This window comes from Bos mutus, chromosome 3, assembly GCF_027580195.1.
Source record: "Bos mutus isolate GX-2022 chromosome 3, NWIPB_WYAK_1.1, whole genome shotgun sequence".
In the NCBI taxonomy this organism is placed as follows: domain Eukaryota; kingdom Metazoa; phylum Chordata; class Mammalia; order Artiodactyla; family Bovidae; genus Bos; species Bos mutus.
Window position 1 is genome coordinate 39,380,585 of NC_091619.1, and position 72,089 is coordinate 39,452,673.

Here is a 72,089-nt window from a genome sequence, read left to right on the forward strand (position 1 = left end):
TTTTATAAAAAATAGACTTAAAAATTAACAGTATACTATGTGTAGTTACATTATTCATATGTGTGGAAGACAGATCCTGAAATTATCCACAGCGATTTCTGATTCTGTGTAATAGCCCCCTTTTATATGTAGGTTGGACCTTTGATTTGCTCTCAAATGTAGAATATGACAAAGATGATAGAATGACATCCCTATGATTATATTACTATATATGTAATCCATCTTCCTGGGCTTTCCTGGTGGCTCAGCAGTAAAGAATCCACCTGCAATGTAGGAGACACAGGTTTGGTTCTTGGGTTGGGAAACCCTGGAGAAGGAAATGGCAACCCACTCCAGTATTCTTGCCTGGAAAATCCCATGGACAGAGGAGCCTGGCAGGCTACAGTAGCAAAGAGTCAGATAGGACGTAGCGACTGAATAACAACAACAATCTATCTTCCTGGCCAACTCACATTTTTTTAAATCCTCTGCTGGCTTTAAAGGAGCATGATGTCATGAAGTAGCTTTCATGCTTAGATACCTATGTGGCAAGAAATTGCAAGCAGGCACCAGGTTCTGAGGGTGACCTCCAGAACAAATCTAACACACTGAGACCTGCAACCATAAGGAAATAAATTATGTCAACAACCAAGGGATCTTGGAAATATACCATTCTTCACTTGAGCCTCTACCATGACTAGAGTCGCAGAAGACAACTGAATTGCTACAATTCTCTGTCATTTATCTGCTTCTCTATTTCCTGAACATGTCAGTCACAATTATTTAAAAGTTATGGGATAAGCCTTATATATAGATTGGTTATAGTCTTTTTTTATTGACTATTGTCTTGTGTTTTAGGTTTTACAATCTGAATCTTGGAATATTCACTAACCTTTTAAAGTGCAAAATATTGTTTATGAAACAAAATATTGTAGAGAATCCAGACGATTTATCCTCTCCTAGAGATAGCTGAAGGTTTTTTCTAGTAGGCAGAGAGAGATGGAACCTAATTACTTTAATCCAAACATGGACTGAACAGAGTCGAGCCTCAATTATAGTATTGGTAAATTCACTCTACCTTTCAGATTTTGCTCCTAATGAAAGTGAAATTTTTAGCTGCTCATTTGTGTCTTACTTTTTGAGACTGTCATGGACTGTAGCCCATCAGGTTCCTCTGTCCATGGGATTCTCCAGGTAGGAATACTGAAGTCGGTAGCCATTCCCTTCTCCAGGGATCGAACTCAGGTCTCCTACATTGCGGGCAGATTCTGTAGTGTCTGAGCTACAATGAAACCGTATACAAGGACCAGTGTCCTTGTCTTATAAAGTAAAACACTGACTTAAGAGTTAATGATTGGGAAAGGTGAAGACAGAAAATGCAAAAACAAAGAATAGCTATTGGGCTTGGGAACTGGTAACAATTTAGACTGTGAATCTACCTCATAGTGGAATCACCAAATTCACAGTTCTCAGACAGATACAGATAAAAGCCTGACACACATTCCTAAGTTGTTTTTACAGGAAGCATACCCACATCAGATGAAAAGTGCTGATCATAAGAACATAGACACTACACTGATTTGAACCCGAAGGTTGATGATGCAGATTCCCCATTACCTCATTACCAACCAACCCATCAGAAGAATGTCCACAAGCCGATCACATCCTGCTCCTTGAACTAGTACTATAAGATTCCTTGCTATCCTGTCCAGGACAGGACACACAGCCTTGAGGGCAAGAGACTGCTGTGCCCCTCTTTGCCTGGCAAAGCAATAAAGCTATTCTTTTCTGCTTCACCCAAAACCCCTCAAGATTCAGTGTAGTGCCTGTGTACAGAGTCCAAGATTCAGTAACCCAAGGATAGATCTTTAGAAAGGGACATGGTTTCAGTGTTCACCAGGAATCCTTCTTCTGAGGACTTTCAAATCAGTTGTCATCTTCTCAGCCTTCTGAGAACTGTATATTGCTCTGAAATTTTCTTTTTTTGCCTTTTAGGTGCCTGATCCATTTAGCTTCAAATTAGAAAACATGTTGATGGTAAAAGTAGAGTAGATTTGAAGTCTCTCAAGTATCAAACTTTGTATGTTCAGCACCTCCTAGGGAATATTAAAAGCTCTGCTTGTTTCTCCATCAACCTGGGGATTCTTTTTATTTGAGTAATACCTGGATTTGAGAATTCTATGTCCTCATTGTCCTGTCCAGTACCAGAAATGGAAATATTCCCCAGGGAAAAGTGGCTACTCAAAGGCAGCTTATCTCTTCATTTTCTTTCTTCTCTAGAATCTTAACCCATCCATGCTTTATGCTTTAGAATCTCTCTGACACCTTTAAACAGATAAGTAGTATTTTCCCATCTTTTTCCAGTTATATTCAGTGGATTCATTGATTTTTGAAGTTACTCCGGTCTGCCTACAAGCAAAAGTCCTTCCACATTCATTTTCATTTCCTAGCATATACATATGGAGACAGAGAGAGAGAGATTGATTTTTTTCAGGCAAATGTGAAACAAGATAATTTCCCTTAATGTTTTTGCACTGGTACTTTAAAAATTTTTTACTTGAAATTCTTCAAATAAATTCACGACAAGCTGATAAACCATTTCCCAAACACAGGTATATTTTCAACTTTGTTTAGCTTCATTCATATGCCTGAAAAAAAAGTTACATGCTTCATCCTTATAGATGTTTCATGCTTCTTAAGATATATTTCATTGTTTGTTCTCATTTTTCTCCTTATTTTTTATTGTAATTTGCATAAATATATGTGTGTGTATATATATATATATGTACATATTTGAAGACAAATATTTCTTCCAGTGTCTAGAATTAAATAATAATATAAAAATGTTATGTTACTTTTGACACTAATTCCATATTCCATACACATTATTTGAAAGTCTTGTGATTTTAGATGCAGATTATTATAGTAAATTTGATTTTAATATTATATACCTTACATTAAGTAATTATATCTTAACATATGCATTAATTATCATACTGAAAACATAATTTAAATATTAACTTCAAGTTTTACTGGTTTTAATGTTTACATCATTTATTTGATATGTTGTTGTTGTTCAGTTGCTCAGGTCTGTCATACTCTTTGGAACTCCGTAACTGCAGCAAGCCAGGGTTCCCTGCCCTTCACCATCTCCTGGAGCTTGCTCAAACTCATGTTTATTGAGTCAGTGATGCCATCCAACCATCTCATCCTCTATTGTCACCTTCTCCTATGCCTTCAATCTTTTCCAGCATCAGCATCTTTTCAAATGAGTCAGTTTTTTGCATCAGGTGGCCAAAGTATTGGAGTTTCAGATTCAGCGTCAGTCCTTCCAAAGAATATTTAGGATTGATTTCCTTTAGGATTGACTGGTTTGATCTCCTTGCAGTCCAAGGGACTCTCAAGAGTCTTTTCCAACACCATAGTTCAAAAGCATCAATTCTTCAGTGCTTAGCTTTCTTTATATTCCAACTCTCATATCCACGTGTGACTACTGCAAAAACCATGACTTTGACTAGATAGACCTTTGTCAGCAAAGTAATGTCTCTGCTTTTTAATATGCTGTTTAGGTTGGTCATAGCTTTTCTTCCAAGGAGCAACTGTCTTTTAATTTTGTGGCTTCCATCACCATCTGCAGTGATTTTGGAGCCCAAGAAAATACTCTCTCACTGTTTCCATTGTTTCTCCATCTATTTGCCATGAACTGATGGGACTGGATGCCATGATTTTTGTTTTATGAATGTTGGGTTTTAAGCCAGCTTTTTCACTCTCATCCTTCATCTTCATCAAGAGGCTCTTTAGTTCTTCTTCGCTTTCTGCCATAAGGGTGGTGTCATCTGCATATCTAAGATTATTAATATTTCTCCTGGTGATTTTGATTCCAGCTTGTGCTTCATCCAGCCCAGCATGTTGCATGATGTACTCTGCATAGAAGTTAAACAAGCAGGGTAACCATATACAGCCTTGCCATACTCCTTTCCCGATTTGGAACCCGTTCATTGTTCCATGTCTGGTTCTAACTGTTGTTTCTTTATCTGCATACAGGTTTCACAGGAGACAAGTAAGGTGGTGTGGTATTCCCATCCCTTTAAGAATTTTCCACAGTTTGTTGTGATCCACACAAAGGCTTTAACATAATCTATGAAACAGAAGTAGATGTTTTTCTGGAACTCGCTTGCTTTTTCAGTGATCCAATAGATGTTGGTAATTTGATTTCTGGTTCCTCTGCATTTTGTAAATCCAGCTTGAACATTTGGGAGTTCTTGGTTTACGTAATGTTGAAGCCTGACTTGGAGAATTTTGAGCATTACTTTGCTAGCATGTGAAATGAGTGCAATTGTGAGGTAGTTTGAACATTCTTTGGCATTGCCCTTCTTTTGGACTGGAATGAAAGCTGAACTTTTTCAGACCTGTGGCCACTGCTGCCTTTTCCATATTTCTTGGCATATTGTGTGCAGCACCTTAACAGCATCTTCTTTTAGGATTTGAAATAGCTCAGCTAGTATTCCACCACCTCTACTCACTTAGTTTGTAGTGATGTTTCCTAAGGCCCACTTGACTTTGCATTCCAAGGTGTCTGGCTCTAGGTTAGTGATCACACCATCATGGTTATTTGGTCATTAAGATCTTTTTTTGTATAGGTCTTGTATTCTTGCCACCTCTTCTTTATATCTTCTGCTTTTATATATAACATTCCTTATTGCTTTTTTTATATGTAGCATTCCTTATTATTGAGTTCTCTAAGTGATTTATTTCTCAAAATACTAGTATTTTTCAAATACTATTTGACATATTTATTTATCAGAAGTGTAATGATTCCTAGTCTTTTGTATTAGTCTGCTTCACAAATGTGTATTAGCCTGGCTGCATATATAATATTTTCCACAGTATTTTATAGGGGGAAGAATTGTTGTAGATACACGGCTCTGAAGTGCTACCTATGCACCATTCACCATCCTGGATTTCCTGCATATTTGAAGGATATTTACCCTGCATTAATAGCAGTGGTGCATAATTTCAGTGGCTTTCTAATGCTAAATTTCTACATAGAGGATAATTCATTATCTATCATGGGAGAGTTAAGCTTAGTGTAATTACCCAGGAGTTTTACTTATGTTCCCTTTTGATGTTTGAAGAAGGGAAAAGTAATTGTTTTGGGTAACTTACTATGGATTTGTATTTACAAAGAAGAAAATTGGGGTGTGTCAGAGCAAGGGAGTTACATATGGTTTGTGGGGGACAGTTGGTGCATATTATTTTCTGTTTGATCCTCATAGGAGTTTTTCATTCTGAAAAAATTAGCTATAATATATCTGTGCTTTATAAATGGTTGATAATTTGTAGAACTTTGGGAAATTTTTTCAGATAAGGAAAATTTTATTCTATACTTTAAAACAAAATTGCTTCTTCTATGTTTTCTATTTTCTTATTTACATTTTAAATAGCTGAGTTTTTCTGGCTTTATTCATATATTTTATCCTTTTGCATATCTTTTTAATCTCTATGCTTGTCACTAAGCAACATTTGAATTCATTTTACAAATTAATGCTTTCTTCTCTAAGATAGCGACCTGGTTTATTTCATATTACTTATTGGAATAAATCTCTTAAAGACTATGTGATCTTTCTTTTAAAAGAGCCACTGCCCAAATTTGGACTCTAGTGACACACTCTGGCTACGAATTCTGTAATGCTATGTAAGTGAAGTACAGAGAGCATGGGATGGTGTCAGCAGGTCATTGCAGAGTGAGCAAGCCATGGTGTAAGTGCTGATGGCATTTGCTTTACCTTCCAAAAAAAGTCTGTTTCACCACTGACTGTATGTATTGTTTCTCTGAGCCTGTGGTTTTGGTAGTAGCAGTGGTGGAGGGGTGATTCTCCTGGGGAGGGATTTCATCTTCTCAATTCCCAGGCAATTTTTTTTTAAGCAAGTAATTTGGTTAGTGTTTCACACTAACTTCCATTTGAAATGCATAAGCATGTCTTAAAATTTCTGGCATGTTTTGTCATCTCTCAGTCTTTCACTATATTCAGCTTGAAGTGACTTAAGTTAAATATGTAGGTTCAAATAGAAATCCTAAAATCTAATCATACACCTTGAAAATAACTAGATATTAATAAACTTTCCTACATATGGTTAGGTTTTTTGGGGGAGTTATTTTGTGATCATTTTATTTTTGCTTAGATTTGATGTTAAAATACATACTGGTATCTAAAGAATAATGATTATATCCTTTCCACTTACATGTATGAAAAGATAGAAAGTAAATCCATGGTTTTCAAAGGAGTAAAGAAAAAATACAGTGGTCTTACTGTAATGATTACACATTATAGAAGTTGATTAATTAATCAATTAATTCCACCAACATTTATTGCATACTTTATGTACGGAGCACATTATAAAGTGCTGAAATACAGAGATAATAATATATATGATTAACTTTGGCACTGTTATTCAACATGTACATTGTTCATTGTCATTTAGCTGCTTCTTTTATGTACTGTAAAATTTTAGATTTTAGCTTCAGAATATTATAATTATATTAAGACTATTTTGTTTAATATTTTTTATTATTTTAACTGCTTCATTTTCAGAAATAAGATTTTTTTTTTTAATACTAACCAGTCAACACTATAGTAGCATTCTTTGTGACTTAGTTTGGATGTTACTTGCCACACTAAAGGCAATGAAGACTTTTCAGATGGAAATTAAATATTTTACATTTTTACTTCCAAATGGACTAGGATGAATTTTTTCCAAGAATATTGGTTTTTATTACAATTTCAGGTGTCCAATAATGAGAGCAAACTAATTTTTTATAAAATACCTTCAATGTTTATTAGCTTTTCAGAGATACTCAGGAAGAAAAATTTGTCTCCTTTAACATAGAATCAAGAAAGATTGATATGTTCACCTCAAAAATCAGGATAATCTGATTCTCTACTGTAATGAACACCTGATTAATGTGAAACTTCACATAGTGTCATTAAAGAGAGACAATATAATTGATTAGGTCAGGACAACTATGCATTTCACCAGTCTGTGTCATTTATGGAATAGTGGGTGTATGAATGAATAGTGAATGAAAGCAATTAATGTCACAGGTAAATAAATTTCAGCTAGAAATTTAGATTGATATAACATTTATAGAAACTGATATATGTGATGAAATTTGAATTAAAAGGCAAAAAATGGAGCATTGAAAATTGTTGAGACTTTAAATAGAGGTAAACACATCACTAATAGTTGGCAAACTATTTGAAAAATATTTCAGATTTATGAACACTACTTGAAAGATATTCCTACATTTGAATTATGAAAAATCATATGTAGATACTGAAACATTTTGCTATTATTTACTTCAATTTAAACTATCATGGATGGTAGAGAGCATTCTGAGCTAACTGGCAAAGAGTCAATGACAAATGAATCAATGAAGTATTCATTAGAGAAATTCAGTAGGAATCCTTAACCATCTCCAACCCCATTAAAATTTGCAAAATACTTCTGTGCTCTACTTTCAATCCTTTCAAAAGGTTATGAAAAACATCAATTTTAAATTAGGACATGGCTGCTATGATTGCTTAGAGCAATATTGGTCTTTATGGTGTCTAATAATGTCATGAGAGCAGCAACATTATGATCCCAAAGTAAATCACAAGATTAAACTTTTGCTCAGGACTTTTGGGTTGCTCCATCATGTTGCATGGAGTATCTTGTCTATTTAATCAGCAAATGACCACAAATCTTTAAGGGATAAAATTATTATAAAATAAGCATAAGAAAGCTATCTCATTTCTTTCCTTACTTTCTTCATTTATGGGAAAAAAGTCCATTTATTTATGGAATGTACATTCCATTCTAGGCTTTTTCATTACTGTTATTACTGGTAATTCATTCATAATAATTCAAAATATATAAAAAAAACTCTATTCTCATGGGACTTACAGAAAGAGATAGAAAATAAATAAGAGAACAAGTAACATATGTATTATATTAAATATTGGCAAGTGGTGAGAAGAAAAGGAATACATCAGTGAAGAAGTGTGTATGAGGTTGAAAGGTTAGAATGGGCAAGAAAAGTTTCTCTAAAAAGTGAATTTTTAATAAATCTTGAATATAAGTTCCCTGTCACAAGCCTGGCATGTTCAGTGAAAATGAGAATTTCTGCCTGGGTGTAGACTGTGAGACCGGAGTAGAAGAAATGAGACTAGAGAAATAAGAGAGTGAGGGAGCAACAATAGGAGCTCTAGAGATATTGAAAGGACTTTGGCATTTACTCTGAGCAAAAAAAAAAAAAAAAGAAAAGAAAACTATTATTAGCAGAGTTCAAGCAACGAGTGACACAATGTGACATGTATACTCTCCCTGTGGAGAGTTCTTACTTTGGGTTTATGAAATCATTCATTTATACAGTTAAATTTTTAGATTTACATGCATGTGTGCTAAAAAGTCTCTTCAGTTGTGTCTGAGTCTGCGACCACGTGGACTCTCCATGGGATTCTCTAAGCAAGAATACTGGAGTGGTTCTCCATGCCTTCCTCTAGGGGATCTTCTCAACCCAGGGACTGAACTCACATTTCTTATGTCTTCTGCACTGGTAGACAGGTCCTTTACTACTAGCACCACCATAGATCTTCCAAATTCTTGATGCCAGTCATATATATCTCAAATTTATTAACATATAATCCATCCAGTGTTTCTAGAACTTACATGTCTTACTTGTATGATCAACACTGTTATAGAATTTCTGTGCAGAAAAAAAGATAAAGTTTAAAGAATGTATTCTTAAGAAATGTATTCTTAAGAAACTAAGTTAATTAGTTTAATGCTGCAGGGCAAAGTTAACCAGAAAGCTAGAAAAACCATGAATTATAGAAATTTTGTAAATGCAAAATGAAAATCTTGAGAAATCAAGCCAACATCTATTATTAAATCCCTAATATTGTATACAAGCTGCTGTTAATTTCTATAAACTTTTACTTCAGTTTTACTTTTATACTTAGTGCCTTTTTGTGCACTAAGAAATCTTTGCCACATGATAGTGAAATTTTATCCTATGCCTTTTTCCTACAACCTTTATAGCATTAGTTTGCTTTTAGGTCTTGTAATTATGTATGTGAGAGTGTGTGCGAGTGTATTGTGAGGTAAGGTTCAAATCCATTTTTTTTTCCTTGAATACATCCAGTTGTTTAACCTCCATTTGTTGAAAATCTGTTTTTTCACATTAAATTGCTTTGGTTATTTTGTTGAGAAATGATTACCACATATATTCATTCATTAATGGACACTCTCTTCTCTTCCATTGGCTTATTTATACCACTTCAGTATTCTTGCCTTGAGAACCCCATGAATGGTATGAAAAGGCAAAAAGATAGAACACTGAAAGATGAACTCCCCAGGTCGGTAGGTGCCCAGTATACTACTGGAGATCAGTGCAGAGATAATTCCAGAAAGAATGAAGAGTTGCAGGCAAATTTGGAAAACCTAGCAGGGGCCACAAGACTGGTAAAGGTCAGTTTTCATTCCAATCCCAAAGAAAGGCAATGCCAAAGAATAATCAAACTACCTCACAATTGCACTAATCTCACAAGCTAGCAAAGTAGTGCTCAAAATTCTCCAAGCCATGCTTCAGCAATTCGTGAAACATGAACTTCCAGATGTTCAATGTGGTTTTAGAAAAGGCAGAGGAACTCTAGGTCAAATTGCCAACATCTGCTGGATTATCGAAAAAGCAAAAGAGTTCCAGAAAAACATCTGTTGCTGCTTTATTGACTATGCCAAAGCCTTTGACTGTGTGGATCACAACAAATTGTGGAAAATTCTGAAAGAGATAGGCATACCAGACCAGCTGATCCGCCTCTTGAGAAATCTGTATGCAGGACAGGAAGCAAGAGTTAGAAGTGAACATGGAACAACAGACTGTTTCCTAATAGGAAGAGGAGTACATCAAGACTGTATATTGTCACCCTACTTATTTAACTTATATGCAGATTACATCATGACAAAAATCTGGGCTGGAGGAAGCACAAGCTGTAATCAAGATTGCTGGGAGAAATATCAATAACCTAAGATATGCAGATGACATCACATTAATGGCAGAAAGTGAATAAGAAAAAAAGAGCCTTTTGATGAACGTGAAAGAAGAGAATGAAAATGTTGGCTTAAAACTCAACATTCAGAAAACTAAGATTATGGCATCTGTTCCCATCACTTCATGGCAAATAGATGGGGAAAAAATGGAAACAATGAGAGACTTTATTTTTTTGGTCTCCAAATCACTGCAGATGGTGACTGCAGCCATGAAATTAAAAAGCTGCAGCCAGCTTACTCCTGGAAGAAAAGCTATGACCAAACTAGACAGCATATTAAAAAGCCCAGACTTTACTTTGCAAACAAAGGTCCATCTAGTCAAGGCTATGCTTTTTCCACTGGTCATGTATGGGTGTGAGAGTTGGAGTACAAAGAAAACTGTGTGCCAAAGAATTGATGCTTTTGAACTGTGGTTGTTGGAGAAAACCCTTGAGAGTCCCTTGGACTGAAAAGACATCCAACCAGTCTATCCTAAGGGAGATCAGTCCTGAATGTTCATTGGAAGGACTGATGCTGAACCTGAAACTCCAATACTTTTTGGCCACCTGTTGCAAAGAACTGACTTATTTGAAAAGACACTGGTGCTGAGAAAGATTGAAGGTGGGAGGAGAAGGGGACAACAGAGGATGAGATGGTTGGATCGCATCACCTGCTCAGTGGAACTGAGTTTGAGTAAGGTCCGGGAGTTGTTGATATACAGGGAAGTCTGGCATGCTGGCATGGGATTGCAAACAGTCAGACACAACTGAGCAACTGAACTGAACTGATGACAATACTAAGATATCTTGATTATTGAAGGTATATAGTATTTCTGAAACATTAGTTGAGTCCTCTAAAGTTTTTCTCATCTTTTTGCTTATTATTTGTTTATTTAGGATTTTTGCAATTCTATTTGGAAAATGTAGTAGTTTATGTTTGGATTGGGTAGGATTGAAGGATCTTTATTTGGCCTAAGTAGGGGATATTCTGTGGGGTTATGCAATTGCATTCAAAAGGCTGAGGTGAGCAGGTGACTGAAGAAGAATAAAGGATGTTTTTATATATGTGTTATCATGTAATGGGGCTCCCTGGTGGCTCAGACAGTAAAGAATCTGCCTGCAATGTGGGAGACCCTGGTTCTATCCCCTGGAGAAGGGAATGGCAACCCACTCCCATATTCTTGCCTGAAAAATTCCATGGACAGAGGAGCCTGGTGGGCTACATTCCTTAGGATCACAAAGAGTCAGACACAACTAAAGCAACTGAGCAGAGGGCAAAGTAGTGATTGTGTGATTTAAGACCAGCATATGACATGCTTCAGCAGTTGAGTGACAAACACACTATTATGTAATACAGTCACATGTTTTAGATATATTTACATTTTTTTGTCAGTTGTTTTTCTTAGGTTCAGTTCTAGGTATGTGATGTTGTTTGATATAATGTACACATATCTTTACATAAAAGGCATATTCTAAATCTTTTTGTTGTAAACATAAACAGATACAAATTTATATAAACAAGTTGATTTTAATTGACCTTCTGGCTAGCCAGTGAAGTTATCTGGATCAAAAGGTTTCTTTGAGGATATTTGAATTACAATTTCTGTTTCCTGAATATCTTTAGAAAAAACTTATGTTTTCCATTTCTTGTTACAATTTTGATAAATTGTGTTTATTGGGAACTTGTATTTGAAAAACATATTTACTTAAATGTGTATATATGTTGATATAAACTATCCCTAATATATGCTCATGACTTTTTAAAAGTCTAAATAATCTGTAGCATTACCATTTTCTAAACCTGTTACTGGCAACATGCATTCCTCTTTTCTTATGATTAGTCTTGAGAGATATTTTTAATTTTGTATTGTTTATTCAGAGCACTATGTGTATATATGTATATATTTATCATTAAAATCAATTTTCTTTAAAACTAACTTTCTGGGCATCACTATATATATATTATACAGAGATCAAGCCATCTCCAAGATAAAGAAATGCAAAAAAGCAAAATGACTCTCTGAGGAGGCCTTACAAATAGCTGTGAAAAGAAAAGAAGTGAAAAGTAAAGGAGAAAGGGAAAGATATACCCATTTGAATGCAGAGTTCCAAAGAATAGCAAGGAGAGATAAGAAAGCCTTCCTCAATGATCAGTACAAAGGAAAAGAGGAAAACAATAGAATGGGGAAGAAACACTAGAGCTCTCTTCAAGAAAATTAGAGATTCCAAGGGAACTTTTCATGCAAAGATGGGCTCAATAAAGGACAGAAATGGTATGAACCTAACAGAAGTGGAAGATATTAAGAAGAGGTGGTGAGAATACACAGAAGAACTGTACAAAAAAGATCTTCACAACCCAGATAATCAGGATGATGTGATCACTCACTAGAGCCAGACATCCTGGAATGTGAAGTCAAGTGGGCCTTTGGAAGCATCCCTACGAACAAAGCAAGTGGAGGTGATGGAATTCCACTTGGGCTATTTCAGTTCCTAAAAGACAATGTGATGAAGGTGCTACACTCAATACGCCAGCAAATTTGGAAAACTCAGCATTGGCCACAGGACTGGAAAAGGTGAGTTTTCATTTCCAATCCCAAAGAAAGGCAATGCCAAAGAATGCTCAAACTGCCACACAATTGCACTCATCTCACACGCTAGTAATGTGATGCTCAAAATTCTCCAAATCTGGCTTCAACAATATGTGAACCATGAACCACGAGATGTTCAAGCTGGATTTAGAAAAGGTAGAGGAACCAGAGATGAAATTGCCAACATCTGCTGGATCATCAAAAAAGCAAAAGAGTTCCAGAAAAACATCTGTTTCTGCTTTATTGACTATGTCAAAACCTTTGACTGTGTGGATCACAACAAATTGTGGAAAATACTGAAAGTGATCGGAATACCAGACCACCTGACCTGCCTCTTGAGAAATCTGTATACAGGTCAGGAAGCAACAGTTAGAACTGGACATGGAACAAAAGACTGGTTCCAAATAGGAAAAGGAGTATGTTAAGACTATATATTGTCACCCTACTTATTTAACTTATATGCAGAGTACATCATGAGAAACTCTGGGCTGAATGAAGCACAAGCTGGAATCAAGATTGCCAGGAGAAATTATCAGTAACCTCAGATATGCAGATGACATCATCCTTATGGCAGAAAGTGAGGAAGAATTAAAGAGCATCTTGATGAAAGTGAAAGAGGAGAGTGAAAATGTTGGCTTAAAACTCAACATTCAGAAAACTGAGATCATGACATCTGGTTCCATCACTTCATGGCAAATAGATGAGGAAACACTGAAAACAGTGGTGGACTTTATTTTTTTGAGCTCCAAAATCACTGCAGATGGTGACTGCAGCCATGAATATAAAGATGCTTACTCCTTGGAAGGAAAGTTGTGACCAACCTAGACAGCATATTAAAAAGCAGAGACATTACTTTGCCAACAAAGGTCCATCTAGTCAAGGCTATGGTTTTTCCAGTAGTCATGTATGGATGTGAGAGTTAGACTAGAAAGAAAGCTCAGAGCTGAAGAATTGATGCTTTTGAACTGTAGTGTTGGAGAAGACTCTTGAGAGTCCCTTGGACTGCAAGGAGATCCAACCAGTCTATCCTGAAGGAAATCAGTCCTGAATATTCATTGGAAGGACTGATATTGAAGCTGAAACTCCAATACTTTGGCTACCTGTTACAAAGAACTGACTTATTTGAAAAGACCCTGATGCTGAGAAAGATTGAAGGCAGGAGGATAAGGGGATGACAGATGATCGGATGGTTGGATGGCATCACCAACTCAATGGACATGAGTTGGGTAAACACCAGGAGTTGGTTATGGACAGGGAGGCCTGAAGTGCTGCAGTCCATAGGGTCACAAAGAGACAGAACTGAGTTACCGAACTCAACTGATATACATTATAAAATGTCATACATGTTTTGTTTAAAAATTTTAAGCTCCATTATAAGCAAAATATTTTAAAAATAGAAATATTACTTGATAAGTCTCATAATTGCTTTTGTTAATGAGTTACATATATTTGTAAACATCCCTAAGCTTCATTATGCATTTACCTGAAACATAGGAATAAACATTTCTAAAGATGGTTACCCGAGACAGGATTTATGATTGTAGACAAGTGAGCAAAAACAGCTTTATTGATAATTATTAAAGGATGTCATACACATTTCAAAAAGAAATGTTCTTATTTGGAAGCTTATAAATGCAATTTTTCTAGTTAATTATAGCTATTCAGTATATTTGTATACTATATATAAATATGTACAATATATATATAATTTTATGTATATATACAATTATATGTATAATTATATATATATTTCATATATAAATGTATATATTTAAATTATATATATATATATATAATTTAAGCATGCTAAAATAGCACATCATTTTCATTAACCAAATATAAAATGCAAACAAGATGCCAAGAAACTATGAAATTTGATTGGGGTAGACTGGAAATATACATTAATTTTTATCATGTATTTTAATTCAAATATCTGAATACATTGTTTTGCAGTTTACACTCATTAGCTAAGTTTAAGTATAATTAAAAATAATAAACGTTTGAAGGCTTCAGTAAAGTATTCTTTTAAAAACATAACTTCAGGGATGTGGCCAAGATAGTGGAATAAGAAGACCCTGAGCTCACCTCCTCCCATGACAAAACCAAAATTATAACCACTTACAGAGAAACTACCAATGAGATGACTTGAAGATCATCAGAAATTATTTTCCACAACTAAGGACATGGAGGAACCACAAGATGGGTAGGAAGAGCAGAGAAACAATATAGTCAGGACCCACACCCATAAATAGGCAACCCACAAATGGAATGATTATCACACTTAGAGAGGTCTTCCCCAGGAGGCATCTGAGCTCCATATCAAGCTACCCAGAGAGGGGGTCCTTCACTGGGAAAACATGCCTCAGAATGTCTAGTATTTAAAATCAGTGGGACTTATGCTTGGGAGAGCCAGAGAGCAGTAGGAAACAAGAGACTTCATTTTTAAAGGGCACATACAAAACCTCGCATGATTCAAGTCCCAGTGTGGAGGTAGCAGTTTGAAAGGAACTAGGGTCAGATTCACTTGCTGATCTTGCAGAGCCTTCAGAGGGGCAGGGGACATCTGGGAGCCCCCTTGGGGATGGGCAAGCTCATGGCAGCCATTTTAAGGGCTCATTCTACTGTAACACCAGCACAAGAAAAGTAGCTAATTGTGTAAAAAGAACTCACATGAGACTATCAGTTGACTTTTCAGCAGCAACTTTGTAGGCCAGAAGGAAGAGACAATATATTCAAAGTGATGATAGGAAAACACTTATAAAACTAAGATTACTGCTGAGATTTGAAGAGAAAAAGAGTTTCATGAACAAGCAAAAGCTGAAAGAGTTCAGCACCACTAAACCAACTTTACAAGAAATATTAATTGGAATTCTCCAAGCAGAAAGAAAAGACCCAAACAGAAATATAAAAATAGTGAAAGTAAAATTCTCACTGGTAAAGACAAACATACAGGAAAGGTAGCAGAAAACTGCCTATAAAGCTAGTAGACAGGTTAAAAGACAAAAGTAGTAAAAGTATCTTTATCTACAATAAGTACCTAAAGGTATACACGAATAAGATATAAGGTTTATGGGAAAAGATGTAAAATATTGTCAAAAACATTGAGTGTGGCTGGGGGAGTAAATATTTAAAGTTGTTGAAATGTATTCTACCTTGACATCACCAACTTAAATCACATATATACATATATAGAAGTTATTATATATGGACCTCATGATAATGACAAATCAAAAACCTATAATAGATACACAATTAATTCAGTTCAGTCACTCAGTCATGTCCAACTCTTTGCAACCCCGTGGACCACAGCACACCAGGCCTCCTTGTCCATCAACAACTCCTGGAGTCCACTCAGACGCATTCCCATTGAGTCGGTGATGCCATCCAACCATCGCATCCTCTGTTGTGTCCTTCATCTCCGGCCTTCAATCTTTCCCAGCATCAGGGTCTTTTCCAATAGGTCAGTTGTTCACGTCAGGTGGCCAAAGTACTGGAGTTTAAGCTTCAACATCGCTCCTTCCAATGAATATTCAGGACTGATCTCCTTTAGGATTGATTGGCTGGATCTCCTTGCAGTCCAAGGGACTCTCAAGAGTCTTCTCCAACACCACAATTCAAAAGCATCAATTCTCCATGCTCAGCTTTCTATAGTACAATTCTCACATCCATACATGACTACTGGAAAAACCATAGCCTTGAGTAAATGGGCCTTTGTTGGCAAAGTAATGTCTCTGCTTTTTAATATGCCTTCTAGTTTGGTCATAACTTTCCTTCCAAGGAGCAAGTGTCTTTTAATTTCATGGCTGCAGTCACCATTTGAAGTGATTTTGGAGCTCAAAAAAATAAAGTCTATCACTGTTTCCCCATCTACATGCCATGAAATGATGGGACCAGATGCCATGATCTTAGTTTTCTGAATGTTGAGCTTTTTTAAAAAAAATTTTTATTATTATTACTATTATTTTTTTTTACTTTACAATATTGTATTGGTTTTGCCATACATCAACATACATCCGCCACGGGTGTACACGTGTTCTCCATCCTGAACCCCCCTCCCACCTCCCTCTCCATACCATCCCTCTGGGTCATCCCAGTGCACCAGCCCCAAGCTTCCTGTATCCTGCATCAAACCTGGACTGACGATTCATTTCTTATATGATATTATACATGTTTTAATGCCATTCTCCCATATCATCGCCCCCCTCCCTCTCCCACAGAGTCCAAAAGACTGTTCTATACATCTGTGTCTCTTCTGCTATCTCGCATACAGGGTTGTCATTACCATCTTTCTAAATTCCATATATATGCGTTAGTATACTGTATTGGTGTTTTTCTTTCTGGCTTACTTCACTGAATGTTGAGCTTTAAGCCAACTTTTTTACTCTCTTCTTTCACTTTCATCAAGAGGCTCTTTAGGTCTTCTTCACTTTCTTCCATAAGGGTGGTGTCATTTGCATATCTGAGGTTATTCATATTTCTCCTAACAATCTTGATTCCAGCTTGTACTTCATCCAGCCCAGCATTTTACATGATGAGCTCTGGTGAAAATATACAGCCTTGATGTACTCCTTTTCCTACTTGGAACCAATCTGTTGTTCCACGTCCAGTTCTAACTGTTGTTTCCTGTCTTGCATACAGATTTCTCAAGAGGCAGGTCAGGTGATCTGGTATTCCGATCACTTTCAGTATTTTCCACAATTTGTTGTGATCCACATAGTCAAAGGCATAGTCAATAAAACAGAAATAGATGTTTTTCTGGAACTTTCTTGATTTTTCAAGGATCCAGCAGATGTTGGCAATTATATCTCTAAATAAATAAATAATAAAATAACATAAAATATGGTGAAGAAATAACTTATTCATTTGGAAGATCAAATTTTTATTTCCTACTAGCCAAATAAAGTGTCAGACTTTATTTTTTGGGGCTCCCAAATCACTGCAGATGGTGATTGAAGCCATGAAATTAAAAGATGCTTACTCCTTGGAAGGAAAGTTATGATCACATAGATAGCATATTGAAAAGCAGAGATATTACTTTGTCAACAAAGGTCCATTTAGTCAAAAACCACTGGTTTTTCCAGTAGTCATCTATGGATGTGAGAGTTGGACTGTGAAGAAAGCTGAGTGCCAAAAATTGATGCTTTTGAACTGTGGTGTTGGAGAAGACTCTTGAGAGTCCCTTGGACTGCAAGGACATCCAACCAGTCCATTCTAAAGAAGATCAGTCCTGGGTGTTCATTGGAAGGACTGATGCTGAAGCTGAAACTCCAATACTTTGGCCACCTCATGCGAAAAGTTGACTCATTGGAAAAGACCCTGATGCTGGGAGGGATTGAGGGTAGGAGGAGAAGGGGACGACAGAGGATGAGATGGCTGGATGGTATCACCGACTCAATGTACATGAGTTTGAGTGAACTCCAGGAGTTGGTGATGGACAGGGAGGCCTGGTGTGCTGCAATTCATGGGGTTGAAAAGAGTCGGACACGACTGAGTGACTGAATTGAACTGAGCCAATATTTTTGCATTTCCCTCAATAATAGTTAGAAAATATTAATTTTGTCATGATTTGTTGAAACACTTAAAGAAAATGTTTATTAGCTGATTTTGAAAGAAATAACTCATTTTGATGCAGATTACCACTAATTTATCAGAACAAATTGTGGGACTAAATATGCTTCTGTGTTGCTTCATCAGAGCTATAAGCACATATAGTGAAAGCACTTAAAATGAATTAGTTTGATTCTTTTGTCATTTCCCTATGGCATTTAAACATTTGATATTTTTTAAAAAATACATTATCAAATACATATAAATATGTCATACTAAAGATTTTCTGTTTCTTTCGTACTAGCAAAACAGTATTTATATCGGTAGTGTTATGCCAATTATACTTCATACATGACTTTGCATTGTTATAGTTATGATGGCTTGTTTGCATGCATGCATGCATACTAAGTCGCTTCAGTCATGTCCAACTCTGTGCGACCCCATAGACAGGAGCCCACCAGGCTCCCCTGCCCCTGGGATTCTCCAGGCAAGAGTACTGGAGTGGGTTGCCATTTCTTTCTCCAGTATAGGAAAGTTAAAAGTGAAAGTGAAGTCACTCAGTCGTGTCCAACTCTTAGCGACGCCACGGACTGCAGCCTACCAGGCTCCTTCTGATGGCTTGTTTAAATACTACCTAATACACTATTCTTGCCTCTGAAATTCCATGGACAAGAGGAGCCTGGCAGGCTACAGTCCATGGGGTCACAAAAGAGTCAGACACAACTTAGTGACCAACCAACAACAAATAAAAATAGGCATATAGATCAATCATTGGAATATTTATTTTCCAAATATGTATTATAGATATTCTTTCGAACCATAGGTCCTACCTTTTGAAGACCTTCTGGATTCAATGTTCAAATGATTTTACATTACTTTTAATAGATGTAGATCAAAGATCATTTGCAAAGCTCCTTTGTTTGATGCACTGTCAAAGTGCTGGAAGTTCAGTTGTGAAAATAAAGTGTCTCCAAAATATTGGGGGTAGATAGTTAATAAGCAAGTAAATGCATGAAGTAAATTTTAGGTGGAAATAAAAGCCACAGAACAACAGGATGATATGGTAAAAAGCATCATGTTTGGGGTGAGGTTATCTGAGATAGATACTCAAGAAATGTCCTTTGAAAAGACAATATTGAACAGAGGATAGAATAATAGAATAACTGTCCAGTAAAGAATTAGGAATAAGTCAGCAAATTTGGGGTTCATAGTGAAGGACACTGTAAGCATAGGGAGAGGTAGATATGAGGTAAGAGTGGAAAGCTGGACAAGAGATGCACATTTTTTTACACCATGATAAGCTAAAGCAATTTAATACCATAGTAAATATACACAGTGCAGTTGTCAGTAGGTGACTGGTTAACAAGACTGGAGTCACTAGCATAAGTCAGCGTGAAACCACAGGGCTAACTAAGTTTCTCAGGGGATACTACACAGACAGAGTGAAAAGGGTCCAGATTTCATTCTTTAAATTAAGATATTACATTAAAAGCTATATAGGCACAATGAATCTAAGTAGTATCTGAAATCGGAGAAGGAAATGCCACCCCACTCCAGTACTCTTGCCTGGAAAATCCCATGGATGGAGGAGCCTGGTGGGCTGTAGTCCATGGGGTCGCTGAGTCAGATATGACTGAGCGACTTCACTTTCACTTTTCATTTTCATGCATTGGAGAAGGAAATGGCAACCCACTCCAGTGTTCTTGTCTGGAGAATCCTAGGGATGGGGGAGCCTGAAGAGCTGACGTCTATGGGGTCGCACAGAGTTGGACACGACTGAAGTGACCTAGCAGCAGCAGCAGTATCTGAAATTTATCAAATTGCCATTGACCTAATATATGTAATACTTCCTCTTCAGCAATAATAATTGCTAAAATACACTAATTATATGCACAACACTGTTTTAAGTGTTTTATTTATTTAAACTAAACACAATTATGTGGTATGTTCTAAAGTCAACTGCATTTAAAGGATGGAGGAAGCCAGGCTAAGGAGGATAAATCATTCTAGATATGCTCAGCTTGTAAGTTTTAGAAACAGGACTAGAATCCAGGCAGTTTGACACCACAGCTCACTACCTATTTCTACTTCAAAAGTCATTATATACATATATTTGGCTTATCTTTCCAAAGGTCTAGCATTAAATTTCCTGGAGACATGAAGATTTTTAATGAACTGGTTAAAAACCCAGAGCAAATTTTCTACCTATATCCATGTTGAAATGTGACTGTTGAAATATGACTTTGTAACTTAATTCCTCACATCAAGAGTCTCTCTCTCTTGAAACTGTGAGATTCATGTGATTGACTGTGAATCAACAAAATATAAACAGGATAACACTCTTCACAAATATTAGGGCAATGACAATCTGATTAATTTCAGGTCTTACTGAGAAGACATTCTGCCTTTAAGTTCTTAAGGTTGTTGTTTACTTGCTAAGTCATGTTTGACTTTTTTGAGACCCCCCATGTACTGTAGATCACCAGGCTCCTCTGTCCATGGGATTTCCCAGGCAAGGATACTGCAATGGGTTGCCATTTCCTTTTCTAGGGCATATTCCCAACCCAGGGATAGAACCCGCATCTCCTGCATTGGCAGGCAGATTTTTTTTTTTTTTTTACGACTGAGCCACTTCCGAAGCCCATAAGCTCTTAATATAGAAAAGCAAATTAAAGCAAGGTATTCTTTCTCTGTGTGCTTTTATCGATGGCTGGTGCTGGCAGAAGTGACTGGGTAACAGATTAGGCCTCAGGAGTCCTGGCATGCTTCTACTCTCTCAGGACTTTGCTACCACCAAACAGCAAGACTGTACTCATCAGCTGGAGGATAAGAAAACAGATGGAGGCAAACCCAACAGTTCACACTGAGGTCACTCTAAATCACTCAAAGGCAGTAGAAAATGTAAGTTTAACATTTAAAATGTAAATTATTTAACTATATTATCAACATTGGGGGAGAAAATCACAGGATCATCTCAGAGGCAAAAATCTTGATGAAACCTTTTAGCAAGTCTATGGAAAGAGAACTTACTTTTATAAATTGTACCTATAAAAATAAACAAAATTTTAAAAATGAACAACATATTTTATCACTAACTTTTTAAGGGTTGGCAAGAATAAATCAATAAGGTACATATAAAAATAAGATACAAATGACTTATTTTTACCAATTCTGCCACATTTAGGTAAAAGCCTTAGTTAATACAATAAGGCACACAAAATGCAAAGTCATATGAAATGAATGATAATAAATAAAAGTCTTATTTTATATAGATTGTATGTGTTGAAGATGTGAAAGTATCCAAAAGACAAATTATAAGGCTAAGTAGGTGAGTACAGCAAAAGTATTGGTTGTGATCTTGGCAAGAAAGACTTGGCAGATTCACAAGTAGTAACTGAAAAGTTTAATGAAGAAACTATCTCAATGGCTGCAAGCAACCTCAAGAGAAGTTAACAAGATATGGGCTTCCCCTGTGGCTCAGCTGGTAAAAATCTGCTGATACGGTGAAACTTGCAGTGAGGGACAAGAGTAGGAAGCCTGACTTGAAGGACCAAAGAATGGGAAATATGACCAATATTTGAGAACTGCAGCTGTAGTGTGGTGCCACTACACATTATCTGTTTTCTTTAGTAAGGGAATAGGGCTACCTTTAAACCATAGCTTGAAAGAGATAGAGCCTGTAAGATAAATTCCCATGCCTGTGTTTCCTCCTGCTCTCCTGTCTCCTGATAGTGCCTCCTAGTGGGTCCGCCAAAAGGTAAAGGGATTAGGAAACCAGTTGATGCTATCCATGAATATCAGATTTTAGAAGCAAAGAAATGGGAGTTTGGGATGTATATTAGATCTGGAAGGGCAGAATTTGTCAGAGAATATGCAACAACATGGGGCTTCCCTGGTAGCTCGGCTGGTAAAGAACCCTTCTGCAATGCAGGAGACCCCAGTTTGATTCCTAGCATGGGAAGATCCCCTAGAGAAGGGATAGGCTACCCACTCCAGTACTCTTGGGCTTCCCTGGTGGCTCAGATGGTAAAGAATCTGCCTGCAATGAGTAAGACCTGGGCTTGATCCCTGGGTTGGAAGATCCCCTGGAGGAGGTCACGGCAACCCACTCCAGTTTTCTTGCCTGGAGAATTCCCATGGACAGAGGATCTTGGTGGATTCCAGTCCATGGAGTCACAAAGAGTAGGACATGACTGAGTGACCAAGCACAGCACAGCACAGCACGTGCAACATCAACAACAAAAGTACATTCATTTTCTGTAAAAGTCCAATATAAAAAGATAGTTGTATTTTTATATCTATCAGTGACTGGTTAAATCAGTTCAGTTCAGTTCAGTTGCTCAGTCATGTCTGACTCTTTGCGACCCCATGAATTGCAGCACACCAGGCCTCCCTGTCTATCACCAACTCCCAGAGTTCACTCAGACTCACGTCCATCGAGTCAGTGATGCCATCCAGCCAATAGTGTCCCCCAAAATTCATGTCCACCTAGAACCTCAGAGTGGCACTTTATTTGGAAATGTCTTTGAAGGTGAATTAAAGACCTTGAGACAGTATCATACTAGATTTATGCTGGGCCCTACATTCAATAACTAGTATCCTTCTAAGAAGAGGAGAGGAAATAGAGAGACATAGGGAAAGAGGCCCTGTAAAGACAAATGTAGAGACTGAAGCTATGCTTCCACAAGCCAACACACACCAGGAGCCATCAGATATTGGAAAAGGCAGGTAAGGGATTATCTTCCAAGCCTCTCATTAGTCCTGCCAACACTTTGATTTTGTCTTTCTGATCTCCAGAATTCTAAGAGAATAAATTGCTTTTTTAAATTAAACAGCCCAGTTTGGGGTAATTTGGTTTTTTACCTGTGAAAAATTAATAAATGTACCAAGAGTTATAGTTGAAATTGAAATTGAGAATGAAATTAATCAACTGAATGCCCAACTAAACTTCTAAACAGAAAGCTATAAAGGTAAATTTAAGAATAAAATTTTTAAAAAATTAAGTAAATGGAGGGGCACAGAGAAAAATGGATTAGAAGTCTCAACTTTTGTAAAAATACCAATTTCCCTCTAAGTCATCTCCATTTTAAATATATTACCAAGCAAAATTTCAATAGATATTTTTGTTGAACTAGATAAACCCTTTACAAACCTTGCAAGCAAATGATCAAGAATAGCAAAGACATTCTTGGAAAAATTGGAGCAAAAGAGGAACAATTTCTCTACTGAATTTCAATAATTATAAACCTGCTAATTAGGTCATGTGATATTAATACCAATTAAGTACATTCAAGAATAAACAAATAGACCAATGAAAAATAATTGAGGGCCTAAAAAAGACATATACAAATAAATTCTTGATTTACAATAGAGTAGTGAGATAATAATTATTATTTCAATAAACTGTGCTGCCTATATTGACATCCTTCTGCATGATTTTAAAAACAAAACCAAAAAACTGTCTTTGAGCTTCCAGCGTTTGCAAAATCAATTTCAGTTTGATTGGATCCTTAAGTGTGAAAGGCAAAAAAAAAAAAAAAACTCTTTCTGGAGAGGATATTAGAAAATAAAATTATCTTGAACAAGAGAAAGAGTTCTTAAATAAGACATAAAATCACCAAATATGAAGATAAAATGATAAAATAAACTATATTATTTTATCAATATAAAGTGATAAAATAAACTATATTAAAATTAAGAGCTGTTGACAATCAAATTATGCCCCGTTGTGCTGTCCAAAATGATAACCAATAGACACATATGACTGTTAAATTTTAAATTAGATAAATTTAAATAAATTTACAAATTTATTTTCTCAGTTGCACTAGCCACGTTTTAGGTGCTAATGGCTAAGTCGTATAGGAGAGTGGAGAAAAAGCTGTGAAAAACACAGTTGTGTAGCTGCTCTAGAGTGAGTTAAATAAAAAAGACACAGAGTTGAGGAAGCTCTTTAAAATACATAAAATTCTTGTAACCAGAATATATAAAAACTTCTACAAATCAACAAATAAGACAACATAATAATGAACAATAGACTTAAGACTCTAAACCTAGAGAATATCTTGCATACAGAAAGGACTAAGTAGCAAAAAGAGCTATAGAAAATGAAATTAGTGAGATAACCAGTGGGAAACAACAGCAGGACATTACATTCTAAATGTGATGAGAAAACACACCTGGAAGATTGTAAATGAGAAGTGGCATGCATTGTTGTCATTTTTAAGGTTTTTTAAGGTCATTTTAAGGATCTCTCTGGCTGTGTGCATAGACTGAGGGTTATAAAAGTGGAAACCCAGAGATTAGTGAGGATACAATATACCTGTGAGAGATAAGAGGTTTGGACTATATGAAAAAACGTGAAGTTAGCAATGACTAGGATCAAGACGTATTTTGAGAATAGTTCTGATAGTATTTGTTTGATTTAAGTATATGAATGGATTCTGGATTAACTAACATAAAAAAATGGAGAAGAATGAATGATTTGAGATGAATGAATCTATGAATCTAAGTCCTGCTTTGGACTTATTTTGGTATATAGAATCAATTTTTCTGGAAGACGTTTGGATATATGAGCTTGAAAATTAAGAGAGTCATAGATAAAGAAAAAGATGTAGGAGCCATCTTAATTTTGCTTAATATGAAGTTGTGCAGAAGGAATACTCAGAAATATTTTCAAACTACATATCAGATAAGGGAATAATATCCAACATATAGAAGGAACTCGTACAACTCAATAACAAAGCAAAATAAAATAATCCAAATTAAAAAAAATGGGCAAAGGACGTGAATAGATGTATTTTCCAAAGAGCACATACAATGGCCCAACAGGTACATGAAAAGATGCTCAGCCCCACTAATCATCAGGCAAATACAAGTAAAAAACCACAGTTGGCATCACATCACAGCTGTTAAAATGGCTACTATCAAAAATACAAGCAGACACATGTTGGCAAGGATGTGAAAAAAAGGGAACCCTTATGTACTATTAGTGGGAATGTAATTTGGCACAACCACTATGGAAACCTGGAGTATGGAAGTTTCTCAGAAAATAAAAGTAAAAACAACATTTTACATAGCAACTGTTACTTCTGGTGTATGTTTGAAGAAGGTGAAATCACTATGATGGAGAGATATCTGAACCTCCTATGTTTACTGCAACATTATTCATGAAGCCAAGATCTGGAAATACCTTAAGGGTCTACCCACTAAGGACTGTATAATAAAAATGTGGCCTCTCCGTCTCTATCAATATGCCATATTTTATACATACAATGAAATATTTGTTATTGCTGTTTAGTCTCTAAGTCATGTCCAACTCTTTGCAATCCCATGGATGGTAGCCTGCCAGTCTCCTCTATCTATGGGATTTCCCAGGTAGGAATACTGGAGTGGGTTGCCATTTCCTTCTCCAAAGGATCTCTCTGACTCTCATCTCCTGCATTGGTAGGAGGATTCTTTATCATTGAGCCACCAGCGAAGCATAATGAAATATTATTCAGCCATAAAAATGAAATCCTGCCATTTGAGACAATGTGGATTAACTGTGAGGGCATTTTGCTGATTGAAAAAAGTCTAATAGAGAAAGATAAAAATTGTAAGATCTCACATACGTATGGGATCTAAAAAAAGAAAAAAAGCTGAACTCATAGAAACAGAGTAAAATGATAGTTAAGAGGGTGCAGGAATAGAGGAAACGGGGAGATTTTAAAGGGTACAAACTTCCAGTAGTAAGAATAATAAATTCTGGGGATCTAATATTCAGAATTGTGTCTATAATTGTATTATATACTTAAAAATTGCTAAGAGAATAAATCTTAAGTGTGCTTACCTCTCACAAACACACACACAGATAATTATGTGAGGTGATGGAGGTATTGACTAACTCTGTTATGGCAATCATTTCTAAATTGATTCATGTGTATAATCGACACATCATGTGACTGGAACTTAGTGTTATGTCTGTTGTCTCTCAATAAGTCGTAAAACTGAGGGGGAGAAAAACAACAACAACAAAAAGCACCAATATTTAGTGTGAAGTTTTGGCTTACCCAGTGGGTGCTGATGTTCATTAAGTAAGATATAGACAGAGAGCCTGATGGGGTACAGTCCATGGGGATGTATGAGTGAGGTACGACTTAGCAACTAAACCACAAACCACCAACAAGCGCAAAAGAAGGAGCAAGTGTGCTGGGCCTTCCATAGCAAGTGCAGTGAGAGGGAATGAGAATTTCGTGTTAGTGGTATCTCTCGCACTTCTTGTTTCTTGTCTACCCTCTGCTTGGTTCTTTTATTCCAAGAGCAATAAAAATGTCAGTATCAGGAGATGACATGAGATGATACAGTTGCTTGGCATCAAACGAAACAAGCAAAAGCTGGAGAGATTAAGAAAATTGTGTTGCAATTTTAAAAATTTTTTTCTCTTGCTAGCTATCACTTTTTTTTTATACTTTTATTTTTTTAAATTTTATTTTATTTTTAAACTTTACATAATTGTATCACTTTTAAGTTGCATTTCTTTTGTCCTCCATTTTGATTGTTGTCCCCTAGCCTCTTGCCTTTCCCTTCTGCATCTATTGTTAGTATTTCCATCGTATTCTGTTTTCAGCCTTATTTATGATATTTAAAAGTAATTTTCCGTAGTTATGTTAGTTTGCAGTCCTCAAGTTGTTTCCTTAGTTTATAAATTCTCTTCAACTCTCATTCTACTTTTCATAAAGATTACTGCTTTGAGTCATTTTTTATTTTTAATTTTGTAATTGGAGCAATTTATTCTATAGCATTCAATACTTGTTTAAAAGACTAGTGTTTTGATTACTTCTGCTTATTCTTTGAGTTACATTTATCTATAGCCTGAATTTTTCATCTTCTTTGCACACATTAGTGTTTGTCATTTTGTTATTTTTCTGTATAGTTGCATAACTGTCTTGCCATTCTTAATTTTGCTCTTGTTTAAAGTGACCTGCTCTTTCTAAGGTACCTAGTTAGTCCTCTGCAAAACAGATTTGAATTATTTTTAACTGCGTGTTTTCAACACAATGTAAGGGCTGGAAATTGTATAAATCTACCCATTTGGAGTCCAAAGGCATAAACGCCTTCTTGAAGACTTGATTTTGATCTCTTTTGAGGCTTTTTTTTTTTTTCTGTGTAATGTATAATTGTTCCATTTAAATTGGGATATTCTAACACAATAGATGGATACTCCTAACCTTGCAGTAATTTCCCAGTGTTCATGCCTTGTTTAGCCAATGCCTACCTTACAGTTTATTGTCATTTTTCAGCATCACGTGAATTCCCTCACCCATCATAACAATTTCAAAAATGAAAAGCCGAAGGCACCTATTGGTTTTGATCCAGTTATTTTTGTAGGATATGACAGGAGCAAAGAGTCTCACCTGGATTTCTTTGTTTGATACTCCTATTTTCTCTGGGGATTCTAGAATATTTACTTTCTCTTCACAGTATTTCTCAGTTATTATGTATTGTAGGAAAAACTGGCTCCCTGTGGTTATAGTAACTGCATTTTCTCTTTCTGCAATTTTCCCAGACTGGAGAGGGGACATTGTGAGCAGCTGTATTCCTTTTGTCTCTGTTGAGATAGTTTAGTATTGATTCTTAGACATTTTTCAGGGACTTTTCCATGAATATTGGGGAGAATTGCCTGATTTTGTCATCCCACCTTCATTTTAAAGTGTAGATTCTGGGATGGAAGGGCTTACATTTTTTAAATTAAAAATAATTAATAAAATGCAATATCTAACCAACCCCTTCATGTTTTTCTTGAAACGACACAGGATTATTTCATTTCCAAGAAACTTCTGTTAGGCCTATACCTTGTGAAGTTTTAATTAATACAAGCTTAATTTACTATCTTAACATGTAACTTTCACTAGTTTACAGAAATATTTAGACTTACACAGCTTTTGGTTTCAGCTGAACTTTCCTGGAAAAAATTATTTTAAGTGGTTCACCAGGATTTATTTTTGTTTCATATATAATAAATGCAGTCCTCCAATTGCCCATTAATTTTTTTACAGAGATAATCAAAATGGTTAAAGGTTACTTGTTACAGCTGTGTAACATTAAAAAGAAGAGAGAACTACTAATTACAATAATTAGAGGAGGAAATTGAGAGAAAACAGTGAGATATATTGGGCTTATTGCTGTTTTATTTAAAGATACACTTTAGATGATCTATTAAAGATTATATAATTAAGAGGAATAAGATTTTGTGATCACAGACTTGAGTCAATTTGAACAAAGAAATAGCTATGTTGAAACTGCTGTTCAGTTAATGAGACCAAGGCTGATCCAAACACAATATGAAGAGGAAATATTAAAGTTACAAACTCAGTCTCCCAGACTTATTAATTACATGTATAATTACAGAATCTGTACATTTTCCCAAACTCAACCTTACAGTCCCTCGTTACTGAAACACTATTATTCAGAAGTTCTTAAAATTTTCTCTATCTGTGATGCCCTTATGGTGTACTTTTTTTTCTCATGACATCTATAGGCCAAAAGAAATCATCATTCTGTTTGTTTAATAGGTAAAAAAAAACCTTGAAACTGTTCATATTCTTTTTTTTTTCTAATTTTATTTTATTTTTAAACTTTACATAATTGTATTAGTTTTGCCAAATATCAAAATGAATGCGCCACAGGTATACATGTGTTCCCCATCCTGAACCCTCCTCCCCTCCTCCCTCCCCATACCATCCCTCTGGGTCGTCCCAGTGCACTAGCCCCAAGCATCCAGTATCGTGCATCAAACCTGGACTGGCAACTCGTTTCTTACATGATATTTTACATGTTTCAATGCCATTCTCCCAAATCCTCCCACCCTCTCCCTCTCCCACAGAGTCCGTAAGACTGTTCTATACATCAGTGTCTCTTTTGCTGTCTCGTACACCGGGTTATTGTTATCATCTTTCTAAATTCCATATATATGCATTAGTATACTGTATTGATGTTTTTCCTTCTGGCTTACTTCACTCTGTATAATAGGCTCCAGTTTCATCCACCTCATTAGAACTGATTCAAATGTATTCTTTTTAATGGCTGAGTAATACTCCATTGTGTATATGTACCACTGCTTTCTTATCCATTCATCTGCTGATGGACATCTAGGTTGCTTCCATGTCCTGGCTATTATAAACAGTGCTGCGATGAACATTGGGGTACATGTGTCTCTTTCCCTTCTGGTTTCCTCAGTGTGTATGCCCAGCAGTGGGATTGCTGGATCATAAGGCAGTTCTATTTCCAGTTTTTTAAGGAATCTCCACACTGTTCTCCATAGTGGCTGTACTAGTTTGCATTCCCACCAACAGTGTAAGAGGGTTCCCTTTTCTCCACACCCTCTCCAGCATTTATTATTTGTAGACTTTTGGATCGCAGCCATTCTGACTGGTGTGAAATGGTACCTCATAGTGGTTTTGATTTGCATTTCTCTGATAATGAGTGATGTTGAGTATCTTTTCATGTGTTTGTTAGCCATCTGTATGTCTTGTTTGGAGAAATGTCTATTTAGTTCTTTGGCCCATTTTTTAGATCAATGGAATAAAATAGAAAGCCCAGAGATAAATCCACGCACATATGGACACCTTATCTTTGACAAAGGAGGCAAGAATATACAATGGATTAAAGACAATCTCTTTAACAAGTGGTGCTGGGAAATCTGGTCAACCACTTGTAAAAGAATGAAACTAGACCACTTTCTAACACCATACACAAAAATAAACTCAAAATGGATTAAAGATCTAAACGTAAGACCAGAAACTATAAAACTCCTAGAGGAGAACATAGGCAAAACACTCTCCGACATACATCACAGCAGGATCCTCTATGACCCACCTCCCAGAATATTGGAAATAAAAGCAAAAATAAACAAATGGGACCTAATTAACCTTAAAAGCTTCTGCACATCAAAGGAAACTATTAGCAAGGTGAAAAGACAGCCTTCAGAATGGGAGAAAATAATAGCAAATGAAGCAACTGACAAACAACTAATCTCAAAAATATACAAGCAACTCCTACAGCTCAACTCCAGAAAACTGTTCATATTCTAAAACGTACTAGCGATTTGAAAAACAAATGTGCATAAATTGAAAAAGAATTTTATTTCATTCTTAAAATATTCACTAACTTACTAATGGGCTGTGCGTGCCTACTTCAACCCTTGAATCAGATTGGATGCCACCATCCTAATTCCTCTTCCAAATTGATTTTTGAGTGGAAGTTGCTTTTTAAAAATATTTTTTTCTATTATTAATGTATTAAGAGTTTATTTTCAGAGCAGTTTTAGACTTACAGCAAATTTGAGGGAAATACACAGAGATTTTCTATGTATTTTGGAGAAGGCAATGGCACCCCACTCCAGTACTCTTGCCTGGAAAATCCCATGGATGGAGGAGCCTGGTGGGCTGCAGTCCCTGGGGTTGCTAGGAGTCGGACACGACTGAGCGACTTCACTCACTCACTTTCCTGACCCCACACATGCAAAACATTCTGCATTATCAACATTTACCGCCATAGCATTTGTTTTAATGATGAATGTATGCTGACAAGTCATCCAAAGTCCGTATTGACATTAAGGTTCACTTGATGTTGTATATTCTATACTTTTGGACAAATGCATAATGACATAAATCCATCATTATATAATCATACAGAGAATTTTCACTGCTCTAAAATCCTATGTGATCCAACTGTTCCTCTCTCTCCCCTCCCCTAAGCCCCACCAACCAGTAACTTTTTTATTGTCTCTATAATTTGTATAATCCAGAATTTCATATAGTTAAAAACATACAATGTATATATTTAAAAAATTAAATTGCCTTTCACTTAGTAATATGCGTTTATGGTTCCTCCATGTCTTTTCATTACTTGATAGCTTATTTTTTTTTTTTTTAGTGCTGAGTAATATTCCATTGTCTGGATGTACCAACCAAGGATATCTTGGTTGCTTCCAAGTTTTGGCAATTATGAGTAAAATAAAACTCCTTTAGACATCCATTTGCAGGTTTTTCTGTTGACAGACTCTTTTGGGTTTTAAACTCTTTTGGGTAAATACTAATGAGCATGACTGTCATATCACATGGTAAGAGTAAGTTTAATTTTGTAAGAAAACTGCCAAACTGTGGCATTGGCATTTTGTATTCTTACCAGCAACGAATGAGAGGTACTGTTGCTCCATATCTTGACCAGCATTTGAGGCTGTCAGTGCCTAGATATTGGGTGTTCTAATAGGTGTGTAGAAGTATTTCATGTTGTTTTAATTTGCATTTCCCTGATGATCTATGATATGGAGCATCTTTTCATATGCTTATTTGCCATCTGTGTATCTTCTTTGATGAGGAGTCGGTTAAAGTCTTTAACATTTTTAAAATCAGATAGTTTGCTTTCTTATCACTGAATTTTAAGAGTTCTTTGTGTGTTTTGGATAAAAATTCTTCATCAGATGTCTTTTACAAATATTTTCTCCAAACCTGTCTTATCTTCTGATTATTTTAATATTGTCTTTCACAGAGTGTAAGTTTTAAAATTTAATGAAGTCCAGCTTATCAATTCTTTCTTTCATGGATATTGCCTTTGGTATTATATGAAAGAAATCATCACCGTATCTAAGGTCATCCATATTTCTCATATTTTCTTTCTAGAAGTTTTATAGTTTTGAGTTTTACTTTTATACCTGTGATCAACTTTGACTTAATTTTTGTAAAGGATATAAAGTATATGTCTAGATTGATAGTTATATTTTAAACACTAGAAATCTAGCTTGCAAAAATGCATTATTATTCAAAAGAATGTAGCACAATATAATGCTGAAATTGTTAACTTCCTCAAGCTAGTATTTTACACATTGTTCAACAGATGTTCAGCATTGCTGAATTTCCTTTGAAAATTTAACATATCCTACAGCATTCTATGAGTTCAGGTGGTATACTGAAGTGTCACAAGATGCATTTTGGGAATTGCGGGTATCTACCATTGATAGAAAAACCAAGGGTCTCAAATGTATTAAAAAAAAAAACAAATCTACAGACATTATTAAAGCAAAATGCTAAGTAGCAGAAGATATTTGAAGTACAACTTGTCAGCTGGGAGAAAATATTTGCCAGTGATGTTCCTGACGAGGGCTTAATTTCCAAAATATAAAAATAGCTCATATAATTCAATAACAACAACAACAACAAACCAACCTACTCAAAAAATGGGCAGAAGACCTAAATAGACATTTCTTCAAAGAAGGCATACAGATGACCAACAGGCACATAAAAAGATGCTCAACACTGCTGATTATTAGAGACATACAAATCCAAACTTCAATGCAATACCACCTCACATCAGTCAGAATGGCCATCATAAAATGTCTACAAATAATAAATGCTGGAGAAGGTGTAGAGAAAAGGAAACTCTCTTACACTGTTGGTAGCAATATAAGCTGGTGCAGCCACAATGGAAAAGTGGTATGAAACTTCCTCAAAAAGCTAAAAACAGAGTTACTGTATGATCCAGCAATTCCACTCCTGGGCATATATACAGCCAAAAACTATAATTCAAAAGATTTATGAACTCTATGTTTATAGCAGTACTATTCACAATAGCCAAGGCATAGAAACAACTTAAATGTCCATCAATATATGAACAGATAAAGAAGATGTACGTATATACATACATACAATGGAATAGTACTCAGACAAAGTAAAGAATGAAATGTCATTTGCAACAACACAGATGGACCTGTCATACTAAGGGAAGTAAGTCAGAAAGACAAAGACAAATACCATATGATATCTCTTACACATGGAATCTAAAATATGACCCAAATGAACTTATCGAGGAAACGGGACTCACACATATAGAAAACAGACTTGTGGTTGCCAAAGGAAGGGGGTAGGAGAAGATGAATGGGAGTTTGGGATTGGCAGATGCAAACTATTATATGCAGAATGGATAAACAACAAGGTCTTAATGCATAGCACAAGGGACTATATTCAATATCCTATGATAGACCATAGTGGAAAAGAATATGAAAAATGCCTCTCTATTAATTATTAATATGTATAATTGAATCACTTTGATGTACAGAAGAAATTAACACAACATTGTAAATCAACTGAACTTGAATCAAATAAATTTAAAACAATTCTACAAAGCAATGATAAAAGAAAAATAATTCAACAGGAAAAAAATGAGTAAATGCCATAACTTTGTAATTAAATATTTCCAAAGTATTTTATAGGAGAAATATATGAAAATGCAATTGATTTCTACAGCAATAAGTGAATACAAAATAAAACTAATAGATACCATCATATACTCACTGTAGTGACTTAGCAATACATTGAAATCATCAACAATTTCTATTTTTCCAAAAGTACAGAATGATGGAATTTTTACATACTACTTGTAGGAGTGTAAACTAATATATGGACTATGGAAATGAGTTTGGTCATTAGAAATTCATATATTCTCTAAAATGTGACTCCACTCCAAGTATATACTCTAGACACATGCATGCTCAATTATACAGATGTTGCTCACATTGAGAAAAACTGGAAACAAACTGAATCTCTAATAAAATAAGGAATTAAATTGTATATTCATGAAATGACATATTACACAGGAAGGAAATGAACAATATTGAACACAGGAAGGAAATGAACAGGAAGGAAATAAAAAATAAAATGTCGAGTCAAAGCCAGACACATAAAACATAGTATGTGAAGCTACTGATATAAATTTCAAAATGAGACAAAATTAAATGATTTTTCATGGATCGCTGGAGGTAAAGTCAACAAAACGTTACTGATTTCCACAGGTTTCTGAGTAGGGGTATTTTATAGAGAGTAAGATATTGTGGGCTTCCCTCATGGCTCAGAAGGTAAAGAATCTGCCCACAATGCTGGAGTCCTGGGTTTGATCCCTGTGTTGGGAAGATCCCCTGGAGAAGGGAACAGTTACCCACTCCAGTATTCTTGTCTGGAGAATTTCATGGACAGAGGAGCCTGACAGGTTAGTCCATGGGGTCACAAAGAGTCGGACATGACTGAGCCACTTTCACTTTCAAGATGTTGTAAGGAAGAGACAATTGGGAACAATTTAGGAGATTCTAACAATGTTACATATTTTGATCTGGGAGATAGATACACAATGTTCACTTTGTAATAACTTGTTTAACTGCAAGTTTTGTTTTACACTATTTTCTATGAATGTATTACATGTCTCAATTTAAAAAAATAAATGGTTAAAAAACAGGAAATACAAAATGAAAATGTTAAGAACTGATTAAAATGGAATTCAGTATCTTTTTTTTTTTTTAAGAATTAGGTGAAAAGTTTAGATAGCAAAAATTAGCATTTAAAATTTTGGGTGGAGAGAGATGATTAGTAGTTGCATTTTCTACATTTCTGCTGTGTTTTTTCTCGAGATGTATCAACAATAAACAAACAAAAAAATCAAAACAGGCCACGTATACTAACAAAGCACACTTACTCTCTAATACCTTCTGCAGTTGTCCCTACTGTATAGTATAATGATGTTTTTACTGGTAGTTTTTACAGGTTTTGCAGGTTGTAGAGTCACATGAGACAAAAGCAAAAGAGTTTTCTGCAGATTAATGGATTGTATTACTATCTAGAGTAGAATGCATAATAGAAAAGGGAAGAATGGGAGGTCTAATTGGTAAAGGCAGAGCAAACTTGAGAAGATGCCTGTGGAAATAAATTACATTGCTAAGATCAGGCTGTTTCACCATTACAGAAAAGTTAGAAGAAAAGTTTAATTTTATTTAAAATTCATTTGTTAGGCTACAGAGAGGGAAAATTTATACTTTGCAAGTGAATATGATATAAGATATAAATTTTATAAGTGTTTGTAACCCAATGAAACAAGTATAATCAATTGTTATTACCTAGGCTTTAATTGTCTTCATCATATAATTTTGACCGAGGGGCTAAAATGAGTAAAAAATTAAAAAAATATTTTTAAACAATTTCTGGAATGGGAAACTGGTTTTAGTGTACACTGTGTGTGTGTGTGTGTGTGTGTGTGTGTGTGTTCAGCCATATCTGACTCTGTGACCCCATGGACTGTAGCCTGCCAAGATCTTCTGTCCATGGAATTTTCCAGGTCAGAATACTGGAGTGAGTTGCCATTGTCTACTCCAGGGGATCTTCCTGACCCAGGGATCACACCTGTGTCTTTCGCATCTCCTACATTGTCAGGTAGATTCTTTGTTACTGTGCCACTTGTGAAGCCTATTGTATTGCAGACACACCAAAAACACGTATTAAAAAGATTTTTTATCTTGAAAACAGCCATACAACCTCCACCTTCCAATGTAGAAGAGTCAGGAGTTGTGGGATGGATCCCTGGGTCAGGAAGATCCTATGGGGTAGGAAATGGCAACCTACTCCAGTGCTCTTGCCTGGGAAATTCCATGGACAGAGGAGCCTGCTGGGGTCACAAAGAGTCAAACACTACTGAGCGACTGAACATGCACATACAACCTAAAGCAAAATCTTAAAATGTTTTATATATTGACAATTAAAATATTTAAAATAAAATACAAGTCTTTTTTTTACTTGTGTCATAATCTATTCTAAGACATTTTCTGTAGCACTCCTGCAAAAGTGGCCATGCTCAGAGTAATGTCTTTCCATTAAACTCTCTTAATTCTGGTAGTAGGTTGCACGAAGTTGTGCATAGCTCCGGTCAGCCCATAGGTAACTTTTTTGTTTGTTTTTGAAAATATAAAATAAATTCTTCCTTTTTTTTTTTAATCAAAGGGAGTTTGGCTTTATCCCACCCCCCCATCACTCCACTCCACACCCACTTCCCATAAGCTGGATGCCTTGTGCAATGTACAGTATGCAAAATCATACTCATACTCGATTACTCTGAAGTTGAGGGACTCCTGGAGTCTGGTATGATGGTATTTTTTTATGATGGTATTTTTTTAAGTCACTGTTAATTTGACAAATTAGGTTAAATCTTATATATAAATATATATATGAATGAAATTGTTTATTTAAAAATACACAATTAAAAAAAAAACTTCAGGCTAATTAATTTAGTAAAAGTTCAACTAAATATTTTAATGTGAAATAGTGTTTTCAACAATTTCTGTTTATACCAATAGATCAGGCTGCTCTGTTTCCATCTCTCTTAATAAGTTTAGTATCACACTTATGTTGTAGTGCAATTTATTTTGCCAGGATTTCCTTTTAATGTGATGAATTCTGTTGCTTGTGATATGACACATTTGTTAAAAATGAATACTTTTGCGTGAAGTGAAGTAATGTACATAATGCAAGTTGTGTGTCCTACAGGAAAGCAATATGATCATACCTCAAAGTCCTGTCGAGGACTTTTATTTTCTATTTTAAAAGCTAAAATAGTTTATGGCACCATAAACCATATGTAATAAATACTTTTCATGATGTGACTATGTGAATACTGGGCCCAATAAATATATTATTGTCCTAATACTCACAGCTCATTAGAGAAATGCTGCCAGTTTGTAAACAAATATGCAAGCCATCAAACTTTAAGGCCAAACTTGATCAGCAGAAGAATTTTAATTAAAAATGGCTCAAATCCCAGATCACAGGTATGAAAAAAATAGTATAAAATGTGAGCCTTGAAACAGAAGGAAATTTTATTTCCCTGATTTCTTTAAGCTATTCCATCTACAATATAATATATTGTACTTGGCTTCTTGGAAGGAGACTAAAAGCAAGAATGCTTGACTGATTAGGATTGTTCCCATGGAAATAATAGATGTCTGTTATTAATTATAACATCAAATGCAAAACAAGAAGAGATTTTTTATTTCTATTTTTGATGCTAGATTATTAAGGTAGGTGAAAATTAAATTTGCTTTTCAGATGACAGCAGGGTCAGATCACTGGTTACTCTCTACTAATTTTCAAAATATTTTAAAAGGTAATATAAAGTACTTAAATGTTAGTTTTTGCAGAATCTTGTTTCTGAGTAAATATACTCCATTGTTCTTTAGAACAATGATGTCTTTCAATTTTTTGACTGAGAACACACACAAAAATATATTTTCCATCATGATGTAGCATATATGTATGAATTACATATGTGTGCATAAGCAAAAGTTCACACACACACACACACACTGAATGCCCTTTATAAGTGTAAAAAGCTTGCATATAATCTGCACTATGCTTTCCTGGAAGCTCAGATGGTAAGAATCTGCCTGCAACACTGCAGTGCAGGAGAGTCAGGTTTGATCTCTGGGTCAGGAAGATCCCCTGGAGAAGGGAATGGCAAACCACTTCAGTATTCTTGCTTGGAGAATTCCACAGACGGAGGAGCCTGGCAGGCTATAGTCCCTGGAGTCACAAAGAGTCATAGATGACAGAGCGAGTAACACATACATGCTATTTTATCTATTCTATAATTTTCATTAATAATACCATTTTATTATTTTTCATTAAGAAAAAATAAATTAAGATCTCAAATCTCTTCAAATTAATGTTACAGTTTAAAAAACATCCCCTTTCTCTTTCCCAGCTGGAACCATGGAGGGTGCAGAAGAGAAGAAAAAGAAGGTTCCTATTGTGCCAGAAACCCTTAAGATAAAGGGAAAAGATTTCAAAGAGATTAAGATCAAGTGCCTTAGAAAGAAATTTGCCTAAAAGATGCTTTGAAAGGCAAGGAGGAAGCTTATCCATGAAAAAGCTAAGCACTTCACAAGGAATACAGGCATATGTGAACTGCATTTGAACTGAAATTTGAATGGCTATAGTGGCAAAATAAGCCTTCAACTTCTATGTACCCATGAAACCCAAATTGGCATTTGCCATCAGGATCAGAGTTATAAATGAGGTGAGCACAAAGTTTCCGAAGGTGTTGCAGCTTCTTTCCCTTTGTCAGATCTTCAATAGCAGCTTTGTGAAGTCCAACAAGGTTTCGATTAACATGCTGAGAATTCTGGAATCATACACTGCATCAGTTCAGTTCACTTCAGTTGCTCCATCCTGTCCGACTCTGCGACCCCATGAATCGCAGCACGCCAGGCCTCCCTGTCCATCACCAACTCCCTGAGTTCACTGAGACTCACATCCATGGAGTCAGTGATGCCATCCAGCCATCTCATCCTCTGTCGTCCCCTTCTCCTCCTGCCCCCAACCCCTCCCAGCATCAGAGTCTTTTCCAATGAGTCAACTCTTCGCATGAGGTGGCCAAAGTACTGGAGTTTCAGCTTTAGCATCATTCCTTCCAAAGAAATCCCAGGGCTCATCTCCTACGAATGGACTGATTGGATCTCCTTGCAGACCAAGGGACTCACAAGAGTCTTCTCCCACACTACAGTTCAAATGCATCAATTCTTCAGCACTCACCTTTCTTCACAGTCCAACTCTCACATCCATACATGACCACAGGAAAAACCATAGCCTTGACTAGACAGCCCTTTGTTGGCAAAGTAATGTCTCCGCTTTTGAACATGCTATCTAGGCTGGTCATAACTTTCCTTCCAAGGAGTAAGCATCTTTTAATTTCATGGTTGCAGTCACCACCTGCAGTGATTTTGGAGCCCAGAAAAACAAAGTCTGACACTGTTTCCACTGTTTCCCCATCTATTTCCTATGAAGTGATGGGACCAGATGCCATGATCTTAGTTTTCTGAACGTTGAGCTTTAAACCAACTTTTTCACTCTCCTCTTTCACTTTCATCAAGAGGCTTTTGAGTTCTTCTTCACTTTCTGCCATAAGGGTGGTGTCATCTGAATATCTGAGGTTACTGATATTTCTCCCGGCAATCTTGATTCCAGCTTGTACTTCTTCCAGCCCAGTATTTCTCATGATGTACTCTGCATAGAAGTTAAATAAGCAGAGTGACAATATACATCCTTGATGTACTCTTCTTCCTATTTGGAACCAGTCTGTTGTTCCATGTCCAGTTCTAACTGTTGCTTCCTGACCTGCATACAAATTTCTCAAGAGGCAGGTCAGGTGGTCTGGATTCCCATCTCTTTCAGAATTTTCCACAGTTTATTGTGATCCACACAGTCAAAGGCTTTGGCATAGTCAAAAAAGCAGAGATAGATGTTTTTCTGGAACTCTCTTGCTTTTTCCATGACCCAGCGGATGTTGGCAATTTCATCTCTGGTTCCTCTGCCTTTTCTGAAACCAGCTTAAACAACTGGAAGTTCACAGTTCACGTATTGCTGAAGCCTGGCTTGGAGAATCTTGAGCATTACTTGACTAGAGTGTGAGATGAGTGCAATTGTGCGGTAGTTTGAGCATTCTTTGGCATTGCCTTTCTTTGGGATTGGAATAAAAACTGACCTTTTCCAGTCCTGTGGCCACTGCTGAGTTTTCCAAATGTGCTGGCATATTGAGTGCAGCACTTTCACAGCATCACCTTTCAGGATTTGAAATAACTCAACTGGAATTCCATCACCTCCACTAGCTTTGTTCAGAGTGATGCTTTCTAAGGCCCACTTGACTTCACATTCCAGGATGTCTGGCTCTAGGTCAGTGATCACACCATCGTGATTATCTTGTTCACAAAGATCTTTTTTGTACAGTACTTCTGTATATTCTTGCCACCTCTTCTTAATGTCTTCTGCTTCTCTTAGGTCCGTACCATTTCTGTCCTTTATCGAGCCCAATTTGCATGAAATGTTCCCTTGGTATCTCTAATTTTCTTCAAGAGATCTCTAGTCTTTCCCATTCTGTTGTTTTACTCTATTTCTTTGCACTGATCACTGGGGAAAGCTTTCTTATCTCTCCTTCTATTTTTTGGAACTCTGCATTCAGATGCTTATATCTTTCCTTTTCTCCTTTGCTTTTTGCTTCTCTTCTTTTCACAGCTATTTGTAAGGCCTCCCCAGACAGCCATTTTGCTTTTTTGCATTTCTTTTCCATGGGGATGGTCTTGATCCCTGTCTCCTGTACAATGTCATGAACTCAGTCCATAGTTCATCAGGCAATCTATCTATCAGATCTAGGCCCTTAAATCTATTTCTCACTTCCACTGTATAATCATAAGGGATTTGATTTAGGTCATACCTGAATGCTCTAGTGGTTTTCCCTACTTTCTTAAATTTCAGTCTGAATTTGGCAATAAGGAGTTCATGATCTGAGCCACAGTCAGCTCTTCGTCTTGTTTTTGTTGACTTTATAGAGCTTGTATATAAGAATATATAGCCTTATATACAAGGCTGAAAAGAATATAATCAATCTGATTTCGGTGTTGACCATCTGGTGATGTCCATGTGTAGTCTTCTCTTGTGTTGTTGGAAGAGGGTGTTTGCTATGACCAGTGCATTTTCTTGGCAAAACTCTTATTAGTTTTAGCCTTGCTTCATTCCATATTCCAAGGCCAAATTTGCCTGTTACTCCAGGTGTTTCTTGACTTCCTATTTTTGCATTCCAGTCCCCTATAATGAAAAGGACATCTTTTTTGGGTGTTAATTCTAATAGGTCTTAGGGGAACCCAAATCCAAAGTCTGTAAATGAATTGATCTACAGCATGGTTATGGCAAAATCAACAAGAAGCAAATTGCCTTAATGGATAATGTGTTGATTTCTCAACCTTTTGGCAAATATAACCTCATCCATATTGAGTATCTGGTCCATAAGATCTGTCCTGTTGGAAAATGTTTCAAAGAAGCAAACAGCTCCCTGTGGCCCTTTAAATTGTCTTCTCCATGAGGCAGAATGAAGAAAAAGACCACCTGTCTTGTAGAAGGTGGAGATGTTGGCAACCAGAAATACCAGATCAACAGGCTTATTAGAAGGATGAAGGACGCTATCTACCATAATTATTTTTGCAACCTGGTCAGTTAATAAATACTGATTGTTTTCAAATTGAGAAAAAAAGAAAAGAAAAACATTCCTTTTGACAAACCTAAATTTGTGCTGTTTAGTTTAATGCTTCAGAGCATGTGCCTTCCATAGCAAGGAACACTCAATAAACACTAATGAATGAATGAATGGATGATGCTTAACATTTCTCTGTTGTATTCACAATCTAGCCCTACCTTTCTGAGAAAACATTTCCATACTTTACTGGGAATTGGGGTATTTTCCAAACTCCCAAGGATTCATTTATATCCACTCTCTTGAGTTACTTCTACAGGGAGTTGTCGCAGTTAAGTGTTCATTCGATTACTTTCTTCTTCTTCTTCTTCTTCTTATTTTTTTTTTAAGAAAGGGCACACTTTAAGGCTGAAGCAGGGAAAGACAGAACTGTATTTTAATTCTAACTCTACTGTGTATTATTTGTTAATTTCTGAGACTGCTTTCTTATTTACAAATCTATACTAACAATTGATATCCATATTTGTTATACAGATTAAATTTTAGGATGAAGACAAAGCACTAACTTTCAAAAAAGTCAATAAATGTTAAATAATGTTGATGCTAATGGCTGTCTTGCAATATACAGCACTTCTGCAAATAATTTTGTTGGTGTTCTGTTGGCCTTCTTGCTTTATCACATCTTTCTTCCTTTTATTTTAGTCTTATAAACTGAAGCAATTTAACCAACTGCCATGAACCCATTGACATGACTCCTGTTCTTTGATTTAAACAATTTATGATCATAATCCTAACTTCATCATGTCAGGAAAACATTGATAATAATGCTAATTAAAATAGTGATAGATTGCATGGAATTTTCTATAAAGTCACACATGTATAACTCTATTAGACACATACAAAAATAAGTCATCTTTGAGGGGGAATACCAAAGGGAATTATAGGATCAGTATGTTACACTCATTCAACAATTATTTCCCATGCTTCAAAAAACAGAAACTCTGTATCTGGCAACTTTCCATAAACAAAAAATATGTATCTAGCAAAAATAAAGGAACAAGGGTATTCCATTAATATTTTCTCAAATACAAACCTGACATGGAAGTACTGCATCTTACAAATCCTGTACTATGTTCTCATTTTTTATTTCTGCACTTGAGAGATGTCAGCCTTCTGATTCTTACTACGACAGAGTAGCTTATTTCAGACCAAACAGTCCATATGAATAATGATTAAGAATTTAAAAACAAAAATATTTAAAGACAGTAGAGAGTGACCAGAACAGCTAGGCTTTGTGCCAAAATCACAAAGAGGAAAATAATGCATTGAAAGAAGCAGATTTTTTGCTACTTCTTCCACTTGGGGCATTGACTGGTTCTTTGTTCAGGCTTTTTATACTCATCATAATTATTTAGAGATTAATCTATTTTGCTGTATGTGGTTGTTACTTTTTTTTTTTTTAAATCACTTGGTAGTATTCTGTTGGAAAAGGCAATGGCAACCCACTCCAGTACTCTTGGCTGGCGAATCCCATGGACAGAGGAGCCTGGTAGGCTGCAGTCCATGGGGTCGCTAGGAGTTGGACACGACTGAATGACTTCACTTTCACTTTTCACTTTCATGCATTGGAGAAGGAAATGGCAACCCACTCCAGTATTCTTGCCTGGAGGATCCCAGGGACGGGGGAGCCTGGTGGGCTGTCATCTATGGGGACCCACAGAGTCGGACATGACTAAAGCAATGAGCAGCAGCAGCAATATTCTGTTGCTTAGACAATATCAGCTGGTTTATCTATTCATCTTCTGATGACATTTGTTCTTTTTCCAGTATTTGGCTATTATATTATATTTGGCTATTTTGGTTAATCTCCCCAATGGAAAGTGATAGGTGCTCAGTCGTGTCCAAATCTTTGTGACCCCATGGACTGTAGCTTGCCAGGCTCCTCTGTCCATGGGATTTTCCAGACAATAACACTGGAGTGAGCAACCATTCCCTTCTCCAGGGGATCCTCCCAAACAAGGGATCAAACCTGGGTCTCCTATACTGCAGGCAAATTCTGAGCCAACAATGAAACCCACTATATTATATTGTTATAGTTGCTTTAAACATTTGGGGAAAGTCTTTCTTTTAAGAAATTGTCCATTTCATATAAATTGTTGGATTATGGACAAAAAGTTGTTCATAATTATAACAGACAGTCTTATGGCATCTATAATTCTTACCTCCTAATGTTCTTGCCCTGTATAATCCCCTCCCTTGCTGCATGGACAAGACCTGTGACTTTCTTCTAGCCAATAGCACAAGGCAAAATTTTTGGCAGAAAGAATTGTGCAAACCGTAAAATTTCCCTCATAAATCTGAGGCAGAGTATTTCTTTTATGCAGGAAAATGAGGCAATCATAGGTTCACCTGATTTGTTTCCCATCTCCCAAGGATCACTTTTTTAATATCCACTGTCATGAAAACCCTTTTCCTCCCTAGATTTTGCATTTTTTTCCCCTGTGGAAGGATAAATCTGGCCCCTGTTCCTCCAGCTTGGTCAGAAATGGAAGTCCCCTTATATGTTTTGAAATATAAATTTTTGAGAGAATTATGTCTGCCTCTGAATCTTGTTCATAGAATTTAATTATGGTTTCTCGAAGTAAAACTATAAAGTAGTGCCATTGCATATCATAAACATTTATAATTAAGTAACAATTCAAGTTTTCGTTTTCATATTAGTTAAACATTTAAACTTATACTAAAAAATTAATGATTGTATTGCTCCTGTTGTTCAGTTCCTCAGTCATGTCCACCTCTTTGAGACCCCATGGACTGCAACACAGCAGGTTTTCCTGTCCTTTACTATCTCCTGAAGTTTGCTGGAACTCATGTCCATTGTTTTTTCTACCTATTTTACCAGTCTGATACCTTTATTTATTCATTTTCTCAGATGCTTCTATTTTAATATCCTCTTAAAGTCTGTGATAGGTGTTGGATGTCTCTGTCTCCTGTCCTCTGTTGATGATGCTGAATCAGTACATAGGGGCCACAGAGGAAAAAATTCTCATAATACACTGTACATTTCAAAGACTGAAGACACAACCAAACTTAAGGACTGCTTTGGGAATGTTATTCACTGATTTCAGAACCTGAAATAAACAAACAAAAAAAGTCTAGTGCAGTTCTACAGACAGAGATAAATGTTTTCTCCAAATGCCCTGGCCCTTGGTGGAATAAATCTCCTTGAATACTTTTTCTTTTAATTGATTGTGAGGCTGTAACTGTGCTACTCAGCACAGAAAGACACAGTGACACAAATATTATGTGCACATTTAGCCCTGTAGTTTACTATAGTTGCAGTAGATTGATATAAATAATTTAATACTGAAGGGATTCTGTGTTGTTGCTTAGTTTCTAAGTCATGTTTTACTCCTTTGTGATCCCACAGACTGTAGCTCACCAGGCTCCTCTGTCCATGGGATTTCCTAGGCAAGAATACTGGAGTAGGTTGCCATTTCCTTCTCCAGGGGATCTTTACAATCCTGGGTTTGAACTCACATCTCCTGCTTGGCTGGCCAATTCTCTACCACTGAGCCACTTGGGAAGCTGTAATAATTAAGCTGTAACTATATAGTTTTTCTTAAGTTTATGTTCACTTATAGCTATGGAACCAAGAAACACCCTGTGGTGTCATCCCCCAGGTAAAGGTCTCTCCACGTCCCTTGTCTGCTGTTTGTAGAAAAGCTGAAATCTCTCAGGCTTCCCTGAGTCAAAAAAAGAACAGGCTCAAGCAGTTAATGATTAGGAAAATAGAATCACAGACTCACTGTCTAATGTACATTCCTGAGTTGTTTTACAGACACTATAATTGCCACCAGAGGGAAAAAGCTAACTGCATGACGACCAGACTGCATCCATTACATAAGCTGTTCCATCTTAAGTAGTATTGAGTCTATGGCTAGCACAATTCTAAGAACTGGCCTTAAAAGGATGGGATTAACAGTATTTCTTACAATAATCTACATATTTATGGGTATTAAAATGATTGTAGCTTGTTCTATCCATACACATAAGTGGGCAATTAAAACTATCAGCAAAGAGATTCTTCAAATCCAGGTCAATGTCTTTTTTCCTAAGACTTCAATACCCTTTCTCAGCATGAAGCTGTTACAGAAGACAGACCGTTGTCCCTAATCCCATAGAAACGAAATGAAATGATATCTGCTGGGGGTGGGTGGGGGTATTTGTAAGCAGCTCTTTGCAGGAAACTACCCTCAGCAAGAAATCCCTTTTCCTCATCACTTTAGCAAAGCTATATTGCAACTAAACTTAAACCAGGTGCCTCTATTCTCTGCTCATCTCCAGTCCAAGCACACTTTTCAAATCATTTGATCACACAATACTTACATAACCTGTTGTTCCTTCCTGTAGATCAAAGCAATAGACATGAAGAATAATGTAATTAACAGAAGACCAAACCTTTTCCTAGCTTCCCCTTCAGTAATCTTATGAAAAAACTGTGTGAACAAACTGTGAGCAAGGTTAGCATCTAAAGAAAGATCATAAGAAGTTAACAAGCTTGCACTTAGTGGGGATGACAATGGCTCTGCCCTCTGTCTCAGTGATTAACTGAGATTTACTTCCACTTTTCCCTTTAAAATTTTCATAGCCAAGCAGAATCTTCAGAAATGGTTTTTGGGTGGATACTGAGTTCACCATCTCCCTAGACTTAAAGTGATCTTATTAAAAGCAACTTTCTTTTCTAACAACAACTGCCTCTTGGATATTGATTTTTGAGTGGCAAGCAGCCAGACATGAGTTCAGTAATAGCTAAAAAGTTATAGCCATCCTATAATTATTATTTAACTTTATTCAAGAGAGACCTAAAGTTTTCCATTAGCTATCATTTACAAAATCAACTAATAAATTATGGTTAATTATTGGCTGGAATAATTAGTTAACTAATTAACCAACTCATTAAGTTGTCAATTAAGCTTATCATAGAGGAAATAGAACTGCTGGTGAAAAACCATGGTGTTAAAAGTGAAGACATGCAAGGAATACTCTTCATAGAACAGAAATGATAGACTCATGCTTGACAAGAGAAAAAATACTACTATCACTGGACTTCTTTTCCCTTAAGCTTTTTAGACCAAGACTAAGGATTTTTTTTTTTTTAATAAGTCATAGCAGAGTTTCCTCCAGGGGGTAAAAATAACAAGTTTCAGAATATAGAGTAAGTGAAAAATTTGTGAGCTCTGAAAATTTTTATTTTCAGCAGCACTTGATATTATTATATTATAATTAGTGTGTGAATATTTAAAAAATGATTTTAAAAACAACTTGCATATGTCATTTACCATAATATGAAATACTTGGACATATACAGAGTTTCTTTTTTAAAAAAATATTAAATTACTGTTATTTCTATTAGTAGTGTGCCCTGTTGGCTCAATTTCAATACGTGTAGGTCAGTGTAGTAGTTTATCAAGCCAGTGACAAAGAAAGTGACAAAATTATTAACAAGTTCAAAATTTCATATGTTAACTTTTTATCATTAGAATGGGGGAAAAAGTAAATGATCAGATTTGTAAATGCATTAAACACCAATTATATCTTTATATCTTTGTAAGTTTTATGTTCTTCAAAGATAATGATAAGCATTATTATGTAAAGTGTCATTATGTAGTAAGAAAAATCTGTATTATGTAATTATTTATAATTACTACATAATTATATAATTATTTTATATAATTCATTTTCAAAAAGTATTATATGAATACAGCAGACTGTGCATAAATATTACCCTTTTCAGCCAACATTCCTTGAAATAATATAAAATGAACTTTAAGAAGAAAATATTTCCATAGCAGCACTGAAAAATAAATCAATGATCAGTGGAATAAATATATTAAGGAGATATGTATCACAGCCTGAAAAACTCAAGATAGGAAAAATGTGCAGGTGCAAATATGAAGATAAAATCAAAACATCTTCTGTTTGATGCCTCAGTTCATTTTCTTTTTCCTCTTGCACATTTTTTAAATATAGCATAATACAGGAAAATGCTGAAATCATACCTGTATAGCTGAACAAATTTTTGCAAAATGAACTCACCCATGTAATCAGAACCCAGGAAAAAGAGCCCACTATTACCAGTATCCCAGCATACTTACTATTATCTCCCTCCAGTTACTAATCTCACCAGCAATAACTATTTCCCTTCTGGAAATGAGACTGTGGTAACTCATTGTGTTTTATATTTGCTTGCATATGTTACACAGTTTTCTCATATGTATTGACCATTCTTTTTTTGTGAAATCACAGTCAAATATTTTGTGCATTCCTAAAATTGGATTGGCCTGCCCAGGGATACTTTATGTCCTATTTCTGTTTGTGACTTCATTTTTTACTTCCTTAATACTGTCTTTTGATGAGCAGAGGTTTTTAATTTCAGTGACATCCAGTTTGTGGATAATGATTTTTATGTCTTTTTAAGAAAGATGTTACTTTAAACTGCTGCAGATATATTATCATCGAATTGGTCACAATAGTCATTTCTAATCATTTTGATATCTTGAGTATCTGTTGCAATGTAATTTTTAATTTTTGATATTCAAAACATGTCTTTTCTCCCTTTTTTTCTCAATTTCTCTAGAGGTAAGTTAAATGTGTTAATTGCTTAAAGGCCCAGTGTTTAGTTCATTTTCTCAAACATATATTTTCTATTCTGTTTAATCTTCTATTATTTTACTATATCTTTACTTGAATTTATTTGTGCTTAATTCATTTTTTCCCTCCAGTTTCATAAGCTAAAGCCCTTTATATTTTTATTCAAGCTTTTATTATTTTTTATTTTATTCATTTAGAGATATGACTTTTTCTCTGAACACTGGCTTAGTTGCATCTCCCAAATGTTCATGTGTTTTAATCCCATTATCACTGAATTCAGAAATGGTTTCTAACTTGGCTTGTGTCTTTTTGTTGTTGTTGTTTGACCCATGGGTACATAAAAATGTGTGCCTTAATTTTCTCACATGTGGGGAATTTTAAGTTACCTATTAGTGAGCTCTGAATTAATTCAGTGTTCACTAATACTTGGTAAATATATCCTGTATTATAGTTCTCTGTAGTGTACCATTTTGTCTCCTTTCTCATCTTCCTATTCATGTACTTTAAAGACATTCTTATAGTGACTACTGTGGGGATTACAATTAATATCCTAAATTTATAACAACTGAGATTGAATTGATACTAAATTTAACTTCAATAGCATGCAAACTATTCCTATTCATCTTTGTTTTTTCCCCTTTATACTGTTATTGTCACAACTTACCTTTACAAACACTGTGTGTTCTTGTTAATGTAGTATTATAATTATTGTTTTATACATTTTCCCTTTAAATCATATAGGAAGTAAATAGAAGATTTACAAGCTAAAAAATAAAATATTGACTTTTATGTTTACCTATAGTGTTATCTTTACCAGAACTCTTTATTTATTCATATATCTGTGAGTTATCGCTTATTATCTTTTGTTTCAGCCTGGACTCCTGATAGCATTTCTTATAGGATAGATCTACTAGGGAAAAACTACCTTAGTTTTTGTTTAGCTATTTGTCTAACTATTCTAATTTCTCCTTCATTTTTGAAGGATAGTTTTGTCAGATATAGCATATCTCATTTTATTGCACTTTGATTTATTGCACTTCACAAGCGTTTCTTTTCTTTTCTTTTTTTTTTTTTACAAATTGAGGGTTTGTAGGAACCCTGCATTGAGCAAGTCTGTTAGTGCCAGTTTTCCAACAGTATTATTTTTAAATTAAGGCATATATGTGTTTTTATAGACATAATGCTATTGAACATTCAATAGACTACAATATAGTGTCCACATAAATTTTGTATGCACTGGGAAATCAAAAATATTTGTGTGACTCACTTTATTGTGATATTTGCTTTATTGTGATCGTCTGGAATTTAATATACACTGTCTCTGAGGTTTGCCTGTATAGGATTGTTGGTTGACCGATTTTTTTTTTCAACTTCACCACTTTTAAAACTGTCATTCCACTCACTTCTGGCATCTAAGATTATAGATTAGAAATACACTGTTAATATTGAGGATTCCTTGTAACTCATTTCATTGGTTTGCAGGTTCTTTACCACTAGCGTCACCTAGGAAGTCCATTATTATTTTACTGTATCTTTACTTCCACTATCTTTGTGCTTAATTTGATGCATTCAAGATTATAACCTTGTCTCCACTTTTGAAAAGCTGATTATAATGTGTCATAGTTTGTGGATCTCTTTGAGTTTACTCTGTTGGAGTTCATTTAACTTCCTGAATATGTAGATTTGTGTGTGTGTTTTTGACTCTGTGTGTGCCTGTTTTAGATTAAATTCAGGGAGTTTTCTGCCATTATTTTTCCAGATGTTCTTTCTGTCCTTTCATCTATTTCTGGTTCTTCCAGGATTCCTATTATGTTATATTAGTATGTTTAAGGATGTCCCCCATGTCTCTTGGGCTTCCCTTGTAGTTAAGTTGATAAAGAATCTGCTTGCAATGCAGGAGACCCAGGTTCGATCTCTAGGTCAGAAAGATCCTCTGGAGAAGGAAATGGCAACCCACTCCAGTATTCTTGCCTGGAAAATCTATGGACAGAGGAGCCTGGCAAGCTACAGTCCATGGGGTCCCAAGAGTTGGACATGACTTAGTGGCTAAACCACCACCACCCATGTCTCTTAGACTGTGCATTTTTTCCTCCATTCTTTTTCCTTTATGCTCCTCAGACTAGACAATTGCTCTGTCTTCAGGTTCTCTTATATATTATACTGTCTGCTAAAATCTACTACTGAACTTTTCTGGTGAATTTTTCATTTGTTACTATACATCTCAGTTCCAGTATGTCTGTATTTTTTTTCTTTTTCACATTTTTAAAAATTTCTCTTCATATTCTCTATTTTTCATATAGTGTTCTCTTGGTTTCCTTTAGCTTTTTGGCTGTGGTTTCTTTTAGCTCTTTGAGAATTCTTAAGATAGTTGATTTAAAGTATTTGCCTAGTAGATCAGTCCAATGTCATTCTTTCTTAAAAACAATCTTTGTGAATTTTTTACGTGCGTGTGTTACATTTTCTTGTTAAAGAAATGTTTTCTTTGTTGAAAACTTGCTTTTTTGAATATTATAATGTGGTAACTGGAGAAGGCAATGGCACCCCACTCCAGTACTCTTGCCTAGAGAGTCCCATGGGCAGAGGAGCCTGGTGGGCTGCAGTCCATGGGGTCGCTGAGAGTCCGACACGACTGAGTGACTTCACTTTCACTTTTCACTTTCGTGCATTGGAGAAGGAAATGGCAACCCACTCCAATGTTCTTGCCTGGAGAATCCCAGGGACGGGGGAGCCTGGTGGGCTGCCATCTATGGGGTCATACAGAGTCGGACACAACTGAAGCGACTTGGCAAATATGGTAACCCTGGAAATACAATTATTTCCTTCTTCACAGTTTTTGTGTATTGCTTTTTATGCCCTGTAGATGTTTGTTTAGTGACTTTTCCAAATTATTTTTGTAGTGTGTGTTCTTTGTCATGTTTGATCTCTCAAGTCTCTTCTTATTAGTGTTTAGCATAATTTCCTTGAATACCAGGAGCTCTCTTCCACCTAGGGTAAAAAAAATAGAGATAGAAGAATGAAAGCAGATAACAACAAAAAAAGAAAAAATTATCTCTCATAATCTTTGCAAATTTACTCTGTGCTGGGAGCATTCCATCACCCTTCAATTCTTAGCAAGGGTCTTTACAATTGTGCCTTATCTTTACTTCCTATCTACATGCACTAAGCCTAGAGATGAAAGTTTAGTGTCTTTACAGGTCTTTTCTGAGCATGTGGTATGCCTGGGTACAAATGTAATTTTCTATGTTTCCCAGAATGCATGGGTTTTGGCATGCCCTAATTTCCCCAAAAAACATTCTTTCTAGCTTTTCCTCCGTGACTTTCAATCTCTATAGTTTGTTTGAACTTTAATCTTTTCCCCTAGGCAAGAGAAATGCCTGCCACTTTTCTATCCTGAATGAGTTTTAAGTTAGGCAAAATGAAGACAGATGTTTCTCCTGAATTGTTCAGGTGCATACAAGGACAATTCTTTGGTAATAAAGTCTGCTCTACTCCCTACAGATACAGGAAACTGCTTTCCAAGCTGGGAATCTAGGCTACTGCAAAACCAGGGAGGCTGGTGAAGCAATGGCAATTAAAAATACCGTAATGCTTTCCAATTGTTTCTTTCTTTGTTTAAATTTTTTTAATTTATTATTTTATTTTTGTCTGTGCTGGGCCTTCTTTGCCATATTCAGGCTGCCTCTAGTTGCTGCAAAGCATGGGCTTTAGGGATCAAACCTGCATTCTCTGGACTGAAAGGCAGATTCTTAACCATAGACCACCAAGGAAGTCTCTCCAATTGTTTTTAAGTTGCTTTTTGCTTGATTAGCATTTGCTTGGTTGCTGTAAACTTTTTATTATATCCACTTGTTCTCCAGTTTCTGTGAAAAGATAGATCCTAGATGCTACCTACTCTACCATTTTCACTGAAATCACTCAGACCACTTATTTTTTAAATTACACCCTATGCAGGACCCTGATATGTCAAAATACTGCTTCTTTAAATTGGAGCAATTTGGAATGTGAAGGAGGAAAGAGAGTCATTACAGTCACCTCTTTCTAGGATTTGTCTTTGGAAGTGTTTCTTTTAACATCTAAGCATTTTTGATAAACTGCTTGAAAAATAGTGATATAAACCCATTTTGCAGACAAGAAAATTGTGGTTCCTAGACATGAAGTAAAATCTTCTAACACTACAAATAAGAGAAGAAAAACCTGAAACCCAGATCTAGCTATTTTGGCTTCTTTTATATTGTTCTTCCCACCATGCTTTTCTCTCATCTTTCCTCTAACGCACCTTTTAATAAAGAACTATGACACTGTTAGGGGAAGCACACTGATTGAAACCACCCACCCTGGCCAGGTACCATAGTAACTATTTGCATGAGTTGTTTTATGACAGGAAGTCCTGGTAACATGGAACTAATAAGCCTCCACCAACCAGAAGAGTTCAGGAAAGGTCAAAAGGAAACACCACATGTCCGACCACCTCCCAGAATCCTTCTTGCCGGCATCCATCTTGGCTGAACAAGGCTGGACCACCAGGAAGGACCCTGAGTCAGAATGATTGGCTAAAGACAACCCAGAAACTAATCCCATCACCATAAAACCAGAGACTGCCAGCCACATGGCAGAGCAGTTCTCCTGGGTTCTCTTACCCTATTGCTCTCCCCCCGGGCACCCTTCACAATAAAATCTCTTGCTTTGTCAGGACATGTGTCTCCTTGGGGGAGAAGGCAATGGCACCCCACTCCAGTACTCTTGCCTGGAAAATCCCGTGGACGGAGGAGCCTGGTAGGCTGCAGTCCATGGGGTCGCTAAGAGTCGGACATGACTGAGCGACTTCACTTTCACTTTTCACTTTCATGCATTGGAGGAGGAAATGGCAACCCACTCCAGTGTTCTTGCCTGGAGAATCCCAGGGACAGCGAGGCCTGGTGGGCTGCCGTCTATGGGGTCGCACAGAGTCGGACGACTGAATCGACTCAGCAGCAGCAGCAGTGTCTCCTTGGACAATTAATTTCTGGGTGTTAGACAAGAGCCCGATTTCAGCCCCTGGAAAGAGTCCCCCTTCGTGTAACACCACCAATGAATTTTCATTTAATTTTGAAAAGAAAAATATGTGTGAAATAGAAAAATATGGATGATATCAATGAAAAATTATGAATTCAGAAAAGTAACAGATCACCTGATGCGAAGAACTGACTCACTTGAAAAGACCCTGATGCTGGGAAAGATTGAAGGTGGAAGGAGAAGGGGACAAGATAAGAGAGAAGGGGAGGATGAGATGGTTGGATGGCATCACCTACTCAATGGACAAGAGTCTGAGTAAACTCCAGGAGTTGGTGATGGACAAGGAGGCCTGGCGTGCTGTAGTCCATGGGGTAGCAAAGAGTCAGACTTGACTGAACGACTGAACTGAACTGAACAGATCAATAAAATATTAAGCAAGCTGACAAGAATTAAGGTGAAATAGATCCAGAATAAAAATTAAAGTTTGAGGATTGAACTAGTTCATACATTCATGCTCTCTAACTTCTTACCTGGTGTACTTTCTACTGCCAAATTAATACTGATATTGAATCCTGAATTTGCCTTAAAAGGCTTATATAATGAAAAGTTTGTCTGAAAGACTGAAATAATGAAATTTTAATAGCATACAATACCTACAACTTTATATGAATTTTTTTCTAATAGTGTAAAAGGTTTTACTTCTTGCTCCAAATAATGACACAAATTTCTAATTCTCCATATGGACTCATGAGGTCTTGTGCCTAAGTACATGAGTGCATGCTCAGTGGTGTTCAACTTTCTGTATGTAACAAACTGGCCCCCACTCCACCCACCATTTTTAGCTTTTTGAATTGTATTTAACACTTCTCTCAAGGAACTTCAGCTTAATGCAGTGAAAGTTTCCAAACCCACAGTTATCTTGGCTTATTGTGAACTCTAGTTATATTACCAATATTTGTGTCATTTATTATTCTGTGTAAACTATATAAGATTCTTGCTCCATTATTCTAGTTACTTATTACCAAGCTATTATTGCTATTTTCCAGGGAAGCCTCCACCAATTCATGCAGCAAATTGATAATCAAATTACACAAAAGTGAAAAGCCAAAAGCAGACTAAAAAGTCCCCAAATTACCTATACAAGATATGCTTTTGTGTATGTATTTGTTTTTTTTTCTTTTTTTTAAATTTTATTTTATTTTTAAACTTTACATAATTGTATTAGTTTTGCCAAATATCAAAATGAATCCGCCACAGGTATACATGTGTTCCCCATCCTGAACCCTCCTTCCTCCTCCCTCCCCATACCATCCCTCTGGGTCGTCCCAGTGCACCAGCCCCAAGCATCCAGTATCGTGCATCGAACCTGGACTGGCATCTCGTTTCATACTTTGTGTATGTATTTGATTGAAAGTCAAAGTGAAAGTCGCTTAGTTGTGTCTGACTCTTTGTGACCCATTTGATTATATTCCTATAATTTTTGTTAAAAGCACACTTGTTTTTTCACCATATCTTTATACACAGACATTGAATTGGTACATCATTTCATAAATCTAATTGGAGAAAATATTTTAAGATATAAAAACAAATATAATATGGGTTTTAATTTACTACAGCAAATTTTAAGTGAGTTTTACATTTTTCCAAAAGCAATGGACTTCTTTTGAAAACATTAATCTTTATCATCTCCTCTAAATTTTCTGCTTTATAGTCATTTCTCACATCACCTTAGCTCTCCACAAGCAATGTGACATTATAAAGATTGTCTAAATATATGTAAATATGGAAGATATTAACATTTAAATTCATTCTGAGATTGTAATCGTGCATTTTTCTTGGGATTCCATTGCCTGCTGAAAACCAGAGGTCCCTCAAAATAGCTTTCCAACTGCTATTCAATATTCATTCACTGGAAATGGTACAATGAGAACACCACATGATGAAACACTGTGCAGAAGGAACTAAATATTCCATGTAATTCAGGAAGAAGAGTGCATCTTAAAAGACATGCACTAAATTAATGGAAGCATGAATTTAGAAAGGTTTATTTTAGCATTTTGTATGGTAGTGTTTCATACCACTACAGCATGTGGGATCTAGTTCCCTGACCAGGGATGGAACTTCTGCCCTCTGCATTGGGAGGCTGAAGTCTTAGCCACAGGACCACCAGGGAAGGCCCCTGATTGGCTGATGAATTTGGGATGGACAGGTACACATTGCTATATTTAAAATGGATAACCAACAAGGACCTACTGCACAGCACATGAAACTCTGCCTAATGTTATGTGACAACCTGCATGGGAGGGAAATTTGGGGGAGAATGAATACATGTGTATGTTCAGCTAAGTCCCTTTGCTGTTCACCTGAAACTCTCACAACATTGCTAATCAGCTATACCCCAGTACAAAATAAAAGGTTTGAAAATAAAAACACTGTAGAAACATAAAAAAATAAATAAATAAAGACAATTAACATAAGCAAAGAATTTTATGGCAGCTTAATGCTGGAGACCAGAGTTCAATCCCTGGGTCAGGAAGATACCCTGGAGAAGAAAATGGCAACTCACTCCAGTAATCTTGACTGAAAAATCTCATGGAATGAGGAAAATGGTGGGCTACAGTCCACAGACCAGAAAAGAGTCAGAAACAACTGACTGACTTCACTTTCAGCTACCACTAAAATCAGATTCCTAAATAATTTAGGTATGATGTTTTCAGAATATGGCTTTTACTTTGATATTATTAATGAGGAGAATGTAAGGAGCCTAAGAAGTTTCTGATATTCATAGATAGTAGTTCTCACAGTATACTATCCCGTCTTTCTCAATATGCTTAAAACTGCTTTGTTAAAACCTGCATTATTGTCAAGTTCAGTCAGTTCAGTCGTTCAGTTGTGTTCGACTCTTTGGGACCCCATGAATCGCAGCACGCCAGGCCTCCCTGTCCATCACCAACTCCCGGAGTTCACTCAAACTCACGTCCATAGAGTCGGTGATGCCATCCAGCCATCTCATCCTCTGTCGTCCCCTTCTCCCCCTGCCCCCAATTCCTTCCAGCATCAGAGTCTTTTCCAATGAGGCAACTCTTCACATTAGGTGGCCAAAGTACTGGAGTTTCAGCTTTAGCATTGTTCCTTCCAAAGAACACCCAGGGCTGATCTCCTTTAGGATGGACTGGTTGGATCTCCTTGCAGTCCAAGGGACTCTCAAGAGTCTTCTCCAACACCACAGTTCAAAAGCATCAATTCTTCAGCGCCCAGCTTTCTTCACAGTCCGACTCTCACATCCATATATGACTACTAGAAACCAAAAGGTAAATATAAACTATTTTAAAAACTGAATTACAGATACAAAGATTTTTTTCTTATAATATCCCATCTATTTGTCTGTAGTGCAGGTTAATGTGATTATCTGGCCACGTATTGTTTGTCATTTCCTTTTTGGAGAAATTTGGCTTACAAATACATAAAAACAAAAAGCTGCCTAACATCATTATAAATTTCATGGGGAAATCTGAAATGTAAGAATATAATTTACTAAAAATCTTAACTGTCAATTTAAAAGAATGATGACCGTAATTTATCATTTCATTAAGCTGGTTTCAGAAAAGGCAGAGGAACCAGAGATCAAATTGCCAACATCTGCTAGATCATCGAAAAAGCAAGAGAATTCCAGAAAAAACATCTATTTCTGCTTTATTGACTATGCCAAAGCCTTTGACTGTGTGGATCACAATAAACTGTGGAAAATTCTGAAAGAGATGGCAATACCAGACCACCTGACCTGCCTCTTGAGAAACCTGTATGCAGGTCAGGAAGCAACAGAACTGGAACAACAGACTGGTTCCAAATAGGAAAAGGAGTTCGTCAAGGCTGTATATTGTCACCCTGCTTATTTAACTTCTATGCAGAGTACATCATGAGAAATGCTGGGCTGGAGGAAGCACAAGCTGGAATCAAGATTTCCAGGAGAAATATCAATAACCTCAGATATGCAGATGACACCATCCTTATGGCAGAAAGTGAAGAAGAACTAAAGAGCTTCTTGATGAAAGTGAAAGAGGAGAGTGAAAAAGTTGGCTTAAAGCTCAATATTCAGAAAACTAAGATCATGGCATCTGGTCCCATCACTTCATGGGAAATAGATGGGGAAACAGTGGAAACAGTGTCAGACTTTATTTTTCTTGGCACCAAAATCACTGCAGATGGTGACTGCAGCCATTAAATTAAAAGACGTTTACTCCATGGAAGGAAAGTTATGACCAACCTAGATAGCATACTGAAAAGCAGAGACATTACTTTGCCAACAAAGGTCCGTCTAGTCAAGGCTATGGTTTTTCCAGTGGTCATGTATGGATGTGAGAGTTGGACTGTGAAGAAAGCTGAGCGCCAAAGAATTGATGCTTTTGAACTGTGGTGTTGGAGAAGACTCTTGAGAGTCCCTTGGACTGCAAGGAGATCCAACCAGTCCATTCTAAAGGAGATCAGTCCTGGGTGTTCTTTGGAAGAACTGATGTTGAAGCAGAAACTCCAATACTTTGGCCACCTGATGCAAAGAGCTGACTCATTTGAAAAGACCCTGATGCTGGGAAAGATGGAGGGCAGGAGAAGGGGACGACAGAGGATGAGATGGTTGGAATGCATCACCGACTTGATGGACGTGGTTTTGGGTGGACTCCAGGAGTTGGTGATGGACAGGGAGGCCTGGCGTGCTACAATTCATGGGGTCGCAAAGAGTTGGACACGACTGAGTGACTGAACGGAACTGAACTGTTATTTCATGAAATTATAAATTGAAATGTAAAAACATTAAGCTTTTATGTCTAACTGGAGAATATTGGGAGGAAATAAAGATAGCCTTAGCTTAAAGATAAATCCAAATTCAATCTCTTTCTTTGAAAATCCTTTACTATGTTTAATATAAGCAAGCAATTTACCTCTATGAAACTCAGATTCATCGTTTTTTAGGTGAGGATAATAATACCTAACAAATGATTCTATGAAGTTTATAAAGGATAAGCTTTTAAAGGATAGATATAGAAATGGTTTTGTTTTTAGGGCAATGCTTAAATTAAAATCACTGAAAGGCTTTAGTTTTACTTACTATAAATAATATATTGATTCAAGTATAATTTTCAAATAACAACATTTCAAAATGTTTTGGAAATTCTACTGTAAATAACATAGTTATGTTAGCCATTGTTTACTAAGTATTGGGAACTATGCCAAATTAATCCTTGTGGCAAGCAGATCAGGTAGTTTTCATTAATCACATATAATAAACAATTTTAGCAAAAATTAGGGGGTTTAATTCAGTTGCTGAAAGTCCCAAAGCAATTGAATGGTAGAGCCAAGATTTATGTTAAACTCTGGCTCAACATATAGTCAAGGTGTTTAAAAACTAAGCCACACAGAATCCCAATAACTTTCTTGGTGTTTGGGCAAAAAACAGGATATCCTTTTCTACATTTAGTTGGGAAAAAATTTCTTGTAAACAAAATTATTTCTCTAAGATGAAAAATAAGAAAGAAATTTAAAATTCAGTTAGATATAGATGTTTGCATCATATAGGTTACATAGAGATGTCCAATAATTCCAGAACTATTTGCTGAAATAATTCTTTTAAAACTGAATGTCCTTGGCACCTATGTCAAATATCAATCAAATGCCAACTGTGTGCCTGATCTAGACTCTATTCTCTGCCATTTATTTCTATGCCTACCCTAAAAGCAATGGACTTCTCTGGTGGTTCAGGTGGTAAAGAATCTGCCTGCAATGCAGGAGATCTGGGTTTGATCCCTGGATTGGATTCCTGGGTAGAGAAGATACCACACTACTTTGGTTACTCGAGGTTTATATTAAACCTTGGGAATCAAATAATGTGAGTTCTCCAAATGTGTTCTTTCCGGTAATTGTTTTGTCTCTTCTAAGCTCAATCTTCTTCATATAAATTTTAGGATCAGTCTATCAATTTCTACCAAAAAATCCTTCCAGGATTGTGATTGAAATTGCAGTATATCCACAGATAAATTTGGGCAGAATTGATATCTTGACAATTTTGAATCTTCTGAACTATGAACACAGTGCATTTATCAATTTTTGAGGTTTCCTTTGATCAGTCAAACTTTGTAGTACAATAGGTATTGTACGTATTTTATTATATTTCTGCCTAAATAGTTCATTTTTCATTAATAGTATACATGGCACTTTTATTTCAATTTTCACTTTTTCATTGTTAGTATATTAATAGTCTATTGATTTTTTTTTTTTTTTGGTATACTTAAATCATTCTACAGTTACCCAAACTGCTTAGTAGTTCTGGCAGCACAATTGGAGGCTTTTCTAAATAGTCAAATTGTTTATTAATAGAGGGTCTTATTTCCTTTTCCATAAGTAAGCACTTAATATCTTCATTATACTGATTGCATACTGTGGTAAATAGAAAAAGTGAAATTAGGTTTTATTGACTTGTTCCCAAAATTACAGGGGGAGAAATAAGATTTTATTGAAAAATGGAATATGAACTTTAGTTTTTCTGAACCTGTTCTGTAAGAATGAGAATGTTCTTTACAGATCCTATTGTGCTGACAGTTTTCAAACACATTTATGCATATATTGTACTGAGATGATCATACTGTTCTGTTTTTATTGCTGTTGTGTTTTTTTTTTTTTAACTTTTTATTTTGTACTGGGGTATAGCTGATTAACAATGTTGTAATTGACTTAGTCATACATGTATCTATTGTCCCCAAACTCCCCTCTCATTCACAACATTGAGCAAAGTTCCATGTGCTATACATTAGGTATTTGTTGGTCATCCATTTGAAGTAGAGTAGATTGTACATGTCCAACCCAAACTCCCTGTCCCTTCCCCCATCCTTCCATCTTTCCCCAGGAAACTGTAAGTTTGATCTCTAAGTCTGTGAGTTGGTTTCTGATTTGGAAGCTCATTTGTGTCATTTCTTTTCAGGTTCCACATATAAGGGACGTCATACAATACTTTACCTTCTCTCTCTAACTTACTCCACTCACTATGACAATCCCTATGTCCTTCCATGTTGCTGCAAATGGTATTATTTCATTATTTTTAATGGCTGAGTAATATTCCATTATCTTCTTTATTCATTCCTATGTTGATGGGTTTTTAGGTTGTTTCCATATTTTGGCCACTGTCAACAGTGTTGTAATGAACACTGGGGTGCATGTATCCTTTGAGATCATGTTTCTCTGAATATATGCCCAGGAGTAGGATTGCAGTGTCATAAGATAACTCTATTTTTACTTTTTTAAGGAATCTCTTTACTGTTCTCCATAGTGGCTGTACAAATTTACATTCCCAACAACAGTGTGGGAGGGTTCCTTTCTTTCCTCATCCTCTCAAGCATTTATTTTTTGTGGATTTTTAAAAAAATTTTTAATGACAACCATTCTGGCTGGTGTGAGGTAACATCTTATTATAGTTTTGATTTGCATTTCTCTAATAACTAGTGATGTTGATCATCCTTTCATGTGCCTGTTGACCATCTGTCTTCTTTGGAGATATGTCTATTTAGCTCTTCTGCTTATTTGTTGATTGAGTTGTTGTTTGATACTGTTAAGCATTATGAGCCATTTGTATGATCATACTGTTTTGTTTATTCAGTCTAGCCTGTTATTATGGTGACATATTGATTGATTCATCAAATACTGGACATTTTTTTTTTTCCTAGGATAAACCCTACTTGGTCATTGTCATATTATGATATAATAAGAAATACATATTTTGGTCTTTGCCCATGGTTTCTGGCACTTAGCTCCTAAATCTCTTGCCATTTCCTAAGTGATAAGAGCTGTAGGGACAACTTCTGTTATGATCTTCATGTGTTTGTTCCTGAAAGAAAATAAAACTGAAATGGATATGTTTTTATTCCTAATAAGCTCTTTTCAATCACATCTGAGTTTATGATAATGAAGTGATTTTTGGAAAGTCCTTAGGTAAGAACAGGATGAGCGCTGTTTGCCTAAACTAATCATGTGATTAGAGGGGTGGAATTTTAAACCAAATCTCCTGATCTCTGGAGAGAGGAAAGGAGCTGGAAGCTGAATTAACTCCTAATGGCCAATGATCTAATCAACATGCCTATGCAATGAAGCATCTGTAAAACTCCCTAAACTACAGGATTTGGGGAGTTTCTGGGTTGGTGAACACAGGAAGTGCAGGGAGACTGATGTGTGTGAAATAGGCATAGAGCCTCTATGCCTCTTCCTCCATACCCTGACCTATACACACCTTATTGCCAAATTCAGACTTAAATTGAAGAAAGTAGGAAAAACCACTAGAGCATTCAGGTATGACCTAAATCAAATCTCTTATGATTATACAGTGAAAGTGAGAAATAGATTTAAGGGACTAGATCTGATAGATAGAGTGCCTGATGAAGTACGGATGGAGGTTCGTGACATTGTACAGGAGACAGGGATCAAGAGTATCCCCATGGAAAAAAAATACAAAAAGGCAAAAGGGCTTTCTGGGGAGGCCTTACAAAATAGCTGTGAAAAGAAGAGAAGCGAAAAGCAAAGGAGAAAAGGAAAGATATAAGCATCTGAATGCAGAGTTCCAAAGAATAGCAAGAGATAAGAAAGCCTTCCTCAGTGATCAATGCAAAGAAATAGAGGAAAACAACAGAATGGGAAAGCCTAGAGATCTCTTCAAGAAAATTAGAGATACCAAGGGAACATTTTATGCAAAGATGGGCTCAATAAAGGATAGAAATGGCATGGACATAACAGAAGCAGAATACATTAAGAAGAGGTGGCAAGAATACACAAAAGAACTGTACAAAAAAGATCTTCACGACCCAGATAATCACGATGGTGTGCTCACTCACATCCTGGAATGTGAAGTCAAGTGGGTCTTAGAAAGCATCACTATGAACAAAGCTAGTGGAGGTGATGGAATTCCAGTGGAGTTATTTCAAATCCTGAAAGATGATGCTGTGGAAGTGCTGCACTCAATATGCCAGCAAATTTGGAAAACTCAGCAGTGGCCACAGGACTGGAAAAGGTCAGTTTTCATTCCAATCCCAAAGAAAGGCAATGCCAAAGAATGCTCAAACTACTGCACAATTGCATTCATCTCACACGCTAGTAAAGTAATGCTCAAAATTCTCCAAGCCAGTCTTCAGCAAAACGTGGACCATGAACTTCCAGATGTTCAAGCTGGTTTTAGAAAAGGCAGAGGAACCAGAGATCAAATTGCCAACACCCGCTGGATCATAGAAAAAGCAAGAGATTTCCAGAAAAAAACATCTATCTCTGCTTTATTGACTATGCCAAAGCCTTTGACTGTGTGGGTCACAATAAACTGGAAAATTCTGAAAGAGATGGGACCACCTGACTTGCCTCTTGAGAAATCTGTATGCAGGTCAGGAAGCAACAGTTAGAACTGGACATGGAATAACAGACTGGTTCCAAATAGGCAAAGGAGTACGTCAAGGCTGTATACTGCCACCCTGCTTATTTTACTTATATGCAGAGTACATCATGAGAAATGCTGGGCTTGAGGAAGCACAGGCTGGAATCAAGATTGCCGGGAGAAATATCAATAACCTCAGATATGCAGATGACACCACCCTTATGGTAGAAAGTGAAGAGGAACTAAAAAGCCTCTTGATGAAAGTGAAAGTGGAGAATGAAAAAGTTGGCTTAAAGCTCAATATTCAGAAAACTAAGATCATGGCATCTGGTCCCATTACTTCATGGGAAATAGATGGGGAAACAGTGGAAACAGTGTCAGACTTTATTTTTTTGGAGCTCCAAACTCACTGCAGATGGTGATTCAGCCATTAAATTAAAAGATGCTTACTCATTGGAAGGAAAGTTATGACCAATCCAGATAGCATATTCAAAAGCAGAGATATTACTTTGCCAATAAAAGTCTGTCTAATCAAGGCTATAGTTTTTCCAGTGGTCATGTATGGGTGTGAGAATTGGACTATGAAGAAGGCTGAGCACCGAAGAATTGATGCTTTTGAACTGTGGTGTTGGAGAAGACTCTTGAGAGTCCCTTGGACTGCAAGGAGATCCAACCAGTCCATTCTAAAGGAGATCAGCCCTGGGTGTTCTTTAGAAGGAATGATGCTAAAGCTGAAACTCCAATATGGGCCACCTCATTAGAAGAGTTGACTCATTGGAAAAGACTCTGATGCTGGGAGGGATTGGGGGCAGGAAGAGAAGGGGACGACAGAGGATGAGATGGCTGGATGGCATCACCGACTCTATGGACATGAGTTTGGGTGAACTCCGGGAGTTGGTGATGGACAGGGAGGCCTGGCATGCTGCAATTCATGGGGTTGCAAAGAGTCAGACAGGACTGAGTGGCTGAACTGAACTGAACTCCTTTGCTGGGCTTCCCTGGTGGCTCATCAGTAAAGAAACTGCTTGCAATGCAGGGATTTGGTTTCAATTCCTGGATTCAATGTCCTGGGAAATCCCATGAACAGAGGAACCTGGTGGGCTACAGTCCATGGGGTCACAAGTTTCAGATATGACTTAGCAAATAAACCACCACCACTACCACTCCTGTGTTGTGTCCTTTTAAAATAAAGTGACAAACTATTAAAAAAAAAAAAAACATTTTTCTCAGTTCTGTGACCCACTCTAGCAAATTACTGAACATTAGGGAGAAGTCACAGGAATCTCCAATTCACAGCAAGTTGATCAGGAGCATAGGTGACTTGTGATTCGTAGCTGAAGTAAGGGGTGGGGGGGCAGTCTTGGGGACTGAGCCCTTAATTTGATTATTGGGGAACAAGGTTAGCTACCCCCAAATGTGCCATAATGGCATACTGATTATTTTGAATTAAAGTTACTTAAAATGCATGAGGGACACTCTGACACTCCTCTCTGTCTCTTGATAGCAGGAAATAAACCTTTAATGTGAAATGTGCACTCCTGTACCTGGAGGAGTAAAGATACCCTTACTGCCAAACATAGGGAATTCAGGGAAACCTGTTATTTCTTTAATGTACTGCCCCAAGCCCAAACTCTATTAAGATGTTTCACCAAATTGAGCAACCAAGACCTAAATTTCTTTGTCCTGTCAATTTCTTACACATTTATTATTTGTCTAAAAATTGTAAAAGCTTCCTGCCTTGGCCACTTCTTAGGTCCCATTTCTAAGAGACCTCTGAAATATGAATTAAAATTGGTTTCTTTTTCTCCTGTTAATCTGTCTTGTGTTGATGTTATTCTTTGTCTAGTCTAAGAACTCAAGATGGATAGAGGGGGAAATTTTCCCCTCCTGACACCTGTGAGATCTGATGCTATCTCCAGGTAGACAGTGTTAGAATATAGTTTAATTGTAGGATACCCAGTTGATGTCAGAGAATTGCCTGGAGTATCAGAAGACCCATTCATTTTGTCAGAAGTGAGGTGGTAAGAGTAGCAGTAGCAGTGTAAAGAGAAACAGAAACTTTCTTTTCCCCTTTCCCTCATAGCATGTTTTTCATTTATTGATAAGTTCAATTTGCTACAACTATGTTGATTTTTTTTTTTTTTTTTTTTTTTTTTTGCATTTATAATCCTGAGACCAGAAACATAGTTTTCTTTCCCTGTAATAACTTTTTCTGATTTGAGTTTGGGGGTTATGCTAGCTTCATAAAATATGTTGGAAAGTATTATTTTTATTTTTCTTTTCTGAATGAATGATTGTAGGATTAGTATTATTTCTTTCTTAACTGTTGGGCAGAAATGTACTGTGATGCATCTTTTCTTGGAGCTTCCTAGTTGGGGAATTTTAAACTATGATTTTAACATCTTTAGTATAGACTCAGTTATTTTATATCTTTAATATATATTCCAGTTATTTCCCTTTAGTATATATTTCCCTTTAGTATATATATATATATATATTTATTTAGTATATATATATATTTCCCTTTAGTATATATTCCAGTTATTTCCCTCTTCATAAGTGAGCTTTAGTACTTAATATTTATAGAGTCTGTTGCAATCTCTCATCATCTGTTTCTAACACTGTTATTTTCTATCATTATTTTTTTACTGATAAATCTTATCATTTCATCAATTTTTTGATCAATTTCAAGACCCAGAATTATGATTTATTAATTTTTCTTTTGCTTTTCTCCTCTCAATTTCATTACTTTCTATCTTATCTTTATTATTCCTTCACTGTGCCTGCTCTGGAAATATCCTTCTATACCACTAGTAATATTCCTTGCTCTAAAACCCACTTTGTATGATGTTAAAATAGCCACATCAGCTATTTTGGCTACTGTTTTCAAGACTTGACATTCTTGATCCTCTTATTCTCAGATGGTCTGTGACTTTACAATAAACAATTATAATTAGAATTAATTTACAACCAGATATTATATACATTTTCTTCAGTATATTTTATTTTTATGTCATCGTTTATAGTTGAGTCTTTCCCACTAATTGCTTTTTGTTTTCTTTTGGCTGTGCCACATGGCCTAGGAGATCGTAGTTCCCTGACAAGGGATTGAACCTGTGCTCCCTGTATTGGAAGCATGAAGTCTTAAGCACTGGAGCACCAGGGAAGCCCCTCCTACTGACTGTTAGCATCATTTCTGTTACAATTTTCCACAGATGTGTGTGTGGACATTTAAAAAATCTATTTGTCAATTAGCCTGTATTATTTCAAACTATCTACATTTTTATTGCATTATAGTGAATTCTGATATCAGAAGGAAATAATTGACATTTTCATAATACTGAATTTTCCCACCCACAAAGATAATGTAGTTTTCCATTTATATATCTAACTGTTATTTGATATTATTGAATATTTTAATTTTGGATATAAAGTCTAATTTTAGATAGGTTTATTCTTATGTGTGGAGAAGGCAATGGCACCCCACTCCAGTACTCTTGCCTGGAAAATCCCATGGATGGAGGAGCCTGGTAGGCTGCAGTCCATGGGGTCGCTAAGAGTCAGACACAACTGAGCGACTGATCTGATCTGATCACTTTCCTGAGTTCTTGAGTTATTCTTGCAAATTATCAAACCTGAAGGGGTCGTGGAAATTCCTAAATCTGTACATGGTTTGTCAGAAATGTGGGTAGCTTTGGGACCCTCAAACTTGTGGCTGGCATATGAACTGTGGACAGTCTGTTTGGGACTGCATCCTCAATTTTGAAAAAGTCTGTACTAAATCCAGATGGTTGGTATCAGAATTACATCGCAGTATTGTGATCTGTTAGGCATTTTAATACACATTAAATTTTTCTGACGAGACATGTTTCTTAGTCTATATTCTATTCCTTATGTATGTGAAAGTCTTGTATTTTTCACTAATTATTACTTATGAGGATTAAATGGAAAAAATACATGTACTTAAGTCAGGTGCAATGTTTGGCATCAAAAATAGATTAGATAAATGGAGAATATCTTTTTAAGTGATTAGCAAAAGTTAGGGCTTTCAAGATATCAATCCCCACCTCCTTTGGAAACATGGAAGATTGACAGTATTGACAACCACATGGCAGATTATTTCACTCACCAATTTGCAAAAGGTTGAGCTGATCTGAATTTAGAGCTTTGAATTCATTGGAGTCTTATACTCTAATGACTTGCATGCATTATAAATTTAAATGAGAAATTATTTAAGTGAATAAAATGATGTATTTTTTAGTTTGGTAAAGCTGATTAAATTGAAATACATATTATTCTCAATAAAACTTTGAGTGCAGGAAAAGAATGAGGAAAACAGAAATCACCATTAACTAACACAGCAGTGATTGCCATGAGGTAGATCTGATGGTTGCTAAAATTAACATCCAGAAAATTTAAGCAAATTCAGAATGCTTCCATTTTCATAAAGATTTTTCCCATTAGATTTATTACTAGATGCAAAGTGGGATTGGACATTAGATCTGGAATAGAGGCTGGTATAAAAATCGATGAAGTTTCAAAATATTCTGCTACTTACTTTATATACTATGCCAAAATTAATCTCTTAGTTTTCATCATCATTCTATGATTATTGAAGATGTTTACATGAGAGGAAGATGGATGGGTGGTATTTAAGAACTTAATATTATGCTTGCAACATAACGTAACAGTAAAAGTATCTTAACTATAAACATTTTTTTAAAGCATAACTTATTACTGGTTGCCAGGGTCTTGTTACTGGGGGAAGAGAATTGACTCCAAAGGGCACAAGGGCAATTTTGGGAGTGATGAGACTGTTAGACATATGTACATCAATTGTGCTTTGGTTACAGGACTATATTTAAAGTCCATCACACTATATGTCTATTTAGGTTGAATTTTGGTATATAAATTATACCAATAAAAATTATAATAGTTTTCCAGTATATGATGGACTAAAAGGTTAATATGAGATTTTTTTAAAGCTACTGTAATAAATTTGTATTTTGCAATAGCTTATTCTATTTCTATAGTGTTTAACTTGTTGAAATGCTATTTTAATTCTGTTCACTATAGCAATTCTTCTATAAATAACTATACACTGAGTTAATATATTACAAGCTAATTAAATATGGATTCAAAGAAAATGTCAGCCAAAACCTATTTTTTCACATTCTGTGCCAGGAGAGTGTGTCAAACTCACAAATTAGTTTTATTTAATTCTAATATAGTAATAACAAAAATAGCTTTCATTCATAGCATTCTCAGATTGAATCAAGCATTACACAGTTGATATGGAATATTTTAGTTAAAATGTCAGAACAATTAACAGGGATAGATATTATCATTGCTTCTGATTTAGAGATTACCAAACTAAAGTTTTTAGAATTGAGGAAATTAATGAATCAGAGATCAAATTGCCAACATTCACTGGATCATAGAGAAAGCTAGGGAATTCCAGAAAAACATCTACTTCTGTTTCATTGACTATGCTAAAGCCTTTGACTCTGTAGATCATAATAAACTGTGGAAAGCTCTTAAAGATACAAGAATGCCATGCCTCCTGAGAAACCTGTATGTGGGTCAAGAAGCAACAGTTAGAACCATGTATGGAACAACTGATTGGTTCAAGATTGAGAAAGGAGTATCAGAGGGCTGTCTACTGTCACCCTGTTTATTTAACCTATATGCTAAACACATCATGAGAAATCCCAGGCTGGATAAGTTACAAGCTGGAATCAAGATAGGCAGGAGAAATACCAACAACCTCAGATATGCAGATGATACCACTCTAATGGCAGAAAGTGAAGAGGAACTAAAGAGCCTCTTGATGAGGGTGAAGGGAGAGAGTGAAAGAGACAGCTTAAAACTCAATATTAAAAATAATAATAATAAAACCTAAGATCGTGGCATCCAGCCCCATTACTTCATGGCAAATAGAAGGGGAAAAATGTGGAAGTAGTGACAGATTTCCTCTTCCCGAGTTCTAAAATCACTGCAGATGATGACTGCAGCCATGAAATCAGATGTTTGCTTCTCAGCAGGAAAGCAATGACAAATCTATACAATGTGTTGAAAAGCCAAGACATTACTCCATGGACAAAGGTCAGTATAGTCAACGCTATGGTCTTCTGAGTGATCACGTTCAGTTCTGAGAGCTGAACTCCAAATAGGGCAGAATGCCAAAGAATTGATGCCTTCGAACTGTGGTGCTGGAAAAGACTCCTGAGAGTTCCTTGGACAGCGAGGAGATCAAACCAGTCAATTTTAAGGGAAATCAACCCTGAATACTCCTTTGAAAGACTGATGTTGAAGCTGAAATTTCAGCATTTTGTTCATCTGAGGTGAACAACTGATTCATTGGAAAAGTCCCTGATGCTGCAGAAGATTGAGGGCAGAAGGAGAAGAGGGCATCAGAGGATGAGATTGTTGGATGGCATCACGGATGCAAAAGACATGACCTTGGGCAAACTTCGGGAGATGGTAAGGAATAGAGAGGCCTGGTATGCTACAGTTCATGGGGTCACAAAGAGCTGGACACAACTGGAAGACTGAACAGCGACAATAAAATTAATGAATGCACCCAACTAGTGTGTGCTAGAGCCGAGATCCAATCCAGAGTTAAGACTTCACTCCTAGGCAATATAATGGTCAAAATATGGGATTCCTTTTCTACTCTAGTTTAAAATATGTGACAATTTTTGGTTCTGTTTCTATCAGGTTACTAACATTCTAGTCTTATCCCTACACAGTACAATATTTCAAAGTATTTTCTAAAAGAATAGGATTCAAAATCTTTCTTTATTTTCTGTAAGTATTATTAAATCTAAAAATTACAACTGCAGAGAGAAGCAATCAATTAAAGTTTATTTTACCTTGTTTTCTAGCGAACTAATCTCTAATCACAAAACTGTAACTAGCTTATGCAACCTATTATCATCTGATTAGAAAACAATATTTGGGGTTAACGTAGACCTCAGAATGTAAGCAGCAATGCAGCATGTTCAAATAGCCACAAGATTGGAGCTTCTCCTTTTTTTTTTTTTTAATAATCCTGGCTTCAATAATGTTTGACCTCATAACAACATTTATATCTCAGTCTTTATGCAAAGAAATATATTTAATGAATACTGGGGAAAGGGATGGGGCTTTCCCGATGGCTCAGTGGGTAAAGAATCCACCTGCAATACAAGAAGCCACCAGAGACATGAGTTTGATCCCTGGGTGGGGAAGATCCCCTGGAGAAAGAAATGGCAACCCACTCCAGTATTCTTGCTGGGATAATCCCATGGACAGAGGAGCCTGGATGTCTACAGCTCATGGGGTTGCAAAGAGTCAGACATGACTGAGCACACATGACAGGGGAAATGGATAAATTTATGTAGAAAACATTTGTGATTAAAAATCACAGTTTGAGGGTTTCAAAACCGAGACTTAAAATAATTAACCAAACTTATCATATTAACAAACCCAAGTGTATTCAATGCCTTGTTATACCTTTCCCATTTAGCAAAACTTTACTCCATGTGTGCTAAGTCGCTTCAGTCATGCCCAACTCTTTGCAACCCTATGGACCATCGTCCACCAGGTTCTTCCATCCATGGGATTCTCCAGGCAAGAATACTGGGGTGAGTTTTGCTGTGCCTTCCTCCAGGGGATCTTCCTGACCCAGGGATTGAACCCACAGCTCTTATGTATCCTGTATTGGCAGGCGGGTTCTTGACCACTAGTGCCAACTGGGAAGCCATTTATGCATTTTTAGTGCTGTTTAACATTTATTCAATGCTAGAAATTCTTAAGACTAGTGTAAAGCCCAGACTGTTTCTGAATATATTAATAATGGACTATTAATGCAAACACAGATTTATTTAGTACTTAAATAAAATCCATAGACAATATTAGATTAAATAAACCTTCAAGTACTGGTATTCTTCATTTAGAGAGTATGAGGTAAATTAGAACAGTTAGACCCCTTTCTAAATATTATTCAAGTCATGTTTTTACCCAGGGATTATTTTTACTGCTATGTACATGAGTAATGTATAATAATGAACTTGTTATAGATTCTTATCATTTTGATATGCTGTTCTAATCTGTATATATATATATATATATGTATATATGAAAATAGTGTATCTTATTACTATGTAAAAAGTGTAGCATGTTAGTTAAAACCTCAGGTTCTAGCCACTTTTATCCTCAATGAAAACTTCATCTAGTTTCAGCTGAGATTCCATGGTTCAAGATTTATAATCACTTGCAAAAACTCTGAACCTATTATCCCTTTGCCTGCCACAGTCATCTAACAAAAGTTCAACTCAATTTATACCCACTTATCTGCCTATTTCATGCCTATACTTAAAGCAGCTGATTGAGGCTAGAGTGAATTTCTTAACTGATGAACTTGTCTCATGCTTCATGGTGAAAAAGCACAATCAAATATCCCTGTTGGGATGAAAAGCTAACCTATCCACAATGCACTAAATCCAATAGCCTTATATTTTCTCTAGAATGGTAGTTAAATAAGCATCTCTGCCCTTTGGTGTTTCCAATCCCTTATTTCACCTTGTTCATTTAGCAAAACTTTCCTACATCCCTTTTGTTAATTCCAATAGTCACTTCTCTCAAGAACATCTAATTTCTTCATTCACACTTTTTTGATCCTTTTGTAGATGTTTTCCAGAACTTTACTTCCAATACTTCTGTGTCAATGTATAGTAATGCTTCCTGGAAAAAATATGTTCATTGGCTTCCTTTTTGAAAAATCTAGGTTGACAATATTTTCCTTTCATTGATGTGCTAATCTATTTACATTTAATGTAATTTCTAAATGGATGACCTTAATTTTTTTTCTATTTGTTTCATCTATTCTACGACCTTTTATTCTTTCTTTTTTGATTTATTTTGATTTGTTTAATGATTTTTTACTTCAATTTCTCCTTTATTATAATTTTATTTATATGATTTTTATTCTACCTCTACCTCATAGACTTACTACAATTTATCACAATAAACTGTGGAAAATTCTGAAAGAGATGGGAATACCAGACCACCTGATCTGCCTCTTGAAAAATTTGTATGCAGGTCAGGAAGCAACAGTTAGAACTGGACATGGAACAACAGACTGGTTCCAAATAGGAAAAGGAATACGTCAAGGCTGTATATTGTCACCTGCTTATTTAACTTATATGTAGAGAACATCATGAGAAACGCTGGGCTGGAAGAAGCACAAGCTGGAATCAAGATTGCCAGGAGAAATATCAATAACCTCAGATATGCAAATGACACCATGCTTATGGCAGAAAGCAAAGAGGAACTAAAAAGCCTCTTGATGAAAGTGAAAGTGGAGAGTGAAAAGTTGGCTTAAAGCTCAACATTCAGAAAACGAAGATCATGGCATCCAGTCCCCCCACTTCATGGGAAATAGATGGGGAAACAGTGGAAACAGTGTCAGACTTTATTTTTGGGGGCTCCAAAATCACTGCAGATGGTGACTGCAGCCATGAAATTAAAAGACGCTTACTCCTTGGAAGGAAAGTTATGACCAACCTAGACAGCATGTTGAAAAGCAGAGACATTACTTTGCCAACAAAGGTCTGTCTAGTCAAGGCTATGGTTTTTCCAGTGGTCATGTATGGATGTGAGAGTTGGACTGTGAAGAAGGCTGAGCACCGAAGAATTGATGCTTTTGAACTGTGGTGTTGGAGAAGACTCTTGAGAGTCCCTTGGACTGCAAGGAGATCCAACCAGTCCATTCTGAAGGAGATCAGCCCTGGGATTTCTTTGGAAGAAACGATGCTAAAGCTGAAACTCCAGTACTTTGGCCACCTCATGTGAAGAGTTGACTCATTGGAAAAGACTCTGATGCTGGGAGGGATTGAGGGCAGGAGGAGAAGGGGACGATAGAGGATGAGATGGCTGGATGGCATCACTGACTCGATGGATGTGAGTCTGAGTGAACTCTGAAAGTTGGTGATGGACAGGGAGGCCTGGCATGCTGCGATTCATGGGGTAGCAAAGAGTCAGATGCGACTGAGCAACTGAACTGAACTGAACTGATCT

General features: G+C 36.2%; 1 pseudogene; it reads left to right on the forward strand.

Annotated features, from left to right (window-relative positions):
* The first annotated feature begins 37,740 nt into the window (after positions 1–37,740).
* On the forward strand, positions 37,741–41,017 carry LOC106700925 (large ribosomal subunit protein uL30-like; annotated as a pseudogene).
* Positions 41,018–72,089: the final 31,072 nt, after the last annotated feature.